The sequence below is a fragment of the Mangifera indica genome, chromosome 10 (genome assembly GCF_011075055.1).
Source record: "Mangifera indica cultivar Alphonso chromosome 10, CATAS_Mindica_2.1, whole genome shotgun sequence".
Classification (NCBI taxonomy): Eukaryota; Viridiplantae; Streptophyta; class Magnoliopsida; order Sapindales; family Anacardiaceae; genus Mangifera; species Mangifera indica.
This window is the reverse complement of record NC_058146.1, coordinates 14,776,980-14,849,068: the sequence shown is the minus strand read 5'-3', so window position 1 is coordinate 14,849,068 and position 72,089 is coordinate 14,776,980. Positions and strand designations below refer to the sequence as shown.

General features: G+C 30.6%; 1 protein-coding gene and 1 long non-coding RNA gene across 2 annotated transcripts; both read right to left on the bottom strand.

Annotated features, from left to right (window-relative positions):
* Nucleotides 1–14,108: 14,108 nt before the first annotated feature.
* LOC123228353 lies at nucleotides 14,109–16,051 on the bottom strand. Its single transcript, XR_006504669.1, has 2 exons — nucleotides 15,865–16,051; nucleotides 14,109–14,371 (listed from the first exon to the last, which is right to left on the bottom strand). It is a non-coding gene; the product is annotated as an uncharacterized LOC123228353 (long non-coding RNA).
* Nucleotides 16,052–47,898: 31,847 nt separating this feature from the next.
* Nucleotides 47,899–50,581, bottom strand: LOC123227278 (beta-amyrin 28-monooxygenase-like). The gene is made up of 3 exons (XM_044652015.1): nucleotides 49,579–50,581; nucleotides 48,893–49,080; nucleotides 47,899–48,253 (listed from the first exon to the last, which is right to left on the bottom strand). Exons 1-3 carry the CDS (start codon nucleotides 50,513–50,515, stop codon nucleotides 47,957–47,959), a joined length of 1,422 nt encoding a protein of 473 aa, XP_044507950.1. The 5' UTR covers nucleotides 50,516–50,581; the 3' UTR covers nucleotides 47,899–47,956.
* Nucleotides 50,582–72,089: the final 21,508 nt, after the last annotated feature.

The window sequence follows — 72,089 nt, the reverse complement described above, 5'->3', positions numbered from 1 at the left end:
CATATATTAAATTAAGTGAAACGTTGTTTTGTAAATGAATTCATAACAAACCATTAGACAATATATTATTTCGCACAATTGCAAATTTATAAAACAAACTAAATAATATTTCAAAAATGTAAAGGAAAATCCAGAAGGTATAAGTCTTGAAATTGAAATAATGTTTCTAAAGAAACTTGAAATATAAAATGTTTGTTCCAAATTTAATACAAAATCACTATTTAAAACTAATATACATGTTCTAACCACTTTCACATGTGAACGCATCTTGTTTCTTAAATAGATGCACTGTTCACTAGCCATTGACTTTCCTTTATTTAGAAAGTCCTATAATGTATTTGATGCATAGATTGTAGAACTAGAATCAATTCACCAAGTGTTATGATATACATAAAACATATTAGATTCATAATATACAAGTGAGATTGAATTACCTTTCTTTTCAAGACAAACCTTAAATTTAAAGTAGTCTTTCTTCACATGTCTTTTCTTTTTACAGAAAAAATATTTGGACTCCTTCTTGAATTCAGTCTGAACAAATATTTTATCTTTTCCCTTATGCTTAGCTTGGTTCTTCTTTCGCTTTTCCTATATAACCATATATGCACTTTCACCTATTTCCATCAACAACCTTACTTCCTTTCATACCAAAATAGTTAGAAGTTCATTGATTAACTATTTTTCTTTATTTGTATTATAAGAGATTTTAAAAAGTCCGTATTATTATGGAAGCAAATTCAAAATGAAGTCACACAGAAAGATTTAGACATCTCAATCTCAAGAGCTTTTAATTGAGCCACTATATCCCTCATTTGCATGATGTGCCCACACATACCTCTAACATTAGTATGTTTCATTTATTAGTGAATCTGTTAAATTTTTTATAAATGATTTTTTTTGTCATTTTATTAAAATTATAAAACTACCATTAATACTAAATATAAATGTCAAATTACCAATATATTTTGATTGATGAAAAAAAAATATCATTTAAACTATTAAAATATACTAAACTTTAATCAACTATAAAATGTTACATTTTGGTAAGTTTTTTATAGGTGTAATGTCATTATTGAAATTATTAAGGGGCATATTAAAATTTTATAAATTGAAAAGCACCCTAATTTTTTTTGAATTTTTCAAAACCCCAAAAAATTGTATTAACACCCCTAATATATTTATTTTTTTTTTGCCCCTTAAATATTTGTAAAGGGAAAATAGAAAAGATACAAGAAAAAGAAAAATGAAAAAATAAGGGGAAAAGTAAAAGTACAAAAATCTATGCAAACTAACTTTCCAATCTTTTAACTTAACAAAATTCACTAGTGAAAGTGGAAAATATGTGAGAATTTGATTTTTTGAAACTTAAAAAAATGAGAATTTGTCAGTTCAACAAACTTTGGTGGGAAATAGTCTTTTGGCCAAATAGAAAAGACACTTCTTTTTGCCTGCCTTCAAACACCCTTAGCTTACTCACACTTCCATCCTTAAGATTTGGATTATGTTACACTTATTTTCTAATATTTTGTTACATGAAGAGTTTAATCTAATTAAGTATAAAATTTCAATATAAATCCATAAAACTCTTATTTACATAGTATTTGTAAGGAAGAAATATATTATTAAAAATGGTTTCTATTTTATATGGGCATCAATAGTTACTTGTATGAAAAATTAATTTTTTTAAATATTGATTTTTATTTTTATATTTTATTAATTTATAATGTTCTTTTCTTTTTTAACTAAAAATTGTAACATTTGTATAGGACGGTAGAGATATTGATTTTTTATTGCAAAATTTCGCCTCACTATACTACAGAGTTTGTATCTCATAGTATTGGAGATAAGAGTAATGAACTTTTGCCTCACTATACATGCTCAGTTGTAATTGAGTATTAAAATAATATATCATAATATGAGTAATATATTATTTAATCACTAATTTAAAATAATTTAATTACATAATAATATATTATTTAAATATCTAATTAAATACTTAAAATTAGGTTCATATAATTTTATTAAAGTGTAACATATTTTAAACTGTTAAGTTGAAAGTGCAAATAACCTATATAGTTCACATTCTTCTAAAAAAGATAAAAAAGTGAAAAAAAAATAGTCATATTTCCTTTTAAATTAAAATATTCATTCCTGTTTGCATGTCCTTGCAGGAGTTTGATTTCTAGTTTTGTACTAACAATAAGTACGTAAACCAATGGTGCGAGCTCAGGTAAGACAAGACCAAAACCGAGATGAGAGTCTAATTCTACGTATAAAATAGATTTTTGACATCGCTAATTTGTTGCTAGAAATTCTAGATTCATGGTTATATTATTTATGACTCTATAAATCGCAATAGAGTATTAGCATGCACAAAAGAATTGTTTGAAAGGAAAAAGAAAAATCCCTCTACCTCTATTCCATTAGTATATATAAGAATAATAAAATTATTTATACCAAATTTTGATCCATTTGAATATTCAAATGATTTGTTATCAAATAATTTTAATCAAAGATGATGACATATTATTTAAATACTTAATTAACTTTTTATTTCTTAGATTTTAGAAATACACAAGAGACAACTTTTATATAATAAATTTCCCACTAAACAATTGCTAGCTATTGAGACCTGTCAATTTTCAATTTTTTCCATTCATCGGAGACCATATCCAACGATGACCTAACCATCACATTTGAAGAACCAAAATGACAGTAGTTGTATGTGGAAATCTATTCATTGTGACAAAAAAATTAAACAAAACATTTTTCGCTTTCCTTAGGAGAAGAAGAGGAGGCAACTTTTCATTTTTTTCCATTTTTTCTTCTACAAAACGCACCGCATTATTAACTCTCCAAAACGCACTGCATCACTAAAGAGGAAAACGTACCGTTTTGCGTCAAAATTAAAACTCTGCTACTAACACAACTCCACTCTGTTTCTGCTACTACAACCAAAATTTGCTCTTTCACAGTATGCTTGGCTCCTGCATGCCACCGGCAGCGGACAATCTAAAGAAAGATTGGTCTCTACTTGTGGCATGGAGGGAGTCAAGCATAACCCGTTTCACCTTTTGTCATCCTTCATATGTCAAAGCTTGAGACTTTATTGTTCATGCATTTGACTTCTAGGTTTAAAAGAAAATGCATGCAAGGCTTGAGAAAAATGAAGAACAAGTGAAAGAGAGATTGAGAGAGAGGTGAATGATTGAAGTAAGCCTGGAGAGTCTCCTGTTTATATAGATATTAGGAGAACTAACGGTGGATTTGGTTACCATATAAAAGGAATCTGCTATAAGCCACTTTCCTCTAAAGCTTTTCACACAGATTTATAATTAATGAGAGGATAATTTTGAAAATTTAAATGTATAATTTTACTATAGCCCCCCTCCCTTCACCAACTCCCTCAATTTAAAGAGGAATATACATTTGTATATCTATTTTAAAATTGATGATAACATTATAAAAGACCAGTTGAAAATATTTGTTGAAATTAGATCGATTGGTTCAAGTGAATCGGTTGATCGGATTGCAAACAAGTTAATTAGTATTTTTTAGAAGATTTTTGTTACTTAGTGATATAATGATTAATTGGTCATTTTTTTCCCTTCCTTTATGGGGGTTAGGAAGAATTCAAAGGGTATTTAACCTCAAAAACATCAAATTTGATAGGTTGTTATTAATTGATTTTGAGGTTATTTTATTGCAATAAAGTTAATCATAAGGTTATTACATTACAGTGGGTTGATCTTCCCTTAATGGTGGAGGCAATGGGCTATGATTGGGCATTTCATTATGGGTGCGATTGATGGTAGTTAAAATGAAAAGTTAAAAGAGTTTAAAGATTATAATATTGGAAATACAATGAGCTTAGATTTGTTAGGAGATAAACCTAGAAAGAAAGAAGAAAAAGTCACAAAGCTCAATCAAACACACATCACAAAAGCATAAAATAAAAGAGACACAAGAGTTTTACGCGGTTTGGGAAATTCCCTACGTCTACAGAGTACACCAGCATTTCTTCCACTATCAAATTGATGATTACAAACTCAAGCCTCAGTCTTTCTTACTCTCAATCACGAATCTCTCTCACCTTCCTAAACTTGTCAGTCTAAGTCTAAAGCCCTTGGAGATCCCTTGATACATCGCACACACCTTTTATGAGATGTTTAGCATGTGTATTTATGGTATGAAAGTAATCCATAACTGATTTGGACTAAAAAACTAAAAAAGAACATGGATTCGGAAAATCCATGTAAACCTGACCACAGGACCTTGTTGAGGTGTATGAGAGTGTGTTAAAACTCCGTTTGCTGCAATTCTTAAGGCATTGGATTCTTATCCAAATAATATTTCCAATGGTACCTTATTTGAGTAAAACATACTTCGTTTGACTTACTTACATGTCAAAGTTTGAGACCGTTTTGAATCTAAATTCTTTTAAGAATCCAAATTCTTTTAGATGTTCAAATTCTTTCAGGAATCCAAATTCTTTCAGGCTTCATAATTCTAACAATCTCCTACTTGAAGACTGAAACACATGAAATCATCAACTCTTCTGACTAGTGAAAATGATGCACTGAACTTCCTTTGCTTCAACCTTGAAGACCATTTGAAGCTAAACACAGCTCCAATTTCTCGATAGTCACTAGCTTGGTTAACATGTCAGTTAGATTCTTTCTCCCAAGAATCTTCACAAGTGTCAACACACCTTTATCCAACTAAGTACGAATGAAGTGATATCTTAAACCTATATGCTTAGTCCTTGAATGAAATGTCGAATTCTTGGCTAAGTGTATTGCACTTTGGCTATACTGTGCAACACATTCAACACTTGTTTAAATCCCTAATTTGCTAACAGACCTTGTAACCAAATCAGTTCTTTGCTTACCTCTGTAACAACCACATATTCTGCCTCAATCGTAGACAACGTCACAATCTTCTGTAATTAAGAAACCCAACTAATAGTTGTCGCACCCAAAGTAAAAATGTACCCTGTAGTGCTCCTCCTATAATCCACCTCTCCAGCAAAGTCAGCATCAACATATCCTTGTAGCTTTAAATAATCTCTTTTGAAGTATAAACATTTTTCTATTATACCTCATAAATACCTTAAAATCCATTTAACTGCTTTCCAGTGTTGTTTGCCTGGATTAGACATAAATCTACTAACTACTTCCACTGCATGAGCAATATCTGCTCTCGTGCAAACCAAAACATATATGAAGCTTCAAATTGCAGATGTATATGGAACGTTATCCATGTAAGCCTTTTTTTCATTTGTCTCTAGACATTGATCCTTGGAAAGTCTAAAGTGACTAGCTATGGGAATTTTGAATGGTTTAACATCACTCATGCTAAAACGCTAAAAAACCTTACAAATGTACTTTGCTTGAGACAATTGCAACATACCTCTCTTCTTATCTCTGTTAATTCTCATTCCAAAAATCTGTTTTGCTATCCCCAAATCCTTCATCTTAAACCCACTAGATAGTTGTTTCTTCAACTTTTGTGTTTCTTCCAAATCTGCTCCAGCTACTAACATAACATCAATATAGACTAATAAGATAATGTAAATGTCACTAACCTTTCTGAAGTAACAACAATGGTCAACATTGCATCTGAAGTATCCTTTCTTTTGCATAAAACCATCAAACTTCTTGTACCATTGACAAGGAGCACGCTTGAGGCCATACAAGCTTTTGGTTAACCTACATACCAAATTTTTTCTTTTTTTTCTACAAAATCTTCTGGTTGCATCATGTATATCTCTTCCTTGAGATCACCATATAGAAAAGTGGTATTTACATCTGATTGTTCTAGATGTAAATCTTCTGTTGCCACAATGCTCAAGATTCACTGAATTGTACTCAACTTCACAATAGGGGAAAATATCTCTGTGTAGTCAATGCCTTTTTTTTGTTAAAAACCCTTGACCACTAATTTAGTCTTGTACCTCTTGGAGCCATATGTTTTTCCTTAATTTTGAAGACCCGTTTATTTTGGAGTGTCTTCTTACCCACTAGTAACTCTGTCAACTCCTATGTATGGTTCGAATTCAAAGACTTCATCTCATCCTTTATCGCTAACTCCTACTTGCTGGAACCATCTACTTGACATGCCTTAGTATAGCATTCAAGCTCTTTACCATCAGTTAGTAGTAGATAGTTCGGGTCATACTTATTGTTTGATGTTTGACGTCGCTTAGATTTTCATAGTGCATTTACTGGATCTTTTAACTCATCAAGGTATAAATTTGCAACTCTCTTTTCTAGTGGTTTTGAGTCTTCACCTCTAGATGTCGAACTTGAAGTAGTAAATGTTTTTTTTTCTATAGTCTCCTTGGCTTTTGATTGTGTACTTAACTTAGGATTCTTACAAACAAACATATCATCATGATTAAAATAATTAGGTTTAGACATTCTCCCATAAGAAAACTCTATAGATTTCCTATCTTTATACACAACTTTCTCTTTGAAGATGACATCCATGCTTCTAATTATCTTCCTACTATTTTCATCCCAAAGCTTGTACCCAAATTTATCATCCTCATAACCAATAAAAATACATTTAATAGATTTTAGGTCAAGTTTGTTTCTAACATTATCATTAACATGGATATATGCTACATGACCAAAAACTCTAGTATGAGAAAGTTTTACCTCTTGACCACTCCAAATTTTTTCGGGGTAGTTTGAAATCCAAGGGTGTCGATAGAGCACGATTGATCAAATAAGTTGTTATATTGACTACTTTTGCTTAAAATTGTTTTGGCAAACCAGCGTGTAGCCTCATGCTTCTGGCTCTCTTAGTCAATGTTCGATTCATATGTTTTACAACATCATTTTGCTATAGAGTACTAGGCATAGTCCTCTCGAGATGAATCCTACTATCGAAGCAAAACTTCTTGAACTTAGAATCTTTATACTTATCACCATTATCTGATCACAATTTCTTGATCTTCAAACTAGTTTCATTCTCAACCATTGCCTTTCACTTCTTGAAGACATCAAATACACTAGAATTCTGTCTCAAAAAATAAACCCAAGCCTTCCTTGAGTGATCATCTATAAAAGTGACAAAATAGTATTTTTTGCCAACTGAGGAAACTGGTGTAAATCCCCAAATATCTGTGTGAACTAACTCCAATTTCATTGCTTTTGGAGTTTTCCTAGTTTTCTTAAAGCTCACCCTTTTCTACTTTCCAAAAATGCAACTTTCACACATGTTTAGGTCAAATGATTTCAAATTTGGTAACTTGCCATTCGATTGCATGACTCACAGTCCCTTAGCACTGATATGACTAAACCTCTGATGCCATAGGTTAGGATCATTTCTACTTTCAACTGTAGCAAGTAAACCACATCCATCTATGATTGTGTAAAAAGTTCCATTTTTTTTCCTTTGGTGATAGTCATAGCTCTCTTCGAAATCTTCCAAAAATCTTTTGAAAAGGTTGTCATGTTACCATTTGTACCTAACTGCCTAAATGAAATCAGATTTTTCTTTAAATTAGGTACATGCTTTACATTATCCAAATTCCAAACAAATCTATTTAGGTTGATCTTCACTTTTCCTTTACCCACATTGTCGCATGCCTTGTCATCACCAAGATAAACCTTACCCAGGTTGCTTGTTACATATTCTTCAAATAATTCCTTCCTAGAGGTAGCATGAAACGATGCTCTTGAGTCCAATATGCATGACTAAGTATTATCCTCCAAAGAGCAAATTAAAGCATCATCTGAGCTTTCTGAAACATAATTTGTATTAGTTTGACCTTTCTTTAGAGCTTTACATTCTGATCGATAATGCCCTGTCTTGTGGCAATTCCAACACTCAATGTCTTTCTTACCACCTTGCAAATTGTTCTAATGGTTCTTAAATTTAGACCTATTAGACTTCGACTTGGATCTACCATACTGCCCTCCTCTAGTGTTACTTCTTCCTTTACTCTCTATATTTAAAGCTGAATTTGAATTAAAAAACCCATCTTCATGCCTACGAATCTTTTTAGTCATGATTATATCCATAACTTTTGAAAACTTCAATTATTCTTTGCCAAATGCACCATTGATTAACTGTATTGTACCCTTCCAACTTTCAGGTAATTGATCGAGGATGAGCAAGGCTTGTACTTCATCATCAAACTTGATCTTTACGGATGTTAGCTGATTCGTAATCTCATTAAATGCATTCAGGTGTTCCTTGAAGTTTTGATTTTCTGACATTTGGAGAGAAAAAAGTTTCTTTATTAGATGTACCTTGTTTGCCGTAGAAGGTTGTTCATAGAGATTTGATAAGGCTTTCATGAGAGATACCATTGTGTCTTGATTGTTCACATTAAAGGCCACTGATCTCGATAGACTCAATCGAATCACGCCTAGGGCTTTGTGATCTAACACTTTCTAATATTTATCTTTCACGTCTATTAGCTTTTCTTTGAGCGACAAGTACAAGTCTTTCTAGTATAGGTAATCCTCCATCTATATCTTTCAAAAACTGAAATTTGACCTATTAAACTTCTCAACCTTGTACTGGTCCTTCTCTGAACCCATGATTTTCCACCCAACTAACAAAACCAACCACTAACAAACCAGACTCTGATACCAATTTTTAGGAAATAAACCCAAAAAGAAAAAAGAAAAAGTCATAAAGCATAATCAAAAACATATCACAAAAGCATAAAATAAAATAGACATAAGAGTTTTAAATGGTTCGGGAAATTTCCTATGTCCACGAAGTGCACCAACAGTTCTTCTACTATCAAATTAGTGATTACAAACTCAAGCCTCAACCTTTTGCACTCTCAATCATGAATCTCTCTCTCACAAATCTCTCTCACCTTCCTAAACTTGTCAATCTAAGTCTAAAGCCCTTGGAGATCCCTTGATACATCACATACACCTTTTATGAGAAGTTTAGCACGTGTATTTATAGTATGGAAGTAATCCATAACTGATTTGGACTCAAAAACTAAAAGGAACATGGATTTGGAAAATCTATGTAAACCTGACCATGGGACGTTGTTGAGGCATGTGAGAGTGCATTAGAGCTCTGTTTGCTACGATTTTTGAGGCATTGGATTTGTATCAAAATAAGCTTTCGAACAATATCTTATTTGAGTAAAAGAGACTTTGTTTAACCTATTTACATGTCAAAGTTTGACACCATTTTGAATCCAGTTTTTTTCAGGAATCCAAATTCTTTTAGGAGTCGAAATTCTTTCACAAATCCAAATTCTTTCAGGTGTTCAAATTCTTTCAGGAATCGAAATTCTTTCAAGCTTTATAATTCTAACAAGATTGAGGGTAATTTCTTCAGTGTCAAATTATTGTTGTGAAACTATGCACTAACATGAAATATATACTAAATCAGGGAGACTCAAGTGTAAGAATATGAACATATACAACAATAAAAGTAGAAGGCAAACAAATGTTTATGTGGTTCAACTAGAAATATCAATCCACATGTTTGCTATTGATATTGATAAGAGGAGAATACAATATATGCTATAAGTAATTAATTATTGAGTATCAATAGCTAATTTCGAATGATCCCTTCCCCTATTCACAGTTTATATTTACAGTGGTAGAGTTAAATAACTTTTAAGATAATGCAATAATTAATGGTGTGATGAGTATTGCTATCGACTATTATAAGAGCAAAACTCCACATTAATTGTGATGACTAATTTTTAGGAGAACGCTTCCTTAATAATAGGAAAATCACTTGATGTGAGGTGATCATTGTGACCATGGAAAAAATGCTTCTTGTTTCCAAACTCGGTAGTTCATGTCATGTTAAACTCAGGTTTTGGGTTAAAGACCCTTAATCATAACTCGATTTGAATTAGAATAGTATCAAATTTTTTTAACCCTAACCCAATCTAAATTATATTTGGATTAACTAGAGACAACTGAATTGACTCAAAATTGTCACTGATTCTAGTTGAGTATTTTTAACATTTTAATTTTTTCTCAAATTACACAATCTACTATCAACAAAACAAACAACATAAAAAATTGCCTTGTTTACAAATGACATAAAAAATGATATACTAATACCCTTTGAAATCTTAGTAACTACGTTTCATTCACAACCAAAAAATAAGATAAAAGTTTAAAAAAATAAAGAATAATTAGTGTAAGTACAACAACAAAAAAATACAACTATACGAAACATGCAATGATTTTAGTTACTATTGATAACATTTTTTTAATTCATGTCTAATAGATCTTATTACTGTAAAATTTGTCAAAAGATTCAAGTTAGTTTGAGTAATTTCGTATTGGTATCATGTCGACCCTAACATGACTCATTTAGTTACTAGTAGTTTTAGTTGACCCAAACTAAATTTTGTGTTGAAAAAACTTAACTCTAACATAACTTTTTTTTATTATATTGGGTTAATAGATCGTATTAAAAATTGACAATTATATTTGTTTCTTGTTCCAATACTTATGGAAGAGAGAAACTTCCTTCTTGAGGCTTGGCTTTGCAAATTGTGAGGTAGGGTAATGATTATTTGTGATCTATTGGTAGCTACTTGAAGTTATACCCGTGAGTTTACTTAGACACGTCAATTGGGTCTGATCGAATGGAGGCCTGACACGAAGTACAAAAAAAAAATGACACGAGAAGACCCGACCTGATATTATAGCGTGTCGGGCCTATTGGGCTAGGCCTCGGACTTTAATATTAAGTCTATGGGTTGGCTCAGCCCAACCCAATATTGTTCAAAAATAAAAATAATTTTTTTTTCTTGCTTTTGTTGGCAGAAGCAAGGCTTCTGCCTTGTGTGCTTCCTTCTGCCTTGTGGCAAAAGGCTTCTGCTACTTCTACCTTGTGTGCTTCCTTCTGCCTTGCAGCAAAAGGCTTTTGCTACAAGACAGAAGCCTTGCTTTCCTCTGCTTTGTGGCAGAAGCCTTGGCCTCCTTAATTTAAAAAAAAAAAATTTAATTAATTTATTTTTTTTGTCTATATAAACCCATTCAATTTTTCTTCATTTTCACTTTCATTTTCAAATCTCTCAATTTCAATTATTTTATTATATTTTCAATCTCATTTTCTCTCATAAACTCTCTTTCAAAAAATATATGAATTCACAAATAATAATTCTTTATGTTTATAATTTTATTTTTATTTTCATTTTATCATTACAAAATATTACAAATTGATCAAGTATCAAATGAATTCAATCCATTTGAATATTATCATAGTATATATTTATTTTTGTTTTATAATTTATACAGTATATAAATTAATTTATTTATACTATGTTACAATTTATAATATTTTTCATCATGTAACTACGGTATTTTTTCGTCTTAAGTGAGAGATTATAAATAAAATATTCAGAGTACTATCATCGGTTTTAATAATTGAAAAATAATTTGTGTTTAAAAATTTTAAATATTTTTTTTTAAATATTGATTAAATGGGCTGGTCCCGGCCTGACCCATTTAAGCCCTCTTTTTATATGGGTTGGGCCTTGGGTCTTTATATATTAATGGGCTCTGCCCGACCCGAAAGCTTATTACTGTTTGGGCTTCAAGCCTGGTCGTGTCCATTAGCCTGATAGGGCGAGCCTAAGCTAGCCCAGCCTAGCCCGATCCGGCCCATTGACACCTCTGAGTTTCCTTGAAGTTGGATCATTATAGACAAAGGGTTAGATATGTGATGTGTTAAAATGACAATAATTTTTTACTCATAATTTATTAATTTATTTTTATTCTTATAATTTTTACTAGCTTTTCTTACTAAGTTATACGTGCAACTGAGATATTTTAATATAATTAAGTAATTTCAAATTATTAATAAAAAGTCAAATGACATATTTCTACCTAGGGTTGTTTCATATCCAAACTGATACTTATTAAGTATTAAAAATTTAAACTCTCACATATAACTATTTTTCAATATTTTTTCTCAATTAAAAAAAAATAGTTTAGTGCTTTATTTATCTCTTATGCAATATTTTAAAAACAATTTCAGTTCAATTAAAAAATAAACAAACCAATAATCAAATCGAAAACTTGGTTTTTCTTTTTCCCTGAATTGGTATCCAAATTGGTTTTCCAAATAAACTATATTTCAAATCAGTTTTTCGAATAACTTATTTTTTAATTTAATTTTTTGTTAAAAAATCTGTTCAATTTGGTTACACCCCTGTCCCTGAGCAACTTGAAGACAAATGGCCAATTGAAGAAGATGACTAGTAAGCTACCGAGCTAAATCTCTTGAGGCAATTTGTGACTATTTTCTGTTTTTCATTAATCATTAATCATTAATCATTTATTTAAAAAACAAATAAAAAGTATATATAAATTAATAAAATGAGACATCTTAATTTATTTTTGGCGTCACTAAGATCATTTTCGGCCGATCTACACATTGGTGATGACGAATGACATAGGGCTTGGCTGTAAAAGGCTTTTGTAAATTTCATTTGTTGAATTTTATAATGTGATATTTTGTATAAATTAAGGACATCAAAGACATTAGATTGGCTGGATGAACATTTTGTCTCTAAAATGAAAGGCCAAATGATTACTTCTTACCCGATATTTGATGAAATGAAAAATTTCCGCCATTTAAGTTTCGAAAAACTAAATTCTCACTAGTTATCCACTTCGGTTAGTGAAACTGTTAAGTTTTCTCAGATAAAATTGTTTTTATCATTTTATTAAAATTATAAAACTATCATTAATATTTAATATAGATATTAAATTATTAATATATTTTTACCAATTCAAAAATGTATCGCTTATACTCAAAAAATATAACAAAATATTAACCAACTTTAAAATGTTGTATTTTGATTTGTTCCTTGAGGGTGTGACAGTCATTTTTTAAACTATTTATGGATATTCCAAAATTTTAAAAATTTCAAAAGCACCCATAACTTTTTTGAATTTCCAAGAATCCCCTAAAATTTTGTTAAGGTCATTAATGTTTTTAAAAATGTTGTTGTTTGTCCCATAAATTCTTAAAAAAAAAAAGAAAAATAAGGAAAAAGATGAATAAAAAAATAACAAAAAAAGGAAAATAGAAAAATCTATATAAAATAACTTTTTTACCTTTTTATTTAATAAAATTTACTAATAAAAGTATATAATAGATAAATATTTAATTTTTTATAATTTAAAATAGTAAAAATTTGTCGTTTCAGCAAACCTTGGGCAAGAAATAGTCTTTTGGCCAAATTAAAAAAAAAAAAAGACACTTCATTTTGCCAGCCTTCTAACACCCTTCGCTTACTCATACTACCATCCTAAGATTTTGATTGTATTAAACTTATTTTCTAATATTGTGTTACATGGACAGTTTAACCTAACTAAGAATAAATTTTTAATGAAAATCCGTTACAATCTTATTTACATAGTATTTGATTTGTAATGAAAAATGGCCTCTATATTATATGGGTATCAATACTTCTATGAAAAATTAATTTTTTTAAATATACAATATAATTTTTATTTTTAATATTTTATTAATTTATAATTTTCATTTCTTTTATAAAAACTGAACATTTACGAATAGTTACCTTTTTGAATGTCATTATCTGAGTTTAACTAAGTGAAGTTTAAGGTATAACAATTTCAACTCATGGAGGTATATTAAATTTATAATGATATAAAACATCAAAATTTATTACAAGAAATCTCATACAAATTTACATGTATAATAGTCAATATCAAAATTAGCTATAGATAATAAGCTTCCATATAGTTCATTAAAAGGTGATTATTTTTTTAAGTTTGTTTGGGTAATTTTTTTTAATTTTATTAATCTATATGCCTCTATGCCTTATTTATTTGTTCTAATATTGTGCCTAAATTATTGATAGTTAACTTTAAAGGTTTGTCAAATGTAAGATAAAAAGATTATTCGACGATAGATACAGAATATTTAAGTTAAGAATTAAAGCTGAAAAAAAAATTGTGGAAATGGTTAATTTTAATCAACATTATTATATGTAATTAAAGTCAATGAATCCCATTTTCATGGAGACCTCTATAATTAATTATAAATACAGTTCATATGTAAAATTTGTTATGAATATAATACACAAATATAAAATTATAAATAGATTGAAGAAGAAGTGAGAAGAAAGGAGAGGAAGAGAGCAATTTTATATAAGATCCGGATGAAGAGAAGGAAAATGCAACTATGCAATGAAGTGAGGAGGGGGGCTATTTATAGGCAATTGCCGCCCCTCCAGTCAACAAAGATGGCAAATTTCCAAGCCAATTTTCCAACTCCATTAATGCATTCACACTCCTTTGGCCAATTTTTCTTCTCATGTGCTTGTCATAATAAATGCTTTCCCATCCCTTTTTCTTGATTTCATTTGGTGGAAAGCCACCTGGATTTGTAACAAAATTAATATTATATTATATAATACAGTTTCAAAGATACGTTCAAAAGTTTGATTGGAATTTTATATTTTGACAGAAAAGGACGTTGACATGCATATTTTAAAATTCAAGTTAAGAACATGTATGGTTTGAAAATCATTTTTATTATTTAATTTTCTTTTTGGGTTTGTAATATGGGCTGCCGTGATTGAGGGCATAGAATATTAATATTCCACAAACAAAAATCAATTTTGACTAAGATTATTAAACACAAGTGAAAATACACCCAATGGTTGGAAAGTGAAAATGAATCAACGTTCCTTTCTTCTTTACATAGAATAAACCATCATAGATAAACACCTGTAAATGAAATGCACAAACTTGATATTAACACAACAAATTATTGATCAGCAAAAAAGAAAGAGAGGAAATTTTGACCTTTTAAATGTTAGATTATTTTGTAGTAATAAAATTATGTATATTTAGTTTTAAGTAGAGTTAGTAATTTTCAACACAACTCATTAACCCGACCCAGTAGGACACAAAGCAAGGGGTTAGGGTTAAATTTTTTTGACTTGAAATTTATTTCAAATCAATATAATACGACGTAAAATTAAATCGGATAGTGTTAGAATTCATATGAAAATAACTTGATACAACCAAATCGATTCAAATGTTTTAGAGAAGTGTTACTTTAATAGAATTTGTTAAGGATAAATTATAAAAATATTGAACGACAATATCAACCACAGTTGAAATCTTTACCAATTGTATATAGTTGTATATTTATATAATTGCAATTACTCATATTGTTTTTATTTTTAGTTAAATATTTTATTTTATTATTAAGTTGTAAGAATATGAGTTGTAATTTTTAGACCATATGTAAATAAGATAAAATATTATACTGTGTGTTTTATTAATAGTAAGTTAGAATAATTTGAAGGAGAAATTAAAATGGTAAAAACACTTTGAAGAGTTAAAAAAATAGATAATTTCGGGTGAATTTGGATCGGGTCAGGTCAATTAGAATATTTAAAGATTGGGTTAAGATTAAAAAATTTCGACACGATTCTTATTCATATCGGGTTAAAGTTTAAGGTTTCTAACATAAAACCTGAACTGACACGATACGAACATAATTTGAAAACATAACCTACTAGGTCTAGTTTTGAATATTTAGATAATGTGTTTGACATATCATATGAGTACCCAATCGAAAACACACTATCTACTTATTAAATGGAATGCTCAAAACTAGGTACACATAACAATTTTCTTTCAATACATTGTTTATATTGATCATCTATTGACATTTGCATTTTAAAAGCCTATAAATTCTTGTAGAAGAGAGAAAATATACGGAAGACATGAAGAGAATGAGAAAGAGGGGGTAGAGGTTGGTATGCTTGGCTCCTCGCATGCCACCGGCGGCAAGCAATCTAGAGAAAGATTGATCTCTGCTTGTGGCATACAGGGAGCCAGGCATAATCCATTTCACCTTTCATTGTCCTTTATATGTAGAAATCAATCCTACTCATCTTCTTCTTTTGGGTAGCCAATCAGTATGCTGAGACTTTATTGTTCAAGCATTTTACTTCTAGAGTTTAGCAGAAAATGCATGCATGACTTGAGAGGAATGAAGAGAAAGTGAAAGAGAGAGAGAGAGGCGACTGGTTGAAGAGAGCCTGGAGAGTCTTCTATTTATATAGATGTTAGGAGAATTAAAGGTGGATTTGGTTACTATATAAAAGAAATCTGCCATAACCCACTTTCCTTAATAGCTTTTTCATACACATTTATCATGAAAAGATAATTTTGAAAATTTAAATGTATAATTCCACTATAGCCACCCCTCACCAACCCTCTAAAAAATTTTCCAACTTTCCACATCTCCTCTCTACTTTTTTCCCCTTTTTTAAAATGGATATACATGAATCAAAGGAATATATTTTTATATAATTATGTTAAAATTAATGATACAGTCAAAAATGCCCACTCTGCTGAATTTTGTTCGATTGGTGTAGTTGAACGGGTCAACCGAACTGCACACAAGTTAAATAGTCTTTTCTAGAATATTTTTGGTGTATAATGATACAAAGATTACTGAAATTCTTTATTGGGACAGAATGATTCCGCGTTATTATACTTTTCAAATGACATAATAAAAATAGAATAAAATTATATAAAATAATAATAACATTTCACCCTATAATTTAATATTATTTTATATTTAATTAAAAATAATATAATTATATAATGATAAATCTTTATTAGTATACAAATTAGTATATAATTAGATACTTAGATAATATATTATACCTTTATTTATTTATTTACATTCAGTTATATAATGATATATCATCTATATATTAAATTGTATATTCAAAATTGTATACTCAAAACTGTATACATAACATAATATAAACTTCTTTATATTTCCATCGAGAGTTGAAGTTTCTCCCGTTATAATTATTAATTTTTTATTTTTTCAGAAGATTCGAGACAGAGAAAAAGGCTAGTGACTGAAAAGAAATAGTAGGGCTCCCGGGGTCCCTTTCTTTTCAAAACAAGCTGGAACAGGCAAGTTTGAATGCATTAGCAATGGCTTTTACTTTCACTTATTTAACAAAGCCACAAAGCTGAAATATGCTTTTCCCTTTCGAAGGGTAGGCTTGTCGGGCACCTTATAGCTCTTGAGAATTTAATTTGATCAAGACTAATGTTTTCGGAATCAAATCAGATGTCGACCTAGTTGAAGGGCAATCCCTTCCAACTGTTTAAAAATAATATTTATAATAATTTAATATAATTTACTATTGAATGTATATATATAATCTAAATTGTTTTAAAATTAAAATAAAGTAGTTTGATGGTATGCATGTGTACAATTGATTGATGATGATTTGAGTTTAATTCCCAATAATTAATTATTTTTAAAAATTTTGATTTTTATGTTGGTCGGGTTAAACCTAAGTTTTTACCTAATTTAATTGATCAAACCATTTAATTTAATCTGATATAACTCTAAAAATGATTTTCAATAAAAATAGTTTTCAAGTAAATCGAAACCATTTTTTTTATTGGTGGATGATAGTTCAGTTGGCCAATCTGATCTGGTCTGTAAAAACATGATGGTGAGGATTCTTTTTACCAACCAACCTACCTCCGATTACCCTTTCAAACTCAACCTGCAGCCTCTACAGATTTTGGCCGTGGCCTTTAATTTGTTTTAATCAGTTTAATACTACTTATAAGTAACTATTTGACCTTTAGGCAGAAGTTCAACACTAATATATTGTTCTATTAGATATAATTTTGTCATCAATTTTAAGATTTGACATTGAGAATAAAGTTCTATTTAGGGTCTAGCTTTCATATCCTTCAATATATATGTGTCTTTGCCCCCAAATGATGACTTGAGTGAATCATAATCAAACTTTTGACTTATCAAATATATTGTAGGACTAATCACTAGATCTAAAATTTTACCTATATAATGAGAGAAGTGCAACTATGTAAGAATCATCTAACTCAAGCAAAGTTTCTCATTATATATATATGTGTGTGTGTGTGTGTGTGTGTGTATGATGTGTGTGCATGCGTGCACGCTTGATTAAATGATTATAAAAACCTCATTCAGTTTTCAACATTGCAAGAATTTACACTAGTAGTGACAACTCTATATTAAATGTTGACTCGCATTATCTGTTGTCACTTATCATAATATCACTATTGGTATAAAATTTGTAAGTGATTTTGCATGAAAATGTTAAGTGAGACAATCTATTAGTCGATGTAAGGGTGGCTTCAAACCAAACAAGTCCAAATAAGGATCAACTAAAGCTCGACTCAAATTTATAATGTTTGAGTTTGAGTTCGTTTAAGCTGACAAACAATACTGCTAGAAGGCTTTTAACGAGATGAACAATATCATTGGAGAAGTGGACAATGTTGTTGAGGGGTTTGCTGTTGTTGATGACTACATAATGTCTCTAGAGGGGCAAACAAGTCAAGCCAAAGCTCCAATTACATTTGACTTGTTTGATCTAGACATCGATTTGATTTTGAGTTAGCTTGACTCGAATCTACACCTTTTTGTTGATGTGAACAATTGGGTTTTAAGTTGTAGAAATGAGTATCTATAAATTGATGTTAGAGAAGAGTGAATAATCATAGGTATAACACAATGAGCAATATTATGTGTATTTAGTTTTGAGGGCTTAATTAGTTATCTAGATGATATGTTATCATATGATTAGGTATTATATTATTATTAATTCAAAACTACTTAATTATTATATAATTTAAAATTATTTAATTATTACATAACAATATATCATCTGTATACTTAATTACGAACTCAAAACTTGCAATTATCACACGGGAAACATTCAACCTAGACTTAACTTTCACTTTTCTAGGTCAATAAAGTTCTATTTAAAAACACCACCTATAATTTTATTTAATTACGTGCTGACACACATCAATCTGAATTTGGACATATAAAATCCTAATGTAGGCCACCCCTTTTAATTTACTAAATATGCTTTCTCTTTACCTACATTTGCTTCCTTTGTGCCGGTGATCTTTCGCCTTTCCTTTTTTCTTCCTCCATAATTTATTTATGTATTTATGTATTCAACCCAAAATAATAAAACTATGTAAATATTTAATTTAGTATTTAAATGATATGTCATCATGAGATTGAGTGATTTTAAATTAATTATAAAGTATTATTAAATAATATAGTAATATACTATTCAGATACTTAATTAAATATTTAAAATTGAATGTATATAGTATTGCTCAGAAGGAAAAACAACAAAATTTATAAATTTTAATTAAAATGGGTGAATGTCAACATTGAACAAAGGCAACTAGAAATGGAAGCAAAGATGGGTTAGTGTTGGATTATTTGATTAAAAAAAATTCCACTAATTAATGATTTAACCAACATAATTATGGCTATCAAAGAGTATTAAAAAAAAGCAATTAAATTAGAGATTAAATTGACACCAGAAATGATAGACAAAGAATCACCTAGAAAAGCTAAGTTGGGCCCCAGATTAGTCAAAAGATAAATTCAAAAGACAATAACTTTATAAACTATGATTAAGACTTAACGAAAATTCAGAAACACCATCATACATCATAACATTATTTCTATTATTATGTGGAACTTAATAGTTGTTGATGTGAAAGTGTGCACCAACAAAGAGTACACCAACTTTTGGTGAAATTCGATGCAAGAATGCAAAGGGTCGGTTTTAACGTGGTTCAATTAGAAATACCAAACACATACGTCCACAGTCATATGAATTTATAATAGTAGAGGTTAAGATTACATATTCCATTGCTATTAAAAGTGTGGAGATTAGTGGCTTGATTGATGTTGTCATGATCTCGAAGTGGTAGGAAATTAATTGTATTTTAATAAGGAGATTCATTTCAAAATAATAAGAAGCTATCATTTAATGTCTGGTTGAATAGAGAAATTATGATGGGTATTAATAATTATTTCTTGTTTGTAGCTTTTAGAAGAAAACGTTTTCCACCTTACTTGTCTTCTCGAGCTGAAAAATAGCTCCTCGACCTGTTCGTGTATACTCATGTCTAGTCACTGATAATTGTCATGATCTCAAAGTGGTAGGAAATAAATTATATTTTAAGGGGCATTTGGTTATGATTTTAAAGATTACCTTGGTAATATATCTTTTATTCCCTTGTTTGGTTTATCAGTAATAAAATATTACAGTAATTTTCTATTACCAATGCTGACGTGGCAGGTAATATAGGTGATAATCTGATTACCACCTTCATCTTAGGTATTTAAATATTACTAAGGTAATCTTGGTTTTATTATAATTATATTAGTATTTATTAATTTTTTGAGACAAAAATAAATTTATTTTTAATTAATATGACAAATAATATAAAAATATTTAAAAATAATTATATTCAAGGGCATTTAAGTAAAATAATTTATTAGTAATCTTTTATTACCTTTAACCAAACACAATAATTATTTATACTTATCAAATTTTATCAAACATAGTAATCATTTATATCCAGTAATCTTTTAAGTAATCTATCTTTAAGGTAATCTTTCTATTTTAGTAATAAAACATTACACAAACCAAACGTCCCCTAATTATAATTGTTAAAATTAAGGAGAGTAATTTCAAGACAAATGGAAATTACCATATAATGTCAGGGTTGATTACGGTATTTACAACGGATATAAATGATGTACTCATGAATTTATTAGAAAGTTTTGACCATATAACAGTAATATTCTCAATGCAAATAAATTACTTTGTATAGACAGAATCATGTTGCGGGAAAAAAGCTTAAAAGTTTTGCCCTCCACAAGGAAGAAAAAGTTATTATTTCATCAATTTCAAATTAAAGTACATAAATAAATAACAATTTGCATAAAAATTATCGCTCACTTTTTCTCTTTCTTTCTACCTTTTTAATTTGAGGGATTTCATAAGTTGACTAATTGTCAATTTCTTGTTTCCATTTGAAGTGTCAAATTCTGTGACCCTCACCACGTTGTTGCTAGTCGGTTCTTAGTGTTTTATATTTACTGAATTAGCCCATTCTACACAAATGCATTATTATTATTATTATTATTATTATTTTTGTAAGTAATACATTATTACATTATGCTCAAAAGACTATTTTCCACTAAGGTTTACCGAAATGGCAAATTCTAATATTTTAAGTTTTAAAAAATCATATTTTTATCTATTATCTACTTACATTAATGAATTTCATTAAGTGAAAGGGCAAGAAGATTATTATGTATATATTTGTTATTTTCTCTTATTCTTTATTTATTATTTATTATTTTTCTTTTGCCCCTTAATTTTTCAATTTTCACTTTTTAAAAATTTGGGGTGAATTATAATTTTTTAATATGTTAGAGGTATTGGTGTTGAGGTTTTTGGAAATTTAAAAAAAGTTAGGGATGCTTTTAAATTTCAATATGTCCCTCAATAGTTTTAAAAAGGATTGCATCCCTAAAGAATTGACCAAAATACTAAATTTAAAATTAGCTAGAATTTTGATATTTTTGAGAGTTTAAGTGATAAATTTGTAATTTGACAAAATTTTACTGGTAATTTGACATTTCTATTAAATATCAATGACAATTTTTTAATTTCCATAAAAGGGTAAATAGTTATTTTTTAAGAAAACCAAATATATTAACTAATAAGGGTAGATAACATATGTGAATTTGATTTTTTTTTAAACTTAAAGAGTGAGAATGGCCGTTCCATCAAACCTTGGGTGGTGCATAGTCATTTGGCCATACATTCCTCACGTAAATTATTGATTTTATGTCAACAATAAATTTTTATTATAGATTGATAATATCAATGATGATAAACAATGAATTTACATAATAAATAAAAAAAATTAACTGATTATTACAGGAATTGAATTTCCTTTAGATAGACCATCTCTATTAATTTTAAGGCCAAATGACAATTTTCCCACTTACCGTTTGATGAAATGATCATTTTTACCTTTTAAATTTGAAAAAATTATCACATATATAATTTATTAAAAAGCAAAAATATCAAACTAATTATAGTTTGCCCCTAAAATTATATTATATGTTTTTTATACGCCTAATTTATATTAATTTCAATTAAAAATAATAAAAAAAATTATAAGTGAAAGTATTGATAAGAGTGTATATGATGTATAATCGTATATTTAGGTAAATTATAATTTTTAAAAATATTATATAAGGGTGTTAATATTTTCTTTTTGAGGTTTTGGAAATTAAGACAAAGTTTGGAGGTGTTTTCAAAATTTTAAAATTATATTATGTCTCTCAATAGTTTTAAAAATAACAGTTACAATCACATTGAATTGAATAGAATGCAGAAAAATTAGAGTGTAAATATTATGTTACAAATTATTTGGAAAAAAATATATTTTTAAAATATTTGAGGATGAATATAATAATTTTTGAAACAAGATAGAGGAAATACTCATTTGCCCTAATAAGTTTTAATCAATGACATTTACACCTCATTATATGATTAACAATTCAATCTGACAAGGGTTTTATTGTATATCTTAAACCTTGAGGACACAATTAAGTTAATTACACTTCTATTATAATATTTTAAAAAATGACATAAATACTATTTAATTGTTAAGACTAACAGCAAATTTTGAGAGATGGGAGAAAAAATTGTATCTTCAAACTTAAAGGGTGAGCACGTCTTTTCATCAAACCTTGGGTGGGCAATTGTCATTTAGCCAATAAATTATTACATTCAAACAATAATGTATAAAAAAGACATCATATATAACTTCTATAAATGCATTGTAATCGAATCTTTATTTCAATCCAATTGTTAATTTTATTGGATAGACATTATGATTAACAAATTCCTTTTCTAGTGACTCAATTTATTGAATGACATAATTGGTGTTATTTTGTTCCTGATTTGTTGTTGGGTTTAATAATGTTGTGGGTAGGCCAATTTGAATGTTAAAGCCATGCTTGGATAACTATCATGTAACCCATTAAGTAATATTATGTATTGTAAATCCAGTTTTGAGTACATAATTAAATATTTATATAATATGTTATTATATAATAGAGTGTCATTTTATCTTTAAATTAAAATCACTCAATCACATGATAACACACTATTTTAATACTCAATTACATACTTAAAATTGAGTGTAAATACCTTTATTGATAAGACATTTATCAATAGAACTAGAAAGGTGAAACATAATTCCCCACTTCAATTATTAGCTTCACTTTTGTGTTTTATCTCATCTATATGCATTAATTTTTGGCCAAATGACTATGTCCCACCCAAGGTTTGATGAAATGACTATTTCCCACCCTTAATTTATATTAACTTCAATTAAAAATAATAAAAAAATTTAGCAAGTATAAATATGGATGCCAATGTTGTATAATTGTATGTTTGAGGTCAAAATAATTGTTGAAAATGTTAGGGGCATTAATGAAATTTTCAAGAGTTTTGGAAATTAAAATAGTTTAGGGTTTTTTCTTAAAATTTAAGAATATTAATATACCATTCAGTAGTTTTAAAAATGATAGTTACATCCTAAAGAACTTCCAAAAATGCATTAAATTAAAAGTGTAAATGTCATATCATAATTATTGGATCTATTCTTTTATATTCAAATATATGAGCGAAAATGACAATTTTCCAAACAAGATATGGGAAAATATCCATTGCCTCTAGTAAGTTTTAAAAATAACATTTACTTCCCATAATATTTTTCATAGTTCAGTTTAATAGGGGTTTTATTGTAATATTTTAAACCTTTGAAGACAAAAAAAAAGTTAATTATACCCATATTATAATATTTAAATAAAATGATATAATTATTTTTTAACTGTTAAAATTAACGATTAGCTTTATGAGAAATTGACTTTTTAAAACTTAAAAGATAGAATTGTCATTTGATCAAACCTGGGTGGGAATAGTCATTTGGACTTAATCTTTTTAAATAAAATTTAAAAAACTAACTAGAGGGCAAAATGTAATTTTAAAGACAATTAAAACTTACAAATGAAATTAAGGAAATACTTGATATATAATTTTAATATATAGGTTTTTGTTATTAAAAAAAAGAGAGAGAGATATAAGAAATTTATGAAAATTCATTTGGTTAAGATATAATAGTTGAATTGTGTATTAAAAACCTAATTTTTTACATTGTATACTATGTATTCTATTATTTCGCAAGATATAACTTTAACAAAATTTATTTGATGTATCATCATTTTAAAAATATCATAAACACCTCTTTAAATTCTAAAATTTACAAAATATATCCCTATCATATCATCACTTCTCTAAAAAGATATATCAATTTCTATCGGTAATAAGTATTATATCATAAAATATGTATTATGTCATATGATACACTCAAGATATGTATATTTTTCTAGATGTATCATATCATGTTATAGAATAATTATTAATTATAATAGAATAAGTATGACTATAGACTGTGTGGTAGAATAGTCCTTTAAGCTAAACCTATTAGCAATGTAGAATATTTGTTCGTGTTAGAAATTTTCTAATGTGGACTAATATTAATTATGGTTTTAATTTAATAAAACCAGATAATTGAATAGTTCAATGCCAGTTTATAGATGAGCTTAAGCGATCAATAATGATAAATCTAATACACCTAAAAGTTATGATCTAGGTGGACATAAAAAGTGTGGGTCTTGAGGATTATTAGACCTTGATAGGGGGTCAATTAATCAACTATAAATTGACTATGTCTTTGCTCCAAAACCTAATGTAGTATGGTTGCAATATAGCTTATTTATGCAAAATTGACGTTTAGGGAGGTTTTTAGAGTAAAAGACCAAATTGTTTCGAGAGGTCATCTCGACAGGTAATTTAAGTAACTGTATGAATTTAATTTGCATAACGATCTAGGTATTCCTAAAACCCTAAAGTTTAATTTAATGTTTTATAATCTATGTATTGATCTTATGAATTATAATTGCATGATTTTATGTTTGTTTGTGCATAATAAGTTTTACATGTGGTATCAAAACAGTACACATTAAGTTATAAAATTTGAATTTTAGAATTGAAATAAGTTTTTGTTCATTCTGAATTAGGGTTTTAGAATTTCAGAATTGAAATAAAATTTTTTGAAACTAAGGTTTGATTGAAAATTCAAATTAGGGTTCATTTCCATTAGGGTTTGAAAGTTAATTTCTAACTTAGAGTTTTCAATTGAGAAATCAAACCCTAGAATTAAGATCAAATATGTTGAAATTATAGGAATTACAGTTTGAAATTTTCAACAACAGGGTTTAATTGAAATCCTATTAAAGTTTAAAATTCAAAATTAGGGTTTAAAATTAAAAAAAAAAAAGTGTCCTATAGAGCTACCATTCAACCACAATTTTTAGTGAAATCAGAGGCAACTGAACCTCCTCTAGTGTGAGTCACGTCATCACACCACTTCTCCTTTAATCGAAACTACTAATCAACAATGGGATCTGGTAGATAACTCACAATTGCCAATCTAGTATGGTTGCCTTACTTTGCTTTTCTTTGACACTGTAGGAGTTGACAAGGCACGGTCTGAAACTTCTATGTTATCCAAGATTAAATATCATTGCTAAAACCAAGCAGAATCATTGTCGGAATGTCAAATTAGGGTTTCAATAGGATAGGTTAATAACAGGTTGGGAATACTCGATGAACTGACCCATCAACGCAAACGAATATTGCACAACTTGATCAAAGTAAAATTGGGTCATAGAGATCTTTCAAGCAAAAATTGGCCTAAAGCATTAAGCCAAATTGACCCAAAAGATGAGGCATGTGGACACGCATATGAAAAGTAGAGAACATCATGTCACACAGGTGTGAGTGTGTCTATAAAGAATGGTGCCTATGATGGCACATGGTAATAGGTTAGGGCACGTGCATTATTGTGAAGGCCAGTGAGATAATTATAGAAGTGTGTGCAAGCACATGAAGAGATTATGAGGGCACGTGCCAATGCATGGAAGTTCTTGAAAGCACATGATAGAATGTTTAGGGTATTGGTGGCACGTTCTAACACATGTATCCTTTTGGAGGCATATGAAAGGGTTCTATCAATGTATTGGTTGTCCTTAAAGGTGCGTGCAAGCTTATAATGTGTAGAAGTAACCTGTAGGGTCTTTTAAAAGTATGTCAATGCATGTAAATAGTGAATTTTATTGCATGGCTACATGTAATTATGTGTAATTAGTTCTTAGTAGGTGTGTGTGCATACATAAAGGATCAATTGGACATATTGTGTGTGAATGTCTTATGAGTACATGTGATAAAGTTTTTAAAAATTTCCTAGGGCACGTGAGTGGACGTGAATGTTTTTCTAAGGTGTATGCAAAGGCAAAAAAGTTAAGAGTCTAAGATAGTGCATTAAGCTTGTTGACGACATGTGATAATGTTTAATAGCATGTGAAAGGCAACATTAACCCATGAAGTGCATAAAGAACTTATAGTAGCACATGAATGGCTTAGGGTGACATATAGGCACTTATAGGTCTCCAATTGAAGGTGAATTGAATTTTATGTTAAGTATTGTGGCATAAAGTGCTCTTCTCTTTAGGAGTGATAAGTTTAAACATAATATCAACTCTCTCGTGTGTGATTAAGTCACCACATTAGGTTAAAATTATTGTTAACCTAGTTAGATGCAACAGTTTAAGGAAAATTGTTAGAGACAATAAGATATCATGTCTCATGAAATCTTATAAAAGGTAATAAAATTTAGTATTATTGGAATATTTTTGTGAGTTTTCATGATGTTAATCACCAAAGTGGTAAATTATTGAGGCTTACAAAACTTTCATTTTGGTAATAATATATTATTTAGTTTTTAATGCATAAAGTTAATTTTTGAAATGCACTAGTCATAAAGAACTCAATACACCCAAATATGGTTGGGTTTATTCAATTGACATATGCTTTCATATTAGATAGAGGAGGAAAAATGGTCTAAAAAGTTTTATTTATCTAAATGTGATATTTCTTTCGAAAATCATATGTTCTGAAGGTCCTCATAAGGCTTTAACCATGTGTCTAGGGTCCTAATAGCATGCCATTTATTTTATTTAAAGGTCATGGAATGATAATGTACTAGGAATCCTTATAAGGTGTGGCTTATTGATATGTGTATTTTATACACAGATTTATAGCTTTTATTTAGTTCATTTTAGGCAAATTTTGGTTTATTTTGATTAATTTTCTTAATTCTAGTTCTTTTTTAAGGTTTAATCTTATTTGACACTTTGAATAATATTTTTAGGTGATTTGGTAAGGTTTGGGGTTGATTGAGACAAACATTAAATGATTGAAATGAGAAAAGGGCATGGATTGTTAAAAGTGATGTAGAAAACAATTATAGCTATAATCGACTCAATTATGCCCATAATTGATGACGAAAATTAAAAAAAATGCAAGAAACAAATTAGGGCTAAGTTGGCTGGTACTATAAAAAGAAAAATACATCTTTTTACAAGTAAGAACAGGGGAAGGACAATAGGAGCACCTAAAAAAGGAAATTTCAAAGGAAAAACCACAAGATCTAAGAGGAAGATTCAAGATTTAAGCTTAAGGATCAAGTTAAAGAGGATCTGGTCTATCAAGCTTAAAGACCTAAGAGTTTTCTCTAACCTTTTTCTTCTTGATAGTTGTTTCTTCTATATTTTGAACATGATGAATCTTTCCATAATTGATTTTTGTGGATTTATTGTGATGGATATGAGTAGCTAAATTTCTTACCTAGGGTTTATGATGGATCTATGAATCTTTGTAATTGTTGATGAAGCTTTGATTTAGTGATTGTGAGCTTATTTCTTACTTGATATTTTGGGCCCAACATCTAGTCTGTTTGTAGATTGATTTTATACCATTGAAAGATGGATAATGAATTAGTTGATGCAATTTCTAAATTTCAAATTTTTATTTAGAAATAAATTTAGGTTCCTTATGGATTTTGTGATTATCATAAAGGTTTTTAATAGGTTTTGATTAATACTTGACCATGAAAGTAAGTAATTTCTTAATCTTTACACACTTAATCAACTTTAAAAGAAGAATTAAGTAATTTAAGATGATTACCCATCAAGTTCTCATTAATTTATTACTTTAGATCTAATTTGGTAGCAATTACAAATGATTCATAGTGAAATCTTAAATCCCAAACAAGTGTGCTTGATAATTAGTTCTTTAATTTTCTAATTTAATCAATTTTTTCATTGATTTTAATTCAATTATTGCTTTTATTTTAATTTTCTGGATTAAATATTTGGTCTATCTAGCTAATTCAAATTACAAAACAAACTAGTACTTAACAATCAATCCCTGTGGGACCAATATCTTTCTATATTACTTAGTTGACTTGTGCCCTTATTAACCATAGGCAACATATACGGTTTCAAAGTTACTTTGATTATCGTCTAATACATATATGTTGCAATACCTAAATAAGATTGTCAGAGATAATTCAATGTTATATCTCATAAAATCTTAATTTTAGTACTATTATTTAGTCTCAGTTGAATCATTGTAAGTTTTTAAAATGTTTAATCACCAAAGTGGTGTATTTATTGAAGCTTGCAATATTTTTACATTCAGTAAAAGAGACATTCTTCAATTTGATACATATAATTTCTTGTCCAAAGGTGGTTATTATGTGTGTAAAAATTGATGGTTGCATAAGGTGATTGTGGAATAACATTGACATGAAAATTTCAATTCACTTAAAGATGGTTATAATTTTTCAATTGATATATGTTTTTTCTATTGGTGTGAAAGGGAGCAGTAACCTAAAAGGTTTATTTACCCAAAGGTGATAGACTTTCTAAAACTTGTTTGTTATTTTTATTAGTAACCTTATACTTGAGGGCCCTAATTGCATGTCATATTCTCTTCCCAAAGGTGATTATATGATGATATGACTATAACCTTCGTGGATAATAGTGTATAAGGTTTTAAGCTATTTATTGTGGCATTATTATTTATTGCATCCCATCTTTTATAAAATCCATCATTGTGATCAATAATAATAATGTTACAATTGAGGTCCTGACTGACTCTAACTTCAAAGAGTTAGAGATAAGATATTGAATTTGCACTACTAATTAAAGTTATAGTTTTGGCTCATCAAATTGGTAAACCACCCAAGGCCAAGATAATAACTCATTCAAATTAAAAGATTTCTATGTTGAGTGGAAGAATTCCATCAAATTAAGGTTGTTTGTAATAAAGAATCTTTTGTTGATTACTTCATTAGAAGTTTACCTTAACACTTCATTAGAAGTGTTAAGAAGGTTGTCAATAAGATTAGCCAAACACTTGAAAATAATATTGGAATTATTAGTTTAATGAGTTATATGACCTAGATAAGGTATGATAGCCTTGAAGGAGTCAAAGATTGGTGAGTATATGTTAAAGTTTAAAATGCACCATAAGATCTTCTTTTGACTTCAGTCAAATCAAGGTAAGTAATGGTTTATAATCAGATATAAGATATTATTAATCTAATTCCTAAATGTTCTTGAATAAGAGAAGCATAAAGTGAAGAAGTTTTAATGGTAGGCTTGGTTATTCAAATGATGTCTGATTATAAAAGAAGAACAACTATAAGAAGTACTAGTTTTGATTGCCCAAATAAGGTTAAGGGTTTTGGATGTGAAATTGGTCAATAGATAAAGGCTAGGTAAGTGGGGGTCCACATTTAGGTTGGAAATTATGTGAACATTAAAGTTATTAATATTTGCGTAATGGATATTTTGCCAAGATTTTGGGATTCCAAAATGACGCAACTGTAAAACTTAGTCATAATTTTAAAGCCATGATGAGAAGCAATCATGACTGAGTATCTTTGGGGTAAAGTAGACAAAAAGACATAGTATGTTCTAAATGAATTTCCTAGTAAATTTATGCCGAAGATTTCTTCAAAGTTTTGGAGCATTTTAAAGAAAGGAATTTATTACCCCAAATTAAGGTACTAAAGTGATTAACTCCAATATGGAAAAAGGTCTTGGGCTTTGAGACTTTCAAAAGTGATACTTTTCCATTTTCAAAGAACTAACCCTAGATTTTTCTAATTCTTAAAATGCTTATAAAGTATGAAGGTGTTGTGGCTAAAATAAAGACTTATGGAATCTAGGATCACCTCAGAGGATGTTCCTACTAAAGAATGATAACTAATCTTATAGTAGATAAGTCAAATGCAATTGACATAGTTGTGGAAACCTTGATGAAAAAAATCTACTATATATGGATGATTGGTTGTCACTAAGTATTGTTTTGTGTATCTTAGTAAAAATGATTTTGTTATTAGTCAAACTATTGTTTATAAGACTTTATGAATTATCAGTTTGAAAGGTAGTTTTAAAGTCATGAGAAAAGATAAAGTCTATAATTGACAATAAAGTATAAGACTCTATGACATTGGAAGCTCATTTAGATTAGAGCTATAAAACATGAATGTCAAAATTGTCTTTATGAATGAAAGCCTTAGTAAATGAGTCTACATGAGCTTTTAGTATGTGATCTTAAGAAGTCTATCTATGGTTGAAATAAACTTCTTGACAATGGTGTTTTAATTTTAATAAAATGCATGTCTCATGACCTTATAAAGAATAAATTAGACCAATATAAGAATATGAAGATCAGTGGGGGCAAATTTGTCTTTATGGTATGGTTCAATATATTGATAGTAGTGATATGAATTTATTCTATAAGATTAAATCAATTTTATCTAAGCTTTATAATATGAAGGATCTTGAAGATACATCATTTCTTCTCGATATTGAGATCCATTAGTAAAGGACTCGTAGACTTAGCGGCTTATCTCAAATGCATACTTGAAACGTGTGCTTAAAAAGCTCAACATGAAGAATTATAGGGCAAACGATGTTCTTATAGTGAAATGAGATAAGCTCGACATCAAACATTGAGGAAAGAATGAGGTTGAAAGGGAATCATTGTGAAATGTCTCTTATGATGGTGCTATTTAAAGCTTGATGAATGCATAAGTAACTTTTGCATTTAAGGTTCTCAATTTATACCTCTTAAATCCAAGTTTTGATTATTAGGTTGTGGTTTAAGAGATAATGAGATGCTTGCAAAACACTATGATTTTGGTGGTTGTAAAGATAAGCTGAAGTTTATTTTTGGATATAGTATTATACTCGCTGAATGGACCATATTTGGAAAAGCACTAAGTCATCATTAGTCATAGCATCAACCATAGATATTCAATTTGTAGTTTACCATGAGGCAACTTCTCAAGCATGTGGTTGATGGATTACTTGGTTGAACTATTTAGTGTAGATTTTATCTACCATATTAGTAGTGCAATTGGATAAAAGACCTTTAGTAAATTAAGACATACAAAATAATATATAGGCCAAAGGACTTATTCCCACCCAAGGTTTATTGAAAACTCAAACTGGTATCCGTTAATTTTTAAAAACCTAAATATCCACCCATAAACAAATTTATGCTAAAAAACTCAGTTATGGTTAAGAGTAAAATAGTTATTTAACAAAAAAACATTTATAATAATTTCCCTCCTTAATTCGAAAATCTCACAATTTCCCCCCAATAATTTTTTTCAAAGTTTGAAAAGTGGTTATTTTCCCCTTAGCTTTTTTCTTCTCCAATGACCTTTTTTTCTAGGCCATCGGTTGACTTTCCCCTCTTCTTCTCCCTCGACTAGTCACCTCCTACCATTGACCTTTGTCTCATCTTAGATGAAGACTCTTTGTCTTTATCTGAGACAAAAAAGATGTCTTCATCCTCATCTAAGAAGGAAACGAAGGATAAATTAATGCTAAGAGAGCTGATTGGTGAGGGAGAGGAAAAAGGGAAGGTTGGCCAACGACCGAAAAGAATGAGTTGCTGAAAGAGAAAAAACCAGGGGAAAATTATGAGATTTTAAAATTTGAAGGAAATTTTGGGGGAAAATTGTGAGATTTTAAAATTGAGGGGGGAAAATGTTATAAAGGTTTAGTCTTTTTAAATTTTTTTGTTAAATAATGATTTTACCCCTTAACTTTAACTAAGGTTTTTGACAGAAAATTACTCATGGGTGGATGTTTAGGTTTTTTAAAGTTAGTAAGTACCAGTTTGGTTTTCAATAAACCTTGGGTAGGAATAAGTCTTTTGGTCTAAAATATATTACAGTTAGGAACCTTATAAAGAAATGAGACATTAGGCTAAAGTACAAAATACAAAATTAATAAAAGTTAAGCCCTTAACCAAATGAATAAAACTTGTAGCCCATAAAGTCATGTTGAAAACATGAGGGTACTTAGAGTTTTTTGATATTTAGGGTCAGTAAGAGGTTTTATTATTATCATTTTTATTGACATATATATTTATATTTTGATCATGATCATACTGACGTACTTGTTTATCTATAGATGTATACGCATATACATATTAAGGTACAATATGTGTCTCAAGATAAAGTTTTCTTAAGTATGATAGTTGTATGTGTATATTTCACGAGTCTCGAGCAAGGTGATTGAATATTCCAATATCAATTTATAGATGGGCTTGAGTGATCAATAAGAATAAACTCAATACACTTAAAAGTTGTGATTTGGGTAAGCAACAAAAATGTAGGCCTTAAGGTTTATTGGACCTTGATGGGGCAGTTAATTAACCTACTATAAATTAGTTACGTCTTTGCTCCAAAACCCAATACAGTATGATTGCAATATGGTTTACTATACAAAGCTGTCATTCAAAGATGTTTTCGGAATAAAAGACTAAGTTGCATCGAGATGTGATCTCGATAGATAATTTAAGTAGTTGTATGAATTCAATTTGCATGGTGATCCAAGTATTCCTAAAACCCTAAAACTTAATTCAGTATTTTATAATCTATGTGTTGATCCTCTAAATTATAATTACATGATTTTATGTTTGTTCGTGCATAATAAATCTTACAGTTTTGCCTGAGAATTCTTCAACAACTATGGATTTTTGATTGTCCAAGTCTTATACCATTACCACATGGTGTAAGAAGCCTAAGCTCATATTAATATCTTCGATTGGTAAATTGTGACTGGTTTAATCTTGATTTGAGCACAGGGACTCCCTTTCGATGGTTTTGTATTCATGATTTACCACAATTGGTGGAATTTCCGCAATGGCTGCTTCAGTGTTCTATAAACACTTTGAGAGAACTAAAACTGCAAGACTTCCCTGAACTGACAGAAAGAAGAAATCAAGAAACAGGTGAAGACTGGTCATATTCCTAAGATTAAGCTCCACGGAAAGATCATTAAGTCGACTGAAAATTAGGTATAACTAATCAATCTCTCCTCTTCTCCATCAGTTAGTTGATACATGTTATTTGCTGCAAAATTAAACCTATCCTTTGTTTCTCCTTTTCGTTTACTTAATTGTTTTATTGTATGCAGGTGAAACTTGAATCAAATGTGTGAGTTTTCAATAAGAATGTTTTGTCTTGTAAGCTACTTTATTTCTAACGTTTAATTCTTTTTCTAGAATTGGGTACTGCCAATTTTCCTTATCTGTGTATTATTTTGCTAATATATATGCAACTGTGGCCTTATAAATTGTATTGATTCTTACGCTTCTGTAGGAATAAAGGAACTAAATTGAACTGTGATGTTTTACACGTGAGGAACTTGCCTTGAATGTCAGAGCAAAGAGGAAGAAGAAGTGAGGCTAGCTTGTGTTAGAGGGTTTAATACAATTTTGAAATTCTGTTTCACCTACACTATTCTATAAAATAATAATAATAATGAGCACAAATGGGAAACCATGCTTTCTAAATGACAGCTCCTTTCAATCTTTATGTCTGATAAATCTATGAAGTTTATAAGATAAATGTATGAAGCTGATTTAGAAAATGGGCAATTAGAGATGAAATTTATGTTCTTTGGTGGGCAATTCAACTCAAGTTCAAATACTAGTTTGCAAGTGACTGGCACTGCACCGAAGCTTTTATTAAACTCGACAGAATCTCCAGGATCACTAATATACTATGGTAAGCCTTTAGAATGGACCTTACAATGTAAAATTGCCTTTTGCTGCCACAGTTTTAGGTGATCAAGGCTAAAAACCATGGACAAGTCTTGGAAGAAGTGTTTTTAATATCTATATTCAGGTATACATTTATTGTAGATATTTGGTTCTTGTCCTTAGTATACATAGATTCTACTCTTTCAATTCCATCGATTTACTCTTATAGTGATCCTGGAAGGAACTCTCAAATAAGAGATTTTGACATATCAAAGGAAGTTAGTAGGGGTTAGAAAAGCAATTATTAAGAAATTTAATTTCAGCTCTCAGTGCCATTTCAAGTACCCTATATGATTACTTTTAATCTTATAAGCTTTCCATTAAATGTGTTAATATGTTTGTTGATATACATATGTTAGTGACTTGAGGTTATTTGTGTCTTTTAATATAATCCAAGTTAGTATAATCATTTTGTTAGCTTATGTTTTGTTTAAAATGGATGATGATCCATATTTTATGGAACTTTTGCTGATACAGGTATGGTTTGTCTTACTTCTTGGCATGTGAACTTGTACTTTGATGTATAAAATGACTTTATTTTGGGAATGAAAACATATCTCAGTTTCTTATTTTTTAGCTCTCTGTTTTATCCTGAAAAAACAATCTTGGAAATCTGCTTTACATCTTTTTTTCATCCGAAAATGTTTAATCTTTTAGTCTAGCTAATTGTTTCTAGGTTTTGCAACATGGTATCAGAGCTTTTATGATCTTAGTAGAGCTATGTTATTTTAAATCAAAACTTATCAGCAAAAATAAAAAAGGCTTTCTTTAGTTAAGTAAATGACTTCTTCCTCATCTTCTTTATCACCTCATGTTTATAATGGTGAAAATTATCACATTTGGATAGTTAAAATGAAAGCTTTCTTAAGGGGTGTAGGTCTCTGGTAGTATGTTGAGGAGGAGAAAACACCACCTCCATTAGGGCCCAATCCTACTTTGAATCAAATAAGGATGCATGAAAAAGAAGTTACCAAAGGTCCAAGAGCCCTATCTATCATCCACCAAGGAGTAACTGATGTTGTTTTCACCAAAATTGCAACTTGTGAAACAGCTAAAGAAGCTTGGGACAGACTTAAAGAAGATTCCCAAGGCAATGAAAGATCCAGGCAAATGCTTACTCTAAACTTAAGGAGAGAATTTGAAGTCTTAAAGATGAAAGAAGCAAAAACCATTACTGAATACACTGACCGAATCATGAAGGTAGTGAATCAGATTAGGCTGATGGGTAAAAAATTATCAGACATGAGGATAGTAGAGAAAATCCTTGTAAGCATTCTTGAAAGGTATGAGGCAAAGATATCCTCATTAGAGGATTCAAAAGACTTTTCAGAATTGACTCTTTTAAAAGTAGTAAATGCTTTAAAAGCTAAAGATCAAAGGAGAGCATTGAGGCATAAAGATGCAACTGAAGGAGCTTTTAATGTGAAGCTTAATGAGAAGCAACCTGGCAATAACTTTGCCAAGAAAAATCATGTGGAAAAGAGAGAAAAATGGAAACAAGGGAGTGAAGGATAGAGAAATAGTGAGAAGAAGAATAGATATCCTCTATGTCCATACTACAAAAAGAAAGGCCATTCACAAAATCATTGCTGGTTCAGACCCAATGTAAGGTGTAGAATCTGTAACCAGTTAGGCTATATAGATAAAGTATGCAAGAACAAAAGAGGAAATCCAACTCATCAAGTTTAGCAAGCTCAGCATGTTTAACAAGCTGAGAAACAAGAAGAACCAAGTGAAAATTTATTTGTTGCAACTTGTCTTGCAACTGACAGAATGCATACCACTTGGTTGATAGATAGTGGATGCTCCAATCACATGACATATGAAACTAAACTTCTTAGAAACATGGATGAAACTTACCTCTCCAAGGTGAAGATTGGCAATGGTGAACTCTTGGATGTCAAGGGAAAAGGAGTTGTATGCATAGAAACCCCATCAGGTACTAAAGTCATAAAAGATGTTCTTTTAGTTCCTAAAATTAATCATAATTTGCTAAGTGTGGGACAAATGTTGGAAAATGGTTATACTTTACATTTTGAAAATAGGTCTTACATTATTTTTGATCCATTAGGCTATGAATTAATTACTGTTGACATGAAAGACAAGAATTTTGCCATAGATTGGAAGCAAACTTGTGTCAATGCATATCAACATGTTGAACTAAGCTCTAATTTGTGGCATAAAAGGTTTGGTCACTTTAATTATTCAACAATGAAGCAAATGCATACTAAGAGTTTAGTGATGAATTTGCCTACTATAAGTGATCATGATACAGTGTGCAAGGTGTGCCAACTAGGAAAACAGACCAAACTTTCATTTCCTATTAGCAAATCAAGAGTTAGGGATAAACTTCAGTTGGTTCACACTGATTTGTGTGGCCTCATGAGTGTCTCATCCTTGAATGGAAGTAAATTCTTTTTGCTTTTTATAGATGACTACTCTAGACTTTGCTAGATTTACTTCCTCAAGCAAAAGTCAGAAGTGTTAGACATATTCAAAAAATTTAAAGCTGAAATAGAGAAGCAATCAGGGTGTAAGCTTAAAGTGATCGGATCAGATAATGGATCTGAATACACTTCAAAGGAATTTATTGCATTCTGTAATGCTGAAGGGATTATACACCAACTGACCACACTATATACTCCACAGCAAAATGGAGTTAGTGAAAGGAAAAACAGGTCTATAATGGAGATGTCCAAATGTTTAATGTTTGAAAAAAATTTACCCAAAGTTTTCTAGGCTGAGGCAGCCAATACAACAGTGTATTTGCTTAATTAGCTGCCTACCAAAACCTTAAATTATGGGACTCCCTATGAAGCTTGGCATGGCTTTAAGCCTTCAGTAGATCATTTGAAAGTGTTTGGGAGTTTGTGTTATGTCTATGTGCCTAATGAGAGAAGAATTAAGTTGGATAAGAGGTCAGAATATGGAATATTTGTAAGCTATAGCAGTGTATCAAAGGGGTATAGAATTTATAACCTTAAAACCAAGGAGATTATTATCAGTAGAAATGTCAAGGTTAATGAACAAAAAAGTTGGAATTGGGAGGAGAAAAAAGAAGGCAACCTTGGTTCAAATCTTGATCACAGAATCAATGTTTTGTTAGAAAATTATTCTCATTCCAGTGATGAAGAGGTTGTCCCTGTAACTAAAATTAGATCACTTGAAGACATCTATAATAGGTGTAATGTTGTTCATGTTGAACCAAAGTCCTATGAGGAAGCTACAAATTATGAAGGGTGGAACAAAGCCATGGAGAATGAAATTGATATGATTAATAAAAATTCCACATAGAGTTTGGTTGAAAGACCTGAAGATCAAAAGATTATAGGTGTCAAGTGGATTTACATAACCAAATTCAATCCTAATGGTTTTGTAAATAAACTCAAAGCTAGATTAGTAGTTAAAGGTTACTTGCAGCAACATGGGATAGACTTTACAAATACATTTGCTCTAGTAGCTAGATATGACACAATCAGATTTTTATTTGCTTTGGCTACAAAATCACGCTGTAAAGTGTACCATTTTGACATCAAGTCTGCTTTTTTAAATGGCATACTAGAAGAAGACATTTATGTATAACAACCTAAAGGCTTCAAGGTAAGGTTTGAAAAGTCAGACCGGACCGGTCGGTTCAACCGGATGGACTGAGAATCGATTATTGTAGCGATTTTTTAACAGGAAAAAACCATCCATTTTAAATTTTCAGATTGAACCGCGGTTGAATCGGCGGTTCACGATCAATCCGGTTCACAATTGTAGAAAATCTCAATATAAAATTTTCTCCAGCTTCAGTCCTACATTTCCGTCAACTTCGTTGCTCCAGTTGTGGGTTACCGCTGACATCTTTACTCTAGTTTTTCTACATAGTGGTGAGATCTTCTGCGTTGCCGCCGACAACATTGATTTAGTTTTGTGATTGACTGACTCTCATGATGCAACTGCAAGCTTGAAAGTTGAAACCACAGAGGAACCATGGTTCAGTCAAACGAATTGGTATTTGAAAACCATTAATTAATGGGCGTTCTAGTAGTAGGTATAGGTGGAGATGGGGAAGTGGAAACATGTACTTGAGAAACAAGCGAGCTGCTAGAGCGAGAGGCTTATTGTAATGGACATTTCTTAGGAAGTTACCCTTTGATGGAGAACAACTAAAGACATATTAACATATCCCTTTGTGACCGTCTTGCCTATATATACCTTCTTTATATTTCTCATCTTTATCAAAGCCAATCTTTCATAGCTCCTTCTATTTCTTTATACTGTTTATCAAAGTGGAAGTATGTTGATTGGTTAATTTTATATTTTATTTAATGCATATATTAGATTTTTAATTTGTTTGAGTGTTCAATAATTAATAGTGTATGTGTTTGTAGAATTGGATTTGTTTAATGTGTATGTTTTGTTTTGATGCAAAGTTAGTTGTTATTACTTATTAAATTTATGTTTAATAATGCATATATTTTGTTAATTATGAAAACTGAAAAATATGTACAATATAAAATTTACTGTGTAAAAACATGTAATTAATAATTAGATATAATATTTTTAGGTTTTTAGTAAAATTATAATTCTGATCCAACCGATTGGTCTAAATGGTCCAACTGGTCTAACCTAAATTAGTACTTAAAATGGTTTTTATCTCTGTCCGATTTTAAAAACCTTGCTTCATGGTACCAGGAGAAGAAGAGAAAGTGTATAAACTTCATAAGGCTCTGTATGGCCTAAAACAGGCACCAAAGGCATGGTACAACAGGATTCACTCCTACTTGCTGAATCAAAACTTCTCTTGCAGCCAAAATGAGTGCACCCTTTATGTAAAAGAAGGTAAAAATGATTCAACTCTTGTTGTTTCCTTGTATGTGGATGACCTTTTGGTGATAGGAGGAGATGCAAAGTCAATTGTTGAATTAAAAGAAAATATGCAAAGAGAGTTTGATATGTCAGATTTAGGGGAAATGAAATATTTTCTTGGTTTGGAAATAGATCAAACTTCCAGTGGCATATTCATCTCTCAAAAGAAATATGCTATGGATTTATCGAAAAAGTTTCAAATGGAAAATTGCAAATCAGTATCCACTCCTTTGGTTATGAACTGTAAGCTTAGGAGGAATGATGTTAAAGAAAAAGTAGAAGCTTCTCAATAAAGAAGCCTTATTGGTAGTCTGTTGTATTTATCTTCAAGCAAACCCGATATCATGTTTCCAACTTCTCTCCTATCTAGGTTTATGCAATCACCAAACAAAAATCATTTGTGTGCTGCTAAAAGAATACTTAGGTACATAAAAGGAACTATGGAGTATGGGTTATGGTTTTCAAAACAGAATAGTGGCAAACTAATCGGTTACTTAGATAGTGATTGGGCAGGCAACTTAGATGATTTTAAAAGCACATCAGGGTATTGTTTCTCTCTTGGTAGTGCAATGTTCAGTTGGAACTCAAGGAAATAAGAGGTGGTTGCACAATCTTCTGTTGAGGCAAGATATATTGTTGCTGCAAGTGCAGCAAACTAAGCCATATGGCTGCGAAAACTCCTATCTGATTTAAATCAAGTTGAACCTGAAAGTGTGAATATTTTTGTAGATAACAAGGCTGCAATTGCCATCACTAAAAATTCTGTTCATCATGGAAGAACTAAACACATCAATGTGAAGTTTCATGCCATCTGTGAAGCAGAGAAGATGGGAGAAATCAGTTTAGTGCACTGTAGCTCTAAAGATCAATTGGCTGACATCATGACAAAGGTAGTTGCTAAACCTCAATTTGAATCTTTAAGATTGAGACTTGGAGTTGTCGAAAAAATCTGGAAGGAGGAGTGTTAGTGACTTGAGGTTATTTGTGTCTTTTAATATAATCCAAGTCAGCATAATCATTTTGTTAGCTTATGTTTTGTTTAAAATGGATGATGATCCATATTTTATGGAACTTTTGCTGATACAAGTATGGTTTGCCTTACTTCTTGGCATGTGAACTTGTACTTTGATGTGTAAAATGACTTTATTTTGGGAATGAAAACATATCTCTGTTTCTCATTTTTTAGCTCTCTGTTTTATCCTGAAAAAACAATCTTGGAAATCTGCTTTACATCCTCTTTTCATCTGAAAATGTTTAATCTTTTGGTCCAGCTAATTGTTTCCAGGTTTTGCAACAACATATAACTCAATTTCATACTCAGATTTCATTCCAACTGTTTGTATTGGATGAAAGAAGAACCAAACTCTATTAATTGTTGGTATTGCAGTAACTCTCGGAAGTTCTTGTTTGATACTGATACTTCTAATTATTTACACCAGGAGAAAAAGAGACAATGACAATGCAAATGGTAAAACTGCCAGATATATACACATATATATGTATACATGCGAGTGTACACACACACATACACACATATATTAAAATAGAAGTTGTAAAATCTCTAGAACCAAATTTGATTTGAAAATCAATGAATTTGCATTTCACTTCAGCATTAAAAAATATAGGTGTTGCAGGAGTGTGGGTTTTGTTCCTGTTGCAGCTAAGAAACATATATACCAATTTTAAGATATCGCATAACAGTGACAAAATATAGGTTTCTGTTAATCTGATTTATAAAATAGGAATAGTACATTCCATGAATGGGCCAAGCTTTTTGACGTAATTTATTTCTTGTCACACAATTCGTCAATGTAATGTAATCTGTAGGGACTGAAAGTCCAGCAACTTAATTGGTTAATCCCAAGTGGGTTGTTCAGTATTGATTCTCTTACTGGTAAAGTTATTGAATCTTGCCTTCATATATTAAAGTTTTGCCTTTTTCATTCAAGTTAGTTCTTTTTTTTAAATTTTAGATTTTATCTTATCCTTATTCTTCCATATAGCATACATTTTTTTTTTTTTGGTGTTGTTTCAATGGCCAGGTTCTTGGAAACAATTGTCTGTCAGGAACCCTTTCTCAGTAGAAGTTGTATATCTTCAAAACATGTAAGCATTATCTTCAGTTATCTGCCTTGAAGGTTTTGAAGGCTCCAATGTAGAAGAGGTCTGCTTCATGAATTGATTAAAATGAAAAAGAACATAATTTTTTTTTTCATACAAATTGAAGAAGAATGAAAAAGGCACTACTGCTACAAAAAAGTATCTTGGAATTAGGCCACCGCTTTTAAGTTTTAAAAAATCTATCCTATAATTTTGACCTCTCTCTTGTGTTAAAGTAATTGATGAAAGCAACTGAAAGTCTTGACTGAATAGTTCCTTCTGTTTCCTACTCATCTGGTGCTTAGGATTCTATTTTGTGCAGGGATTTATCTTACAATTATCTATCAGCACCTTTTCCCTCAGGGGTGACTACAATGCGATAGTTGTATGTCGCTTGAACCATAATAATTTCTTTTTCCATCTTCATTGTGGAGTTCACAAGAACCTTGTAGGAACTATGATGTCACCTAAGAATGTCTTTGGTATTAGCTGTCCACTCTTAGGTTGGGCAGTTAAGGGTTGGAGAACGGCAATATTTCATTCTTAAAAGTAACAATCAGGGAATGAGCAATCAATTATTCTTAAAACTAACATTCTTTAGACCAAAAAGTCAGAATGAAAAAAGGGGAAAGCTCTCTGTCTATATCACAACAAAATTAGGAATTAAGAATCTAGCTCTAAGAAAGGTCTGATCGGTTGGTATTCATTGTTTTTTGATTGACCATACAACCCTTAAATAAAATATGTCTATGGTTAACTAATTAGCAGGTTGGAGGAATAGTCGAAGCTATACCCAATCGAAAAAGGATGTTATCCAACCGCATTTCAAGTAATTGTAGTAAAACTAAACCAGCCACTTTCCTTGTTCTGTATTTAGTCCTTAGAAACATAAAGTGATTGTATGAAAAAATCAATAATAAAATTTATGACAACCTGCTTATTCAATAGAAAATCAAATGACTGTTAGAGAACATATTGAACAGTCATCTGGGTCGCCAACACTGATCACTTTATTGACTTAGTTTTCTCTGATCATGTGACAAGCATCAGAAATACTTACCAGTACACAACCAATTCTCTTGATGCTCATGAATTCTCAGCATCGAAACAACAGTTACCATATAGGCACAACTCATTTCAAATGCTTTAGAAATGAGGTTAATTATTTCTCAGAGTTATGATTTAATTTAATACATCCCCAGCAAGCACTTCAAACTTTGAAGAATAATGATCTTTGCATTGAATTGAACAGGAGTCTAGCTGCCAACAATTAATTTCATGTATATGTTGCTCTTTAACAAAGATAACAGGTAATGTTCTCAGCATAACTCAAGGTGATGTGGCCATCAGCTTGAGTAGTCCAAAGTCGGTTGCCTTTAGCACATTTTCAGCACCTTTGAAAAGTTGTGTGTGTCAGAAAAGTGTGTTTTATTTTCACACATAACTTCGGTGATGAATGAGGGAATTTTGAGGATTATTTGCGAGTTTCAAGATTATTATAGAGGTAGACAAGAAATTCTATAGTAGTTGAAGAGGTTGTCAAAGATGTTGTGGAAGAGATTTAAGAGTACTGAAAAGACTACTAACGAGTTCTGAGATTATCCTAGAGGTCACTAGAGAGATACAATCAAATAATAATATTTAATTTATAAATTTTTATTTAGGCCAAAGGACTATTTCCCATCCAAAATATGCTGGTTTCTTAAAGTTTTTTCTGTTAATTTTAAAAATATTATTTACCTATTCATAACCATTTTAATCTTTTAATTTTAAAGGTAAAATCATTATTTTATATTTAATATTAGAAATAAACTTAAATATAATTTCATTTCCTCCCTAAATTTAAAAAACTAACTTTTCTCCCCTAAACCAAGTTTGAAAAAATCACATTGCCCTCCTAGAGTTTAGTTTCAAAATCCCGTCACTTTCTCTAACATCATCTTGTCTTCATCTGGGAAGACAATTTCCATTCCTAGACAATGTCTCTCGACATCGTAGGGCTTGGGGTGGAGTTGAGGTAGGCTATCAGAGGAAGGAAAGCTATTGGGAGGGAGAAACGGTCAGTGATAACATCAGAGAAAGTGACGAGATTTTGAAACTAAACTCTATGTGAGAATGTGATTTTTTGAAACTTGACTTAGGAGATAAAATGTTAGTTTTTATATTTTTAGAATAGAAAATAAGATTAAATTTTTAAGAGTTAGAGTTTCATTAATTTTAATTGATTATGAGTAAATAAATAGGATTTTTAAAATTAACGGAAAGAAATTTAAAAAATTAATATACTTTTTGGAGAGAAATACTCCTTTGGCCTTTTATTTATTAAAGTTTTACACCTATTGCATTAAATGCAGCCATCCACCAACTTTTTATTATCAGTACTTCTGCTCTTTCACTTAAAGAGAACTTTTTATTAAATGCAGCCACCAACCCACTTTTTTTTATTATTATTATTTTTATCGCCTTTGGTCCAAAGGGGTGCCTTCGCCTTGCATTAAGTGCAGCCACCCACCAACTTTTTATTAAAGAGAACTTTTTATTATTATTATTTTTCATCGCCTTTGGTCCAAAGGGGTGCCTTCGCCTTGCTTTTGTTTGCCTAGGCAATAGGACCCCACATCGTCTTCAATCGCTTTTTGTTTTTAACAATCATGCTTCTCACTGCTTATTAGTATTCTCCCTGGATTGAAATCTTCGCTGAGAAACTTCCCCAGCAATAAGAGTACTCTCTGCTGTAAGTTTCTTTCTGTCGCATAATTATTTTCTCATTATTAGTGTACTACCAATTTCCCTTTCTCTCAGTACTGTTGTTGTGGCTTTGTAAATTCTTTGATAGCATATTGCATATTTTCAATTGCAAATTCAAGTTCTGCAATCAATTATGGTGGTGAAGAAATTAAAGTTGATAGCGTAGTGTATGAGGCTGATGACCATGATATCGGTGGAACTTTTTTACTTTGGGTCAATTGGGAACCCTTATCTGAGCCAAAATGCCCCTTTAGAGTTGAACCGACTCCACGAAGCAAGTAAAACTTTGAATCTAATTATTGACCTTACGATCATTGCAACTAATAAGTTAATGGTTTGATATTAATGGTGGAACTTATTATATTGTACGGAAAAGGGGGCAATTAATGATATCAGTTTCTTTTCTGATACACAATTTAACACAGATGTTGGCTCGCAAGTGATTGGTACCACAGCCCCGAAACTTTATGAATCTTCAAGGCAATCCCCTGAATCAGTTAGATTTTGTGGATTTAGTGGAGAATGGACTTTACAATGTAAGTTTTTGACTCAAGTTTGAATAAAAAAATAGTCCGATTCGAGTTCAGTTTGAGTTTATCTAGCCAAAATTAATAATAGTTTGAGTTCAGTTTGAATAAAAAATAGTTCAATTTGGTTTGACTTGTGTTTAGCTCGAATTCATGGTTTGGATTGGTGATTCGAGTTTGCGATTCATTCACAAAATGATGTTGTTTTACTTAATAATAGGCAAAACAACGTCTTTTGTAAATGAGTCACAAATTAGAACCACAAATCCAAACAACAAATTTGAACAATAAATTCAAGCTAAACTCGAGTCATAAATTCGAATTACGGATTTGAGTTACAAATTCAAACTAAACCAAGCTGAACACCCTTGGACTAAAGTTTAACTTGGCTTAAAAAATGAGCTGGCTCTTTCGGCTCAAATTCGGTTAGAATTTGAACTAAATTTTGAATCAAGTTGTATGGAGCTAAGCCAACTTTCAAAACTAAATTAGTTTGATTCAAATCCAACTCTAGTAGTGTAACCTCTCCTAACCATTGGGTGTGTTACAGAAAAACGGTATGAGTTCCCCTATTTTAGAGGGCCCGGGGAATATTTTTCTCTTTTTCATTATGCCCTGTAACACTCCCAATTTGTAATTCACACAAACCAGTCCTACCAATCGACTGGATTTTCATCACATAATCATAATAAATAAAATAAGTACATAATAATAACTATCATAAAAAATATCACCCACAGAAACTTTATAACTAATTTTTCAAACTAGTCATATATATATATATATATATATATTACATATACATCATAACATTTAAGTCAACAAAAATACGGTGTCTTCCTCCCTTAGCCTCATGTCTCATTAGTGCTCCCCGGGAACCTTTGCTGCATTTCTTTACCTGTAAAATATTAAATTAAACGGAGTGAGCGACTATGGCTCAATAAGAAAATCATACTAAACACTTAAAGTATTTCGTACTAGTATTAATCTTTTATAATTTTTTCCATACTCAGCGTGTTTGAACTATTTACAACAAAATAATTGACACAGAACACGCATTTAACACATATCATAATTCTTTTCTTTCACACATTTATTCATTTCCTTACTATACAGATATGATTCACTCATTATGATTTATGCATGTATGAGTGTCATGACATTTTTATTTTCTGATCGTACATCTTTCTCAACTCTTTATCAGCCACACAGGCTTGTATGCATAATTCTAATGCAAATGACTTTCATAAAATATTTACTAATTTGTTTCTCTCTCATTCTCATTGATCGATTTAGACTACATATGATAGTACTTGCAGTCACCATACAAAATATAATTCTCTCTTACACGCATATTTTTTTTTCTTTGCTGTCCACACAGTACAGCTGGTTGTCCACACAGTACAACCGATTATTTTATTTGTTGTCCACACAGTACAGCTGGTTGTCCACATAGTACAACCGATTATTTTCTTTGCTGTCCACACAGTACAGCTCGCGTGTAAGGATTGTAAGTATGTTTTCTGCTTTCCTGTATCATATGAGTCATTATAAAACCAAAAATACTTATTTTTCATTTTCTAAAAGCATGCATGACTTAGAAAATATTTTTCCTCTTTCTTTATTTTTTTTCTAAATCATGCATATGTTATGATTCCTCATGTATGCATATATAACCATAATATGAAATATGCACATTTGTTATTTTCCCTTATTCTTTTCATTCCTTCTCAAACATCATATTATTTTCTCATGCATTTATATATATAAATATCATATCTCAATTTAATTTCAATTATACAATATAGGCTTAATATAAGGGTTATTTCACACATTTTATGCACATAATTAAGCAAAATTAACCTATATCACATAAAATGACATTTTTACCCTTATGGCCAAAATTACCTTTTTACCCTTATGGCCAAAAATTACATCATGAATCCTAATGAATTTCTTTATCCTTTTAAGCATAAATCACCTTAATTCTAATACCTTACATACTGATATAAGTAAAGGTTATTTAAATAACCTAACTCAAATTTACTTCAAGTATGTAAAGTATGAAATTCTTACCTTTTCTTTGCCAAATAGGTGATTTAAGCTTATTCACCTTCTTTTCTTCTTTCTGGCAACCTTAATCAACCAAAAATATGATCATCCATCAAACTCCCAAATTTCACATATCTTAAAAATTAAATTTCTTACCTTAGAATTGATCAGAATTGACAGATCTACACTTTTTATAACTGGGGCCTCTGGAAATCAGGTGGTTTAGCTAGGTTTTTGGACGAATTTTGGTTAAGGGAAAGCTTTAGCTTAATTTCATGGAGTTTCTCGGCAAAATGGAAGAGAAAATGAATAGAAATAAATTTATAAGCCTATTGGACCATTTTACCCTTAATCTTTTCCATAAATTACTATTTTATCCTTAGCCAATTACCAAAAACCCTTAGCACCACCATATAATTTCAAGTGTGCCCTTCAATTTTAATTCCCACTTTATCCCTTGAATCTTTATAAAATGACCATTTTACCCCCTTTGAAAAATATTGCTCATTTAGTAGTTTTCTATAATTCTTTTGCAATTTCTTTACACAACAAATTATAAAATCAACTCTAGGGGTAATTTTGGAAGTGGAGTTTACTGACACACCTGAATTCGGATGTTACAAGTAGTCACCAGAGAATTTTTGTTCTTGTCCTTGAATGTTCAGGTTACAATATTACAATTTCATATATTTACTCTCATACTTGGTTTTGCAGGGAACTCTGTAGTTAAAACATTTTGACATGTCAAAGGGAGCAGGTGGAAATAGAAAACTGTAGTTAAAAAAAAATTTAATGTTAATGTATCTAAGAACTATATTGAAATTCTTACAAGTTCTATAATAAACATGGGGATGGGAACATGACTTTTTCAAAATTGTAGGGTGGGAATTATCATGGGTATCAGTATCTTATAATACACAAAATGTTTCTAATGATATAATACAGATGAAAAATGATACGTATCATAAGATGTATTAAACATTATCGATATAGTGGGTATATCGTACGATATGATATTTATTCTATAATACTAAACATAATATCAATACAAATCGATATATCTTTTAAGAAGTGATGTTGTGGTCAGATTGTATCTGGGAAATTTTAGAATTTTAAAAGATGTTTGTAATATTTTTTATGATGTTGATGGATAATTATAATTTTTATTATTTTATTATTAATATTTTTAAAAAGTTGTATCTTGTGAAACGATATGCGATATAAGATAAGAAAAATTATGCTTTCAATATACAATATAATACACAATTCAATTACTATATTTTGAATTAGAGATAAAATAATACTTAATAATTATATAGTAACGTTCTCATATTATTACATAGATTAATATTTTTTATAGTCCGGATAGTTTTAATATCAATTACAAGATTAATTATTTGGCATTATATTGAAAGCAGCATTTAGTCCTCAACCAACGTCTAATAACATTACTAGATTACTGACATATATAGCCAGTCCAATAGTGCAAACTTTTATATGTAATATGATTTTAATAAAATTATATGTACCCAGTTTTGAATATTTAATAACTTATTCAAATAAAGTGTCATCGGATGATTAAGTGATTTTAAACTAAAAATAAAATAATACTCAATCATGTGATAACACATAATTTGAATATTTTTTTAGGTACTCAAAATTATATATATATACCATTATTAGTATAAATTTAATGATGATAAAGACGAATAAGAAGGCCCTGTTCCGGAGAGGGCATCAAGCCCCCTATGATTTTTTCATCTGGAATCACCATCTCCCATCTAAATTTCTTCACCAAATTGTGAACAAATGCCAGGACAGCCAATCGGGAATACTCCTTGGCCGGACACGAACGGAGGCCAACTCCGAATGGAGTAAAGGCGTAGGAAGGTAAGTCATTTGCTTCATCATATCTTGATGGGTCAAACTTTTCTGGATTCCGGAAGTGTTTGGGGTTCATGTGTGTTGAATCTACTGTCCAATACAGCTGCAAAAACATATTTACTGATCAAATCATGGAGGTCAAGAACAGGGATGGAGCTGGAAATTTGTAATGGCATATGCCATACTCTATGTTACAAGCAAATTCACAAAAGACAAAAGAAGAGAAATACTCGTACTTAGTTTTGAATATTTAGTTTGGTATCAAGATGTTACGTTATTACATAATTAAATATTATTTTATCTTTAATTCAAAATGACTCAATCAAATAATGACATATTTAAGTACCTAATTGGGTATTCAAAATTGAGTACACATAATTTAATGGATAAAGAAATCGTTAGGATGTCATTGATCTTTTAAATTCCAATGAAGTATGTGAATAATAATAAAGTAGTAAATATAATTATTAGTATGGATTGTGGAAAATGACAGATATCTTAAGATATATAAAAAATTATATAATACAGTAGATATATCATACAATACATATCATAAGATATAATACATATTATTTATATGAATTGATACACTTTTTTGGAGAAGTGATTACGTAATAATGTTATATTTAAGAAATTTTAGAATTTTCAAAAGCTTTTATGATATTTTCTTAAATGATGAGTTTATAATTAAAATTTTGAATTATTTTAAAAAAGATATAAAAATTAGTAAGCATGGATATACCTTCCATCCTTTGGGAACGGTGTAACCAGCGTAAGTAAAATCTGAGAGAACCTCTCTAAATGTTCCTCGAATGACTGGTGCGAGTCTCAGCACTTCGCGTGCTACATTCCACGAATATTTCATCTTCTGCATGTCATCCCAATTCAAGAGCTCCCCAGGCTTCTTAGAGGCTGCCACTTCTTGTTGCTCTAATTTAAATAAACATATGCATGTTCAACATAACTATTGTTAGGACCAGAAGAACTTACTCATAAAAATTAGATAATTGAATAGATAAATGACAATTTACGAATGAGTTTAAAGTGATCAAATATGATATGCTCAATAGATATTTCAAAGTTTATAATCTCGTTAGACAGTTTAGTGTGCATTTTTTAGTTATTGAACCTTTGATAGTTTAATAATCTTCTATAAATTGGTTAGTTTATATCTTTGAAACGCTAAAAATTTCGGAGAAGGAAGATCAATCAATACATACAAACAATTTCTAGGGATTCTACAGATTCAAATACATGGTTCATTCAAGTTTTACTATAACCCTACTATAGTTTATATCCTCTACGTGATTATTGTTGAATCTAGTTTAATTATAACATCGATATGACTATGGGGTTACTAATCACAACCCTATGAGACTTCTCAAGAAAACAAAGAAAGAACTATATAATAAGTTGTAGTTTAATCACCAGCGAGGACTTTCTGGTATACGTCAGGCCTCTCTGCAACATATTTCATGACGAAAGTCATGAGGGAAGCCACAGTGCTATACCCTGCAACAAGTGTACCCATTAGTTGTTCTGCTATCTCGACGTCTGAGCCATATGAAGCCTGAATCACATGTGACACAATATCTCGCACTGGCTCTCCCCTAGCCATTGCAGATTTCTTCTCAGAAATCACCCTCATTAACTCCTGGTGAACTGCAGCTGCGGCTTTGCAAGCTTTATGAAAATTCGTCCCAGGAAAATTCCAGGGAACAGAATGCATACCCACTTTTATAGCATCGAACCTGGAAATCGTCCTGGAAACACGCTCAGGATCCTCAGCGCCCATGAAAAAACGACAGGCAAGAGCTAAAGTTAAAGACTTAGCTAGAGAAAACGCCTTCACTTCATCGTTTCCTTCCCATAAAGTGTTCATATGTTGCTGAGTAATGGAATCCATTTTGCCCACGTACTTCACCAGGGCCTCAGGTTTCAAGAACCCTGGAGCTCCTTTTACTTCCTTCACAGTTTTTTTGAGATTGAAGTCACCAGGGGCTGAAGAGAAGAACAGTTTTCTCATGGAATAGGGCAGAAATGGAGTGAAGATTGTGTGTCCATTGGTGAAGAGAAACTTGTGGCCATTTGCTCCGCAGATTACTGCCATTTTCTCCCCAAGTATATTGGTTTTGAAGATATCTGGAGAGTATTTGTTCATTCTGTCCAGCACAAACATCTCTGGCTTTGATACGAATTCAATGGTTTCACCTAGAAGAGGCCATCCGAAACTTCCTGGTGGCAGGTTTTTGTATCTGGGATTAAATGACCAGATACCAGAAACAAGAATGATAAAAACAGGAGCTAAACAGTACAGGAAAAGATGCCAGAGCTCCATTTTGAATGATGTTGAAATGAGCTCCATATCGAATTAAAGAGAGCTGCAACAGAAGCGCAGAGGAGAAAGATTTACAGCTGCGTATCAGAAGAGCAGCTGGTGTCTCAACTTATAGAGCTAATGCGTGTGAAATAAGGCCACATTATAATTTTCCACCCAAGGTTTAAGGACACAATGCACCATTAAGTTTGAAAAAGTCATTTTCCCACCTATGTATTAAATTAATAAAACTATATACATATATTTTTATGTACTTAATTGAATACATAAATAATATATTATCATATGATTTACTAATTTTGAATTAAAAATAAAGAATATCCAAATACATGATAATATATCATTTATATAATAAATTATATACTCAAAACTATGTATATAGAGTAATGCTCCTGTTATATTTGTTAAAAAATTAAATCATTTAAAATTTTTATAAAATTGTTTGAAAGACAAAAAAGCCCCCAAACTACATAACACTTTGCTTTCAAAATATTATTGAATATTTTTTGTACTTTAATTTATTTTAATTTTGATTAAAATAATAAAAATAATGTCCTAGCATAAGAATATATAGAAGTGTCACTGATATATAATTGTATATTTGGAAGATAATTATAATTTTATAAAATTTTTGGGACTGTTAATAATAATTTTTAGGAGAATTTTAGAAATTTGAAAAAGTTTAACCTATTCAATGTCCCTCAATAATTTCAAAAATTACATTTACCCTCTCAAATAACTGAACAAAATACTAAAAAATATTGGTATAAATATTATATTATAAATCATTGAGCTATTCAAAAATAGATGAGGGTGAATACAGTAATTTCCAAAACAAGATAGAGATAATATCTATTTTCTCTAATAAGTTTTTAAAATGACATTGACACCCTTATAGTATTGATCATAGTTCAATTTGATAGGGGTATTTTCTAATCTTTAAACCTTGGGGACAAATGATGATTAATTAAACCCCCAATTATAACATTTGAACAAACTAACATTCGAGTTTGATAGATGAGTTGCGAAATAGCTTTGTGAAACTTTTCTGTGGAACATTTGGTAGGAAATAGTAAATTGATCTATATTTTATTCACGTCAGGCAGGCCATGTTATGCATTTAATAATTTTGTCATGTAGATATCCGAAATTCTGCTATAGTATTAAAAAATACAAGAAATTGGGATTTTTAACTTTATTTTAATTCGTGTATATATATATGTCATTCATTTTAAAATTTAAACAAATATATTATAATAGTAATCTATTTTTCTAAAATATCCCTCTTAAAATGATCTATATAGAGATTTTTTCTTTTTCTTTACACTTTTTTCTCTCTTCTTCGTTAGCTTTCAAGTGAAGAAGGAATTCCTACAGTATGAAAAAAATAAAATATTAATAAAAGAAGACACGTGATTAAACAATAAAATCTGAATAAAACTTTGGAACTAGAATAATACTACTGCTTTATTCTCTCTTAGTGCATAAAAAAAATAATAATAATACTGCTTTATTCTAGTTTTTCAAAATTGAAGGTAAAAATAATTTTAATATTTTAATATATTGAATGATTAAAATATTTAAAATATAACAATAACATTATAAATGAATTATTCATTTATAATACTAAAAACAATTTAAATATTTTAATTTATTGAATGATTAAAATATTTAAAATATATTGAATGATTAAAATATTTAAAATATAGCAAGAGCATTATAAATGAATTATTATAATGCTACAGATAAAAAAAAAAGTTACTTAAAGATAAAAAACAAGGTCAAAAAGGGTTGGCGTTGGCAACTTTGCAGTTAAAAACGTTGGCCCTTTTAAATAAACGCCAACCCTTACCCTTGCAATTAAAAGGCTGGCCTGGGGCCAACCCTTTTAAATATAAAGGGTTGGCCCCACGCCAACCCTTACCCTTGCAACCAACTCTTTTAAATATTAAAGGGTTGCCCCACGCCAACCCTTTTAAAATAAAAACGTCAACCCTTTTTCATTTTAAAGATCCCAACCCTTTTTAAAAATTTGTATTGTTATGAATAATTTTTCTAAAATTTGTTAGTGCTTCAAGATGAAATAATTTATTGACATAATATTAAATAATGCATCAAAATGGAATAATGCATTGTCATGTTTTCAACAAGTACAATAAGTTTAAATGGTTGGATGTAAATAGGGAGTGACCTATATTTTTCTTAGATCAAATCAATGGCATCTTACATCAATAGTCAATTGAATTCTTTCAGCCATGGAGTAGTGTTGACAAGGTGGTATATAACTGTAAGTTGTTTACGATATATTTGATTATTGGTATTTATTTCTCTTTATTGGTTGGCAGGTATTCATTCCCCTCAACATCGACAATCAACATTGGGTGTGTGGTGTATTGGATACAACTTGTATGTATACGACTCTACCCAATATACTACTATATTCCGAGGAAGTTAATGATGTCATATAGGACACTGACACACCTAATAAAGGCGAGTAATTTCTATACATTAAAGGAAATTCAACCACTAGATACTTTGCCGACATTACAATACAAGTGTGTTTGTGATATGCTAAAACAAGATGCAAGAAGCGGAGACTGTGGTGTTTTTTTACTTATGTTTATAGAAAACCTTGCTCGAGATCGGCCATTTAATTTCACATCAAAACATTCCACGAGATTAAGAAAGCGCATGGCTACAACTATATTCCAAGGAAGGGCCCTCAGTAAGTATTTAGTGTTTAATGGTTTATTTATATGTTAGCAGACTTTACTTAATTGGTTGTATTTATTAAATTCAATTGGATTGTGAAAATGCAGGCTTCAAGGAATTCGATTAAAGCGTAGGTAGGGGGCATGCATATGAATTGGATGTCATTTTATTATTGTTTGAATGATGTCATTTTATTATTGTTTGAATTGTGTATTTTATTATTGTTTTATTGATGTATGGTATAGGCAAAAATTCAAATATATACATAAAATGATAGGCTAACAAATAAATGTTGTGGTAATTCCATTATACTATTTTGATCCATTGCCATCGCAAACATGTAAGAGTTTGAACATAAAAAATCAATACATTAAAATTTGTACAAAACCCAATAGATAAATTACATAAAATTAAACATGCAATATACAATTGAAATGATAACCTATTCGACCGTATGGGTTGCACCATGACTACGACGACCTCAGCTTTATGTGTTACTTGGTGTGCGGGATGAGCTAACCACATGCACTAGAGCTGGACTCGTTGGACTCTAACATTTCAAGCAAGTATGGCCAGGTTGATGACATCGGTTGCAGTATTGTTGTCGAACTTCCTCTCCTTGTGAAGGTCTTCTTGCATGATTGGAAGGACGATCAGACCTTTGTTGCTTCATCACTAGAGAATAGATCACAAACATATTTGATGGTGCCCAAGTTGATTGATCCCCTAGTGGATTAATATCTTATTCGTACACCCTACGTAAATATTCAGTAGAGTAATATCCACTGACCTAGCCTACACAATCCGATAGGTTATTATACCCTGCTATAGCTGCAGTGTGTGCACACAAAATCTAGGAATGTTGAAATTTTCCACAATCACATGTTCGATATAGAAGATTCACGATAAACACTTATTGTCGTGAATCATGAACTTCGTGTTGTTATATGTTGATTGGTTTAACAATTGTGTTGGCAAATTTGAATACATGTCGAGCAAGCTTGTCCTCAGCCCATGGTGTTAACAAGTGAGATCTCTCACCTACAAAAAACAACTAAAATAAATGTGATGAAAAAATAGAAACATCATTAAAATTTTAGCCATATGAACCAGTCATGTTTCGTCTATTGAAAAACCAATGTTGCATTGTGCTTCGAAGAAACTAAACCAATATGGTGATAGACAAAGCGTGAGCAGTCCATGTCAAAGCATTGAAGGACTCAGCGATATTGGTCATCATAATATTGTACTATCATCCTCTAAAGTGGGCACGCACCCATCTTTTATACCCAATATCGGTCAAATAGGTTATTGTAGCAAGATTTACTCTAGCAATTTTACTCATAACAGCTTGAAAGTATTACAAACCATGATGGGCATGAGGCATTACATTTGTGACCAATGTAATTATTGAATGATAGTGATCAGAAATAATGGCCAAATCTGACAAATCACTCATGCACATGTTAAGGTATGCCAAAAAGGGCATCCATGTATCTATTCCCTCATTGTGCCTAATATCGAATACGAGTGGGTAAATTTGATTATTACCATCCTTTGTAACAGTAATGAAAAGAGACCCAAGATACTTTCCCTTTAAGTATGAAGCATCAATGCATATCACCGAATAACAGAATTGTTAAAACCCTCTTACAGAACACCCCATACACATGAAAAAAAACTTGAACCTATTTTTCGGATCGATATCAATACATGTCATAGTTCCTGGTTTCTTAAGCTCCAAATTATGACAATACTCACATAATATATCGAAAGACTATTTCGAAGGTCCTCGTAATGCATTTATTGCATATGTTTTGGCACGTTATGCTTGCGTGTGAGATATGCCAATTTTGTACCTATCTGTCATATCTGAAATAATTTTTTTTGGACGATAAATGCGATCAACTATAAACATTGACTTAAGTATGTTCCCTAACGATTCTGTATTAGCTTGTCTATTGTGCAGAAATATTTGATCCCGAGGACAAGTATGGGTCTTGTCCATACGTTGTAAGACCCAATAGTCTCCGTCTTACTTTCTCATTGCTCATGCCCGCCATTTACATTGTGGGTGTATGCACTTAAGTTCTTACTGTATGTTATCGAAGTGACTAACCTTTCATTGAATTCATGTCTCTAAGGCATATATTCAAAATAATGCTCTCAATTCTACCTTGGAGTTATAAAAACCCATCACTTGTAAATGGTTACCCCTTTGTGTTACCCGATTACTAATACATGTATTCTCAATATCAACAGGAAGCTTAGGAACCCATTAAAAGGGATTTGAATTATGGATGTGACTTGGATATGCATCAATATTCATAAAGCCATGACGTCTTATGCTATATTCAACCTCCTCGTTACAAGCATGACTTTAACTTCTACCAACGTCTTGGCTCGGAACATCGTACATGTCCTTATCAAACCTTGAGGATTCTTTGTCCACATCATTATCATCCTCTTCCTCCTCATTACATTCTACTTTATAATCTTCATCCATGTCGTCATCATTATCATCATCAATACCATAATTCCCACCAAACTCTTGAAAACTTTGTAGATGTGCCCACTCATATGTCGGATGATTTTCCCTTTCTTCCTATGAACATCTTCGCCTTGTTGATTATCCTTTCTGTTAATTTGACTCTCGGTAACAAAAAGTTTTATGTACCTTTGTGAACTCTTGCTACAACCATCAAAAACTCCACATCATCGTCGTCTATAATCTCTATCGGACCCACATCACCTAGTGTAATATGTGCACATTTGACTGACTTCGATCGAGTCCTAAACGATAGCTGATTCTTGCAATGAATCCTTCAAAATCAATATTTGTGTCAATACACATCCCTCTCTCATTCCCATCAACATATCTTTCCACATTATCATCACCTTCAACCCATTGTCCTCTATAGCAAATATTAAATGCAGTTTTTTCTATCCTAACTAAAAATAAACCTAAAAAACATAAAAACTCCAAATTACACTACTTTACAATTTTTTCAAATTAAGCCTCAAATACAATACCAGTACAACCAAGCTTCATACATACGCATTTACAACACATTAAACTATCATATCATCAAGTGATGTACAAAAATTGATCAAGGCAAGGCAATAAAAAACAGAAGAAAATAATAGTGGCAATTTTATAATTTTTTATTTAACTCTCTACTAAGACAAGGAAAACAATACACACGCAAGCACCAAATTGGAATAAACATGCTTAAAAAATAAAGGAACTGAGTGCAATGGAAGAAAACAGAAAAAAAATAAATAAATTCACTGGGGTTTAGAGGTTGGCGTTAACACCAAGGGTTGGTGGCATTAACACCAACCTACTCTTCATCTAGATTTTTTCCTAGCCTACATTTTGGTATTTTATAACCATCACTACAACATTAAACAATATTACAACTTTAAACAATAGAAACAACATGAAATAATAGTATTAAACAATCTAACAACATGAAATCACAATAAAAATAAATTTTACATGAAGTTATGAACATGAATCTACCATACTTATTTCATTTTCAATTGTTCATAAAGAAAAAACTTAATATACAGGCTTAAGTTAAGACTGACCTGAATGTGGATGATTTTGCTATGAAGTCTTTACAGTAGATGTTAATTCTCTTAATAAATTTGACAATTTTTGTCTCTCTCTCCCTTGTGTCCAAGTTGAATCTTTTATAATGATTTTCTCACTGGTTTTATTGTTCAATCATGTGTCTTCTTCCATTAATATTTTATTTTTTTCATGTTGTAGGGATTTCTTCCTCACTTGAAAGCTAAGGAAGAAGAGAGAAAAAGTTACAGAGAAAAAGAGAGAATCTCTGCATGGGTCATTTCAAGAGGGTTATTTTAGGAAAATATATTACTGTTGTGGTATATTTGTTTAAGTTTTGAAATGAGTGGTATATATGTATACACGGATTAAAATAAGACTAAAAATTTTAATTTCCCTTAAAATACTATATAGACAGTCCCATAAATTGATATACATCGTTAGACTAATGTTAAATTCATGATAAATTTTAAGTTTTTCATTTAATGTACCTATAAATGAAAATAAAGCTATCAGGTAACTGTAGATAAATTACAATGTGTGATAGTAATTTTGTAATACAATTAGGGGTTAAGGTTGGATTCAATATGAGTTCAAAAGCCAAGCTTGAGCTAGGGTTAGTTTGAGTTTAGTTTGACATGAAAAAGGCAAGTTCGACAAGTCCACTTGAAGCCAATTTGAATTCTTCTCAACTTGGAAGGAGTCAAATTCAAGTTCAGTTTGAGTTCAATATAATATCGAATCGAGTTAGCTTGAGTTTAGTATAATATCAAATCGAGTTTGAGTTAAACCTTGTTTGGTATTATATATAAGCCAAAATTAATCAAAAGATGCAATTTGATATATATTTGTCAAAATGATGTTGTTTTAAATTATTCAAATCAAATTTTTCTAGGCTTGCAAATTTTGTAAGCGAAATATCTCCTAGACTTATGCTTCAACTCTAGTCCTGACCACAGGGCCGATTTGGCCCATGAACCAGAGAGGAACCAACCAATGTAAAATCATAATCGAAACCAACCTAAATCAGAACTAAAATCAAAATTGGATTTTGACAATTGGGTTTCGGTTTTGATTTTTTTGAACCGTTGGTTCAAAGAGTCATGAACCGACAATTCAATAATTTAATTTTAAAAAATTTATTAATTTTAAATAAAAATCACTAAAATTTTTTTAAATTAAAAATATCCTGTTTTTGTACATTTGTAGGGGACCACCCTACAAATGTTTTAAATTTACAAGGACCAACAATCCCCTGCAAATGTTTTAAATGGTCCCTGCAAATGTTTTCGGCAACAATATGGCCATTAGGCTTAGGCTTGAATTTTTTTCTTTTAATTTTTTTATTTTTTACTATAAAATTTTATTTGTAAATACTACTCAATCTTTCAACTTTCTCATTTCTCATTTCTCATTCTCTCAATTCTTAATACTCTCTTAATCTTTCAATCAAATTCTCTCAAATTCAATTAAATTTTCTCTTTATTTTTATCAATTCCAATTTTAATTTATATAATTTAATTATTATTATCTTTCTATTATACAATTTCATAATTAATTATAGAGTTTATCTTTATAATTAATTTTATTTATTATCTATTATTTTTATTTTTTCATTATCTTTCATAATTAATTATATGTTTTATTTTATTTATTATCGAAAAATGGCAAGTTATAAAAATTCTTTGGATAATAGGAGATTTGGTCAATATTCATCCACATTTGATGTGGATGAAGATCAATTTGTGAAAGATTTTTCAACATAAAAAAATGGAAGTCAATATGTGGAGGTGGGGATACAACAACAAGTAGAAATGGAATAACAACCACAAAAAATTCTTATCTCCGATATTTTCAAAATCCATTTAAAAAAATATAAAAAGAATATGGTAATTTTGAAGTTGTTTGCAATTATTGTAAGTAAATTTATAAATTCAAGCAAAAAGGTGGATATGGAACATTGAAAAGGCACTTGGAGTCAAAGCATCGAAAAAAATTAAGTAAAATAGGGGTCAAACACAAATAATTGGATATAGTTCTCCACATAAATCTTTATTTATTTATAGTGATAATAAAAGTAAAGAAGAATTTATAAAAATAGTAACAATAGATTACTTAATATTTAGTTTTGGTGAAAATGTAAGTTTTAATAATTATTGTAAACTACATTAAATCCTGCACATAAAACTATTCCTAGAAACATATTAAAAAGATCATGATTAGGTTTATATAAAAAAATTAATTCAATTATTTACAAATTTAGATGGATGTGTGTCTATATGTAGTGATATTTGGAGTGATCATTAGTAAGTTTACTCTTATATAGGTATAATTTATCATTAGATAGATAACAAATTTCAATGACAAAAAAGAATTTTAGCATTTAGAGTGTTTGCTGACTGACATATGACCGATAATATTTATAGAATAATTAAAGAAATATTAGAAGAATACAGATTAGTTTTTAAAATTTTTTCAATTTCATTTGATGATGCAACTTACTGATTTAATAAAAATTTGTAAACCTAATCTAAATGGTAGATTTTTTCATATTAGATGTGTATGTCATGTGTTAAATTTATGTGTACAAAATGATTTAAGATATCTTAATAATTATATTAGTCCAATAAAAACAACAATTTCATTTTTATAGACACATCCCCAAACAATGAAAGAATTGGATAAATTTTGTAAAATACATAATAGAAGACCAAAAAGATTTTCTAAAGATATGTTGACTCGTTGGAATTCAACATATAAATTACTCAACGAGTCTTTTGATTATAGGGAATTATTGTGCATATTTATTTCACAAAATGTGTCAAAAGTTATATTATATCCCCAAAATTAGGATATTTATAAGACAATTTTAGATGTTTTAAAACATTTTGATAATGTAATTTATACTTTGAGTGGGGTTTATTATCCTAATTTTCGTTTGTTTTTAAATGAAACCCTTTAATATTGTCGGGGCTTTACAAGAGGCCGAAAAAGATATTAGTTTAAAAGAAGCTATTTTTTTAATGAAAAAAATGGTTAAATTACTATAAAGAAATTTTAGAAATTTTTCTTGTTGCTTGTTTTTTTGATCCTAGGTTTAAATTAGACGGTGTTATAGATTATTTAATATTATATTATGAATGCATGCAATTAGATGATGAGAATAAAGTTAATATTCCATTAACTATAGCTAGTATTATGAATTTAATTAAATAAATTTATGTTGAATATTCATTGGTTTATGATACCTAAGGCGGTCCTTCTTCCTCTCTACCACCTATTGCCTCATCACCAACCCAAAATATTAGTTATGATGATTGTATTATGATGCAAAGGGGCAAAAGACCAAGAGGAACATCAGGCTCCATCTCGAAGCTTGAAATTTATCTTACCACTATTTTTGAGTTTGGTAATAGCAATATAAGTAAAGACTTTCTAATTCTAGAATAGTGGAGTCGACATGCATCAACATTTTCAATATTAGCAGCTATTGCTAAACAAGTCCTAGCAGCACTAACATCAACTATTGTAGTGGAACAAGCTTTTAATCAAAGGAGCAATATATTGGATTAGCGGCGATCAAGTTTAGCTCCCAAATCTATTGAAGCGGAAGCATTCGTGGATGATTGGATAAGATCCGAATTATGCCAACAAGATATAAAAGTGGACTTCAATGAAGAACCCCTTGATTTAACTATGAATAGTTCAAGGATGGGAACCAGTAGTCAAGAAAGCGAAGGTGAATGATAAGGTAAAGGGGTACAATCGGCTATCGGGTACATGAAGATAAGAAAACTATATAGGCTTTGATTCTTCCAACCAGAAGGATACATAGAACGTTTAATTGAAAAATTAAATCCAAGTTTTTTTTTTAATTTTTTAATTATTATAATTATTAACTAAAAAAATAACTTGGTGCCATGAATCAAAACCGATGGTTCTATGTCAGTTCCAAACTGAGGCCATGAACCCAAACCTTCAGTTTCGAACTGATTACAAATCGTTTTATAACGATTCCGATTAAAGGCTCCTATTTTTTTAAACCATAAACTGACAGTTTCAAACTAAAACTGTAGGTTCATAAACCGTGGTTAGGTCTATTGAGCTCGATAATATAAAATTATTAGGCTCGAGGTTACCTAAGTTGAGCTCATTTTAAGCTCATTCGAATCGAGCTAACAAATAAGCTCGAGTCAGCTCAGTTTGAATCCAATCTTATAAGGGTGGATCCAAACCTTGTCAACTTAGGTTCGATTTAGTGTTCAATTTAAATGAGTCAAGCTCTCAATATCGAGTCGAGCCAACTCAATTTGAACAAGTCTTCAGAAAGTCATTAATATATTCATCTTCTTTTATGACTTTTCTTCTTTTCAATAACTGTTCTTTTTCTTTGATAGTTTATAAGAAGATTCTCCAGTGAACTCATTATCAACTCAAGTGATCCAAGCTTGAACTTTTCATTTTAAATTTTCCTTGAGCTCTAACTAACCTTTGTTCAAATTCAGAGTTTGATAAATGAGTTGGGAAATAGCTTTGTGAAACTTTAAGAGTGGAAAATTATAGTTCTATGGAACATTTGGTGCGAAATAATAAATTGATCTATATTTTATTCATGTCTAGCAGACCATATCAGGTATTTAATAAAAGAGAAATTAAATTAATTACCTAAAACAAAGGGGGGTTGAGAAAATTGTCCAAAAATCTAAGGATTAAGCAAAAATGTCCTCTTTTTTGCGAAATGACCAAATTGCCTTTATATATAAACCAAGAATTTTACATATTCCTTCCCACATTTCCCCCAATACATTGTTGAAATTCAAAGAAAATCACAGGTCTCTCACGGGTCTTCCATGGGCGCATCATATTTTCGTCTTTTTTATCGACTTTTTGTGTTTTTCGATGACCAAAAAAGGCAAATAAGATTAGTATATCATCCTAATCTTGTTTGAACCAATTTATTGTTATGATTATTGAGATTTGATAAAGATTTTGAGGTTTGAACATTTAAGGTTTTGATTTTGAACAATGTATAAAATGTTTTGAATCTTGGTTGTTTTGCTTCAAATTGTTTAGGGCTATTATGTTATAGGATGTGTAGATTTGATTTGTTTGAAACTGAAGGCTGAAATGACAAATTTTGACCGAAAAATAGGTTAGATTGGCCAAAGATCCATCCCGAGGAACCCTAGATCCCTTAGGGTAAATTAAACCACCCATGGGCGAAATTGAGCTTTTTCAAAATATTAGGGCCCAAGAGAAGAAGGGGAAATCCACAAGGGCCAGTTGGAAATTTTACATTAACTCGTGGGTTAATCAATGAAAAACATGGAATCTGAGGGGTTTGAAAGGAAATTGACTTTTTTAAAATTATAAGGCCTATAAGAGATTAGAAAATTGATAAGGGGCAAAGGTAAATTTTGGACCTGTTTGAGAGAAGAAAATTTATAAGGGGGTAAATTGATATTTTTCAACCCTAAGGTTTTTCCACGTATAATTTTTGAATTTTATATCCATTTTTCCTGTTTTAATGTTTTTCGATATGTAGTTTTTGAATTTGATGCTCTTTTCTTTATTTTTGTGCTTTTATAGATCCATTTTACGACGTAATTATGGAATTTCAGATTGATTTTTCTATTTTTTTCATACTAAGCTAATTAAACGTACAATTTTCGAATTTTATGTTCGTTTTTTCTAATTTAGGTTTCTTGGACATGTCATTTTCAAATTTTATGTCTGTTTCATTATTTTTGTGCCTTCTACGGTCGTTTTCTTATGTAATTTTCTAATTTCAGTTTTTTCATTTCTAAACTATTTAACATTTAGTATTCGAAATTCAAATCTGTTTTTTGTTTTTTTGGTCATTATAGGATATATCAACTCATACTTTTCAAATTTCTGAGTAATTTTTTTATTATTAATATTCTAGGGTATTTCAACGTATAAAATTTGAATTTCAATTCTATTTTTTTTTGGTCATTTTAAGGTTTTTGGATATGTAGTTTTAAAAAATTTGTCCAATTGTTCGATTGTTATTATTATGGGATATTTCGTCTCGTACTTTTCAGATTTTCAAGCAATTTTTCAGTTTTTAACATTCTAGATTATTTTAATGAGTAGATTTCGAATTTCAGTTTCGTTTTTCAATATTTGTCACTTCTAGGTTTTTAGACTTGTATTTTTAAAATTTTTGTTCAGTTTTTCGATCATTGTTATTACGGGATATTTCGTCTCATACTTTTCAGATTTTTATGTGATTTTTTGGTTTTCCACATTTTAGGGCATTTGAACGTGTAGATTTCGAATTTTAGTTTTTTTTTAATATTTATCATTTTTAGGTTTTTAGACATGTCATTTTCAAATTTTATTTCATTTTTTCGATTGTTGTTATTCTTAGATATTTCAACATGTGTTTTTTGAATTTTAGTTCGATTTTTCAATTTTTGTCATTTCAGGGTATTTCAACGGTTAGTTTTTGCAATTCAAGGTCATTTTTTTTATTTTTATCATTTTAGGATATGTCGACTCGTATTTTTAGATTTTCATATGATTTTTCAATTTTTAATATTCTAAGATATTTCAATGTGCAGATTTCGAATTTCAGTTCTATTTTTTCGCTATTTTAATTTTCATCTTTCTAGGGTATTCGAACATGTAGTTTTTTTTAATTTAGAAATACGAACTTCCTTGTTTTGAACGAACTTGCAGTAATTGATATTGAGTAAAAATGAGAGTGAGAGTAAGTGTTTGAGTGATATAAGAAGTGTATGTAATGAGAGTGAAAGTGAGCGAGTTTATATAGATATGTGAAACATTGTTTTGGTATTTTAAAAAATATGAAGGGCATTTTTGCTTAGGAATAAAAAAAGTAGGCATTTTTGTTTAGGAATAGGAAAAAATGGCATTTTTGCTTCATAAGGGGCAAAATGGAAAATTAATTTAATTTCCCATAATAAAATTTATCACGTATATATTGGAAAATCTACTATAGTACTAAAATACTATATAGACGGCCCATAAATTGATATATATGAATAGACTAATGTTAAATTCATGATAAATTTTAAGTTTTTCATTCAATTTACTTATAAGTGAAATTAAAGCTATCAAGGAACTATAGATAAATTACAATGTGTGACAGTAATTTTGCAATACTACTAGGCGTAAGGCCTAGATTCGAGATGAGCTTAAAAGCCAAGCTCAAGCTTTGGTCAGTTTGAGTTCAATTCGATTTGAAAAAGTCGAGCTCGGCGAGCTCCCTTTGATCCAATTTGAGTTCTTCTCAGCTTGAAGGGAGTTGAATTCAAATTCAACTTGAGTTCGATATAGTATTGAATCAAGTTTGAGTTGAACTTTGTTTGATACTATATATGAGTCAAAATTAATCAAAATGACACATTTTGATGCTTATTTATCAAAATAACGTCGTTTTAACTTATTCAAATAAAACTTTTCTAGGCTTGCAAGCTCGATGAGCTAAACATCTCCTAGACTTGAGTTGAGCTCAATAATATAAAATTCATAGGCTCATGCTTACTAAGTTGAGCTCATTTCAAGCTTATTCGAGTTAAGCTAACAAACAAGATCAAATCAACTCAGTTTGAATCCAACTTTATAAGGGTAAATCTAAGCTTAGTAAACTCAGGTTCGACTTGGTGTTCAATTTAAATGAGCCAAGCTCAAGATCAAGTCGAGCCAACTCGATTTGATCAAGTCATTAATATATTCATCTTCTTTTATGACTTTTCTTCTTTTTGATATCTCTTCTTCTTCTTCAATAGTTTATAAGGAGTTTCTCCAATGAACTCATTATCAACTCAAGTGATTCAAGCTCAAACTTTTTGTTTTCGATTTTAGCTAAGCTCTAATTAACCTTTTTTCATATTCAACTTAGCTCAAATCAACTCATAGATACTTCCATAGTATCACAAAGTTTACACCAACGTATGAACAATCCCTAAACATTATTTATGTTCACTACTTTTCTTTTTCTTATATTATGGGTAAATTATATTTTCAATCTCCCCTCCTTTTAATTGAAGTATTTATTCTCATATTAAGAAATTGGTTTTAAGGATATGCCTCGTCATTTTAATGATAAACCATTATTTGAGTCGAACTGACCATATCAAATAGATAAAACTCTGAATTCAATTATCAATCTCATAATCACTACACCAAATAAATCAAGAGTTTAATACCGATATGTTGTCTGCAAGTTTCAAACTCATACTCTTTTTATTGTTTGAATGCCCTTACTTTTGTTAGTCAAACTACATCTCGATATCAATATGCTACATCATTGTTACTCTTTTTCTTGACTAGAAATTTAGGGCTCTCTCATTTTCAAAGTGTCAATATCAAAGCAACTACAAGCCAAACACTTTTTGGTGAGGAGATAATGCAAATTAATAAAACAACTATTGACAACAATAAATGTCGCAAATCTGAAGTACGATTGTATTAAATATCCTGTATATTTATAGCAATAACAATTCCATATATATATCTAAGTGATAAATTTTTAAGTTAACGAAAAGAAACATGATTTGTTTAAATTTTAAGGGTGTAAATGATATTAATTATATAATATTTATGTAATTTATAACCGAATAAAAATAATATATGATCCTTAAAACTAATATTTGACTTTTGAGAAAGGTGGGAAAATGTCATTTTTCAACTTCAAGAATGACAACTTGTCATTTAGGCATAGTTCAAGTTGGAAATAGTCATTAGGTTTTTTCTTTTTTCTCATTTCTTACTTGTCAAGTTACCTTTATGATAATCAAATCTGAATTGACCATATCAAACAAGTAAAATTCCAAGTCTAGTAACTGATTCTACAATCAGTGAAACATATAAGTTAAGACTCTTTTTTAGTAGTGAGAAAATCTTTCCAAAGTCCAGTGATCAACCCTATAACCATTATAACAAGTAAATCAACAGTTTGATTTTAATAGACTGTTAGTGGGTCTCGAACTCATGCTCTTACATTTGGGGATTTTCTATCTTTGTCACTCAAACTATTCCCATAAAATCACATAAGTTAAGATTTTTTTTCTTTTAACAGGAAAACCTTACTTAAGCTCACAACAAGCAAATGACATCCCAAGTCCATAGCCAGCTTAGCAATTACTGTATCAAATTTGTCAAGAATACCAAAAGTTTCAAATCCAAACCCTCCAACTTAGAATTTCATATCCTTTGCCACTTTGATCTTGTCTTCTTCCTTGCTTGCACAACACAACTTGTCAGAAGTCATATCTTACCTTCATCTAACTTTTTTAGAGTGCGAATCCATTTAAATCAAGGCCAAAGGACTATTTTCCACCCAAGGTTTGGTGAAAAGACAAAAACATAACCATGGGAGTTTAAAAACCCAAATACCCACTAGTCTCTAAACTTCCATTAAAATTATTATTAAATATAAAGGTAAAATTATTATTTCAATAATATTATTAAAAAATATATAAATTGATCTCATTCTTCCCCCTAGCTTTTGAAAATTGACATTTCACCCCAGATCTCAACTTTGAAAAGTGACTTCCCACCCCCAAAAAAATCCTTAGGTTTTCTTTTCTTTAACGATGGCAATAGCAATGACCATTATCTTCGTCCTCCCTTCTCCTTTGCCATCGCCGATGACTCCAATAACATGTGAAAAAGCTCCAACCAATGACAAATCAAAGGTCAACATGTTTCCATTGAATCAACTACATCCCGCCACATTTTCATCACCTTTCAGTCTTCTTCTAGGCCATGGTTCCAAACGTGATCATTGATTCTAACCGACAAAGCAAAATCGATGACCTCATCGATTCATCTGGATGAAGATGATTGATCTTTGTTAAGGTAAAGACTTATTTTTCAACAAAAACAAGGTCGGAAGAAGGGAAAGAGATGGTCATACAATGTCAGTTGCCAAAAAGGGAAGGGTTTTACTAGAAAATCGAACCTTAGAAGGAAAAGTGAATTTTTCAAAATTTAATCCTAAAAAAATTGTTAGTTTTCCAAATAAAGGGAAAATGAAATATATTTTATTTATTTTAATATTACTGATAAAATAACCATTTTTTCCCTTAACCCTAATAGAAAATTCTTGGGTGTGTGGCAATGAAGTAAACCTTGGATGGGTATTTGAGTTTTTGATCTCCCTTGGGTGTATGTTTGTCTTTTCATCAAACTTTGGGTGGGACATAGTCCTTTGGTAAAGGCCAAAGGACTATTTTCCACCCAAGTTTTAATTCAAAGACAAATACACACCCATAAAATTTTTAAAACCTAAGTACCCACCCATGACTCAATTTCTGTTAAAAATCTTAGTTAAAATTAAGAACAAAATCATCATTTACTAAAAAAAAATTTTAAATTAAAATTTATCACATTTTTCTCTCCAAGTTTAAAAATCTCACAATTTCCCCTTCCACCCAAAGTTTGAAAAATAACAATTTTCTCACTAGAGTTTTTTCCTCTTCTCTTTGGCAACGATTCACAATCATTAGCTGTCAATCGTCCTCTCCCTCATAGTATGTTGTCCTCTCCTTCTCTAGTTGATAATGAATTGTCGTCAGAGAGAAGAGAAAAAAATTGTTACTTTTCAAACTTTGGATAAGGGGAAAATTATGAGATTTTTAAATCTGGAATGGAAAATGTGAAAGAACTTTAAATTTTTAAATTTGTTTAATAAATGATGGTTCTACCCCTAACCTTAAGTAAGATTTTAACAAAAATCAAGCAAGAAATGAACTCTCTAAAAGCCCAATTAGCCTATTTAAAGACCATGATCCAACAGGGACCCAAAATTGCCAGTCCATCATCCATTCTCTTTCAACTCTATAATACACCCCCTCCTTCCTTACCTCCCAAAGAAGCTCAACGAATCCATACTAACCGATATCTTAATGGTTTTGAAAAATACAAAAGCATTTTTGGTAACTTTTCATTATTGCATCCTTCAGCTCCACCCAAAAGAACTCATTCTGTTCCTAAACCAACTGTTACTCCTACACCACCTACTCCTCCTGATCGAGGAAAAACCATTGTCATTTCCAAACCTATTTCTATAGACACTTATCCTTCCCAACAAGCCATTTTTCCTAATCCTATCAGTGATTATCTCATGGCCCAAAAGAGCAATCACCCCTTACATGATACATGTTCAAACACTACATCCATCCTTTCTACCTCTTATCAGTATTCTCTTCATTCCCATCAATCTAATCCATCCAGCCCATAGTGGATTTTTGTATATGAATATGGCCAAACCTCAAATCCCCGGGATGAAGAAGAATCCATAATGGAGTATCAACCTACAAACCCTCATGAGACAGAGCCTACTTCTGGAACTTCTTAATATGTGTCTACTACTAATTCCAAATTTCAAATTTTTACTTTTGATGATATTTCGGTGTTTCAATACCGCAATAGAATTCATGAGATGACTGGGTGGCTCAACAATGAGATGTTAAAACCTGGTGCTAATCTTGTGCAAGTACTTACTTCATTTGTATCCTATTTTACTGGTGATCTAAAGGAATGGTGGATTGCATTAGCCCAGTATAGATAGATTCAACTCTTACGACTTCTTGATATTGATCAATTCATGTATAATATTTACGTTGAATTTTTTTGAAGTCCTGTTCATATTGCTGATCAAGCAAGAGAAAAGTTTTTCAAGCTCAAATGTTGTTCTTTTAATCCAAAGGACCTAGAAAAATATTTCAAAAAGGCTCATGCTCGGTTCTATATCCTCAAAGGAGTTGATGATCCTAACTTGAAGCAAGCCTATTTAAATCAATTTCCCAAACCTTTGGGCAATGAATCCCTCAGATTTCTCAAATTCCAAGGTTGCATTTTAGACGATCTTAAATCAACTCCAAATGCTCTGTAATAAGTCCAAATTCCTGACCAATGTGGACAAACTTGGCAAATCCTTGAGAAAAACTTATGATCGTCCTGACCTAAAAATCAAATATTCTTCTAGAGATAAACTTTGTAGTTGTCTTACTTCTAAGAAAAAGCATCATTGGAAATATAATCTTAAATCCTGATGCAAGTCAGATTATTTTAAGCCATGACACCACAGACAAAGATTTTTTAGAAAGAAGAAAACCTTCAAAAAGTATGATCATTGTTTCATATGCAAAAAGAAAGGACATTTCTCCAAAAATTGTCTTATGCATAAAAGCCAAAAGAAGCTCTAACAACTCTCTCATATTGCTAGTCTTTAAAAACATGATGTTGAATCTCTTTACTTTGAGACTGACTCTGAGCACTCCAATTTGGATTTCATCTTGTATGAATCTGACACTGATTCAGATACTTCCCTTGATAATACTCTTCTTAACTTTTATGGTGTCATGATGTCGTCTCACAATTTTCACCATCAGTAGCCTCTTGTTGAACTTAAGTTGCTTATTCACAAATATGAAAAGCCAATCAAGATCATTGCTCCCATTGATACTAGTGTAGTATCTTCAATTCTGAAACCTAAAGTGATTCCTCCTTCTTATTGGAAACCTTTCAAACAATATTTTCATGTTACCAATAGTGAAGTTTTTGCTACAGAAGCTATCAGTAAAACCATAATCCTCCAACCATTTTTGTCGATCAATATTTCCCACAAATTCTTAGCCTCTGATCTCTATGGCAAAGACACTATCATTGGATTTCATCTTATCCAGACGTTTTTGGATAAATGGATTAATCTTCGCTCTGATGGATTGTAATATTCCTAGCAGTTTATTTCCTGGAGCAAGATTCCCAATTACTTTACCATTGCCCCCTTCGATGCTTTTCGCCAACAAATTGTTTGATAATCATATGCAACTAGTCATTCCAAATTTTTGCTTAAGTGTGACAAACCATTATGGAAACTCCCTGAATTTTTCATCACTCTTCCCTTTAAAAAGAATGAGGATGTCAATCCTACCAAAGCCAGTCATAATGGCTTAAATCCTTACCTGCAACAACAAGCTGAACAAGAACTTTCTTAATTAAAGCAAGGAGGACTCATTGAACCCACTCAATCTTTATGGGCTTATGCTGCTTTTTATGTCAATGAGTGAGCTGAGCAAGTACGAGGAAAAATGAGGCTTGTAATCAACTATAAGCCCTTGAATGATTTTCTTCAAGATGACAAGTTCCTTATACCCAACAAATAACATTTCTTTGCTCGATTGGCCCAAGCAATGGTCTTATCCAAATTTGACCTTAAAGCTAGATTCTGGCAGTTAGGAATCCAACCTGAAGTTAGGCCTAAAACTGCATTCACTCTCCTAGGCTATCATTATCAGTCAACTATTATGCCATTTGGACTCAAAACTACCTCATCACTATTTCAAAAGGCCATGACTATAATCTTTGGCCTAATCCAAGATAATGCTCTCATCTATATTTATGACATTTTATTGTTCTCATATACAAAAAAGGAACATGTCAACCTTTTGATCCAATTCCATAATCTTGTCAAGAACTATGGCGTTTTGCTTTAAAAAAAAAAAAAGATGCAAATTGGCATGGATTCCATTGAGTTTTTAGGAATGAAGATTTCAAATGGCACTTATGTCCCTCAACCACATATTGCTACTCATTTACAAGACTTTTCTGACGAGAGTCTTACTATGAAACAAGTTCAGCAATTTTTAGGCATTGTTAATTATGTTTCTGAATTTGCTCCTCGACTCAATAAGCTGACTCAAACTCTAAACCATATGCTCAAGAAAAATCCTCCTTCTTAGACAAAGGCCCAGACTTCTTTTATCAAACAACTCAAGGCTATTATTCCAAAACTTCTCTCTCTCAAAATACCATCCACAGGTACTAAAATCCTCCAAACTGACGCAAGCAATAATTCTTGGTCTATTATCCTTCTTGAAGAAATTTTAGGAACCAGACACGTTTGTGGATATAAAAGTGGACATTTCAAGCTTGCTGAACAAAACTATCACCCAACCTTCAAAGAAATTTTGGTAGTAAAATGTGGCATTGAACTATTTGAGTTCTATCTCAGTGGTTATCGCTTCATTGTTGAATTAGATATGACTTCTTTCCCTTCAATGTTGTTGCCAAAAGCAAAAAAGCTTCCTCATCCACAACTTGTTCGATGGATTTAATGGTTTTCAAATTAATCCTTCATTATGCGACACATTAAAGGAAAAGACAATATTGTCCTTGATTTCCTCTCTAAACTACCCTATTAAAGCCCGTAGAAATCCTCACTTCTCTAATCCACATTTTAACCATCTTACTTATGGTCACCCAATATGACCTTCTTTTACCCCTAGGTATATCTGACTTACCCCCACAATTTCCTTCCATCTTTCACACTTTCCTTCTTGACGAAACCAACAACTTTAAACATTTCATGTTTCATTACCAGAACCTTGCCATACAAGACACTGGCTCTTTCACCCTTGGCACTCTTGGAGTCCACCTTGATTTTCCTTATATTACTTTTTTTTCTATCAAAAACATTCCTCGAGACTTTACTTGGAATTCTCTCTGGTTTTTATGGTATCTCCTTGCCAAATATACCATAACCATTGAATTTCCAGTTAGCCAAATGCTTTCATGGCTCTACAAGCTTGAACATGGACCTTTTGACCTAGAGTTTACTTCATTCCAAGTTTTTCTCTAATGGTTTTACCATCTTCCCTGGTGGACAAGCATATTTTTTCAATGTTAACTTGAACATCAAAGTTTCAACAGATCAACTAAAGCCCAATACTCAATTCTCTTCTTCACTCACATGGCCCAAGTCCTTAAGTTCCACAAGAATGTACTGTCTAAGACTACGGTTCACAAGTATGTACATCTTCCCTACAATCTTCAAAAAGACAAACTGAAATATGCCCAGAAATATCACAATTTGGAACGATCCATTATAGAAGCCAATTCAATCATACCACATTAAGTCTAGCCCACACTTACTGACGATGCTCCTTGGGAATTATATCCAAACCCATACATTACCTAAATCAACAAAGCAAAGGATCTCTTTTATGAAAAGCTCAATTCAAAGCATAAAGCTCCACGTTGCTTGTCCTCACGTCACTTTCAAGCAATGGACATCTCACTTTAAGCTTCTCTAGACCTATCTTTTTCCAGTTAACAGATTTCACCTATTGATGGAGAATTACCATATATTCCTATCCATCCAAATGCCCTACCTTATACCTATCCTTATTATGACATGGACTCATCGGTTTATGAATATCTTCAAGAAGATTCCTATCTTGCTTTCTACTCTTAAGAAACATGCACACACAATTTTAAGCACAAAGTCTTACGTGTCAACAATCCCATGTTATA

What these genes read in the sequence shown, in the direction of transcription:
- LOC123227278 (XM_044652015.1), bottom strand. Translation starts at nt 50,515, where the DNA reads ATGGAGCTCATTTCAACATCATTCAAAATGGAGCTCTGGCATCTTTTC. An exon ending in ATACCAGAAAGTCCTCGCTG is followed by an intron (nt 49,081 to 49,578) that starts GTGATTAAACTA and finishes TATTTAAATTAG; the next exon opens with AGCAACAAGAAGTGGCAGCC. An exon ending in CCGTTCCCAAAGGATGGAAG is followed by an intron (nt 48,254 to 48,892) that starts GTATATCCATGC and finishes ATGTTTTTGCAG; the next exon opens with CTGTATTGGACAGTAGATTC.